The following is a 72,089-nucleotide window of genomic DNA, read 5'->3' as shown; positions in this document are numbered from 1 at the left end:
ATCAAAAGTTTCATTTTGTGGAACGTAACGATCATCAGCTCTTTCTCTATTTTCGCGATATTCTTCATTAGGATTTGATATTTCTTCTTGAATATTGTTTCCAGCATTGATTGTGGGTGAGTTTCGCCTCATTTCTCTTCTAGTCGATCTTGAATATGATTTTGTAATACTTCTCGATCTTCTATTCTGTAGTCTTATATTTTCCATCCCAATTCGTGATTTTGCCTTGTTAGATTTGCACGTTCTTCTGCCTCAGCTCTTCTTTCTTCATGTATTCTTCGTCTCAACGTTTCTAACGCTCCAATTTCCTCATCTCCATGAATTATTCCTTCATCTGCTTCTTGATTTCTCTCTACCTGTCTATGGTTTTTTTTGTTGCTCTTCTTCTACTTCTTCTGCCGAATTTGATTGCCAAGTGTGTATACTCACCCTATCATAATCTGTATTCCTCCCTTGTACTAGTGTTTTTGTTGAATTGGTGGTTGAATTTGATTTTCTATTACTTCTCATTCTAGTAGATTCTCCCATTTCACTTCTTTCTCTCCCAGCAATTCTCTTGCTTCTTCTAACAGTAGTCGGTTGTTCGGATGTATTTCTTCTTCTAGCCATTTCTTCAATGTTAACAAATTGCAAGAAATTATGTAAAATTCTTAATCAATCACTCTAAATCTTCACAAATCTCAATATTAATCTTCAATTTTTTCTAATCTTCAAGTCCCTGTTTCTAGCGCCATTATGTAGTTGCAGGAAATCCTACACTACACCCCTCATATGATTTCATTATTACTCAACTCATTTTTAGATTTACACTCTTAATTTTATTGATCAATATTTGAATATTCATACAAGAAAAGATAAAGGAATCAAGAATGACCTCTGCTCGGGACTTTCTCTCTCCTATTTACTTGTTTCTTACTCCAAAAAGATCTCCCTCCTTTCCTTTACAACTGAACGACTATTTATAGGGAAGTACATAGTGGATGACAGCTAATCTGTCCTTTATTTTCGGATATGCTTTGCGACATTCTCGCAACCTTACAAATGTTAATCTCGCAAACTCTCTAATTTTCGCAGGATTCTCACATCTTTCTCATAATTCTAGCTGACGTCGTTTACTATATCATTTCTGAAATTGTTCTGCGACGCTGTGGCGTTGTGTTGTTGATAATTTCGCTGAGACATCATTGCTGCGAGATTTTGATCCTACAAAAGTGATAGTCGAGATGATTGTTAAGGTAAGGATGAAATTATTCTGGTGTTTCATGAGGTGGAGGCGAGATTTAGGGTTATAACTGAGAGGAATCAGAGAAGTGAACCTGTGAGAGAGAACTGGGAAGAAAAGGCAGATTGATGGAGAGATAATTTATATCTAGAAGTGCGGACCATAAAAAGTATTGCCTCTAACAGTCTTAATATAACTCCACGTGGATTTTATTTTATTTCCTAAACTACCCTCGTGTATTAAGTCTGTTACCGGAACTTGATTTACTTTTCCATTAAAAAAGGCTACCTTGGGAAACCCAATTTATAAAGAAATCCACGGGAAGTATTATTCATAAAGCCCAATCAGACTTAAAATACCCATTTTCTACTAGTGATCCTTGTTTTGTCAACTTCAATGTCTCCTCTACTGGTGTTAGAATTGGATTACAATTATCCATTTTGAAACGCTTTAGTATTCCTTCTGCATATCTCTTCTGATTAATAAAAACTCATTTTTCAGTTTTTTGTAGTTTTATACCAAGAAAATATGACATTAACCCAAGATCTGTCATCTCAAACTCCTTCACCATATCCTCCTTGAATTCCTTGATCATCTCAAAACTATTTCTAGTAAATATAAGATCATCCACATACAAACATACTATCATATTATTTCCAAGAGTATCAGCTTTCAAATATAGAGTATGCTCGTGGACATCTTAAAAAACCTTTCTTAATGAAATAAGAATTTATTCTTGTATATCAAGCACGTGGTGCTTTTTTCAAACCACACAAAGCTTTATTTAACTTGTATACTTTATTCTCCTTCCCCTCCATAATGTATCCTTCCAGGGACGGCCCTGAGGTTTTTATGCCCCGAAGTCAAGCTCATGGTTGATGCCCTTGAGTTACTCTCATGTGGTAAGGAAAAAAACTCCAGTATGAAACAATAATACTTCACTCAATAAGAGTTAATCATAATTACCCGAGCAAGAGAACTGATGACGGGATGTCCAAAACATATCGTTGTCATCATGCGAAGGAATCTACCACTAAATGTAGATTAACTTATGTAGAGAATGAATGATGAATCAAAAACAATTACATAATTTAGACCAGGCTTGTGAAATTTGGCTACATTAACTGAAATTAATACCCACCTCATTAGAGGTCAGAGGGTGACAAAGTAATCCAAGTTTTTTTTCCCTCAAATCAATTCACATTTCCTAGTAAAAAACAAATGCCCACCAGTGAAGAATAGAAAAAAAAAGAGCTCGAGTAATTCTTGGTAAATTCATTAATATCATATCATTATTGATAGTTTTAGATCCACGAAATTAGGAAGCTATATTATTTTTTTACCATATTTACATAATCCAAAGATTTTTAGTTTTATCCTAACTTGGTTATAAATTCCGTTAAGTATGGTTGGAATTGTTTTACAGAGAGAGTTTTTAGTTAAATCACAAGCTTATCCGAGTCTTTTTGATGCCCCCCGTGAATTGCTGCCTGAAGTTGTACTTCGGCTACTTCGCCTCAAGGCCGGACCTACTTCTTGTATCTAGTGTATCAACTGGTGCAAACACTTCTGAAAATCTATTGTTTGCTTCTGTCTATATCCCTTAGCAACTAATCTTGCTTTCAGTCGTTCTACTTCACCATTTGACTTGTATTTTGTTTTGTGAACCCACTTAACACCAATAGGTTTCTTACTTGGTGGAATTGCTGTAAGTTCCCATGTGTCATTCTTCTCAATTGACTTCAATTGTTCATTCATGGCTTGAATCCAACCTTGTTCTTAAGAAGCTTCTTCATAAGCTACAGGATCACAATCTCCAAATAATGCCAAGTTCACCATTTCATCATCAGTATATATCTTCATTATCTCTTGATAAAACATAATCATTCAAACATGTAGGCATAACTTGATTTCTTCTTGGTCTTGTAGTTTCTTGTTGTGGTATTTCTTCAGTTCTTTCATCTTCATGATGTTCTTCAACATTGTCTTGAGTGTGTACTTATTCTTCTATTACTATTGGAAATGTTCTGACATTTGGATCAACATTCATTGTTCAACCAGAATCTGGATCAACATTGTTTGTTCATTGTGATTCTTCATAAAAGATTACATCTCTGCTTGTGATTACTCTTCCTATTTCTGGATTAAACATCGTATATCCTTTGGTTACTGATCTATAACCAACAAGAATACACTTCTCGCTCTTATCATCCAACTTCTTCCTAAGTTCTTTGGGTACATGTGCATATGCAATGCACCCAAAAATTCTCATATGTCTTACACTTGGTCTTTTCTCACTCCAAGCTTCTTCTGGTGTCTTGTTATTCAAACTGTTTGTAAGACATCTATTTAGTAAATAAACTGCACAATCAAATGCATAAACCCAAAAATTCTCAGTAGATTCTTTGCTCTTCTTATAGTTCTTACTATCTCCATTATGGTTCTATTTTTTTTTCAGCAACACCATTTTGTTGTGGTGTATATCTAGCAGTTAACTGATGTTGAATACCATGTTCTTCCATGAAACTATCAATAACAGTATACTCTTTTCCTCTATTAGTTCTCAGTATCTTGATTATCTTACCAATCTGTTTCTCAGCATAACCTTTAAAACTTATAAAAGCTTGAAAAGCATCACTCTTTTGTCTAAGTAAATATACCCATGCCTTTTTACTATAATCGTATATGAAAGTTATAAAATAATTATTACCTCCATGTGATGTTAATTCAATAGGTCTTATTGAAGTCACTATGAACAATCTCCAACTGTTGTTCAGCTCTTCTAGATTTGTTGAGCATGGGTTAACTGACACCATCTTCGTCTTTGCTAAAACTTGCAAACTATTAAAATTTACATGACCCATTTTTTGTGCCATAACCAAGAATCTGTATGCACATGAGTACTATAACAACTTTCCTTTTAATGTTGAATATTCAAAGGAAATAATCTGTTTGTGGTCATCAACACTTTTGTTATCCGCCTTCTTCTTCTATCTCTAATAAAGCAAACAACATTGTAGATGTTCATAGAATATCCTCTTTCTGACAGTTGAATCATGATCAACAAGTTTTGATGTAATCCCGGTACATAAAATACATCCATGATGTATGCCTTTCAACCATTCTTAAGAACAATTCATATTCTTCGTTTTTCCATAATTGGAATTGTAGAACTATTACCAAACTTCACAGTTGAACGTACAGACTCATCAAGATTGTCAAATAAGTCATTTCTTCCACACATATGATTAGTACAACCTGTTGCATATGGGGCAAAACGAGTTGCTGGTTTTTAAACAATTGAGGAGACGACCGTGCGGAGGAAACTCCTTGAACCGAGCGAACTGTGTAACCTCACACAAATACACTGCAAAAAGAGAGATCAATCTGTAGGACTCCGGCCTAAACCAAGACAATTTTCGTTCCAGAGTCAATTCGGTCACAAGAGAGGATGGGTAGATCTGTAGGAGGGAAGCTGAGAAATGTGTGAGATCAATGGTGATCGAAATTGTGAGGGTGGTGTGTATTCTGCATGAAGAAATAAGATAAGTTCTTATTGATTGAATTTTCTTTGTTGAGAGTAATTGTTTTCAGACGATGAGTTCGTGTGCTCTTGTTGTCTGTTTGACGAAAGAGTGTCTTGTTTTTCAATCATGTTTCAGAGACTTATTTATATTGCGAGGATTATAAACACCTTGATCCCATGAAGTGTGACAGTTGATGGAGTCGAACAGTGAGAAAGTGGAAATCGTGTTAAAACCAGTTGCTCATCGTGCGAAGACTTGGTTGATTTTATACCCAGTACTTTGCTAACTCCTCTATCTGCTTGCACGGCTTTCTCACATTCTCATCGTGTATGAACACGTAATGTACATTGCCAGACCAAAACCCTAGTTGATATCCCACATGTGACACGATTGATGTCTCGTGATTTTAGTTAGTCAGTTGCTGAATTGATGAGACGACGAGTCTTTGTATTGCTGAGTTGAATAAATGTTTTGAGACTCATTAGTTGAACGTGTCTGTTGGGACAGAGGTATAACTGTCGAATAAATATTTGATAGTTAAGGTGAACAAGTATTGTTCACTTGATGAATTGTTGAATATTGATAGTTGAACCAATATTCCTTAATCTGAGCAAATATTGCTCATTTGAGCGAATGTTGCTCGTTTGCTGAATTATTGGTAACAGGACCAAATAAAATATTAATTTAAAATACTGACAACTGAACCGAGTATGATAATTAAAATGTTGATCAAGTGATCAACGTAAAATTATTAGTGTTTGAATCTGCTCAGAATTATGTTTTGCAGAGCTTTGGGTTCAAAACCCTAACTTTTGATCAATTGATGATTTATTGAAAATCAACCACGGAGTGAAGGAGGGACCGACTACATGGGATGCCGATTCGACCATGTAACGCCCAGATGCTCGAGTGAGCAAAATACCAAAGTCTCTTGAAGACCAGTTGGTAAAAAGATGATTAAATGCTGGTTTACTCCTTCATTAAAATAATGTTCGTCTGAACCTTAGGTGATAAAACCTAATAAATTATGAAGAGATGAAGGACCGACCAAGGGGTCATGAATCCGTCCCTGGTTGGTTATGGGACCGACTGACGATAATTTTATGAAATTCCAAATTGTTTGGAAGAGTTTGAACCTAATGCGAACAAATTAGGTCAAATGATGATAAAGTGTGGTACCGACCTCTTCCAAGCCAAAGAGCCAACCTTGGTCGGTCAAGGTAATATGATCATGTCACCAAAGTTTCGTGTCTCAGTCCTGAGAATTTTGATATTTTCTGATGCGCGTTTGAACAACATTTTGAGGAAATATGAAGAAATCAAAGTTTTCCCTCAAACTGAGGAAACTTCATAAGATGAAGGAAATAATGATAAAATAAGGAATCATGAAGTGTGGGACCGGCTATGGCCAAGGCATGGACGATCGGCCAATGAGCCCGGTCCCATGGCACTTTTCCTAATTTTATATTATTTTCTCATGATTTTAGGGAAATACCATGAAATCAAGGAGTTTGTTGAAATAAAGGAGTTTTCCTTAAAGTGAAGGAGTTTCCATGGGATGAAGGAAACAATAATAATTAATGATAATAAAATAAAGGGGCATGTGGGACCGGCCACTACTAAGACATAGTGGGCCGGCTATGGCCCGGTCCCGCGAGTCTTCCCTAATTTTGTATCTTGTCCTTGATGTGAAGGAAATATCATGAAACCATGGAATTTCATGGGATGAAGGAAATAATAATAATAAAATAATAAGGAATGCAAGGTGTGGGACCGGCCACAACTAGAGCATGATCGGACAGCTAGTGAGCTCGGTCCCGCGACACCTTTCCTAATTTTTATTATTTCCTTGATACGGAGGAAACACCATTAAACTGAGGAGTTTCCTTAAAATGAAGGATATTTGTTCCAATGAAGGGATTTTCATGAGATGAAGGAAAAATAATAAAATATGATAAAATAGAATTAGGCGTGGGACTAGCCACGACATGACTGGACGGCTGGTGGGCTCAGTCCCTTAGCACCTTAGCTTAATATTTTATTATTACTATTTTTCTTCCTAGTTTTCATAGGTCCATCGTTCCTTCGTATTTTTTGAATGCTCGTTCGTGCATTCAGGTGCTCATTAGTGCATTATTGCTGAATACAGTTGCACTATTTTGTCGGGGCTTACTCGATAGCGGTTGAGATACACATACATTGAATATTTATCACTAACCCATGGAATTCTGCTGGGAATAACCACGAATTAAAGTAATGAAATATTATGAATAACGTAGAATATTTCCGAATATTCAGTTAATGAATTTAAGGATTAGAGATAATTAATTGATGGCTCTATACTAGAAGGCATGCTGTCTCGGAGCATTAATTATCTGAGAATCGAGTAATATGAGCTTGTTGAAGCGTCATATTTCTTTTATATAGTTAGGGAAAACATTGTTACATCCTGAAGACGTTATTGCTCTATACTAGCATGCAAGCTGTCTAGGAGCCGTCCAATCGTTCGATTCTATATAGAAGTAATTACTGAAATTGCTCAGTATTCATGAGATATGCCGTTGTCTCAGTTGAGAGACTACACATCTACATATACTCTGAGAGACAGTATTCTCAGTCAGAGGTTCTTGCGGCATGAACTTTCATGCTTCAATGAGAGACATGAGCCTTAATACTCATCTGATTGCTGGATCAGGAGTATGTACAATTATGGTTTTACGATTTTATCCTTCGTCGAAAATCCACCATCTACACTTGTACCACTTAAGATGAGGTTGTTCTTATGCTGTATGACATGCAAGTAGCATATTTTCAGTTTTCTTTTCTTCTTTTTCTTCTTGACTTTCAACTATATTAGCTTTGAAGTTTGCTTTGTAATTATTTTCATTTGTCTTTTTAGGTTTTGAACACTCAATAGCAAAATGTATCTCCACAGTTGTAACACTGAAGCTTTGCTCTATCAACTTGCCTTCTTACCTGATAACCTCCATTAGGTCTTCCTCTAGTATTATATCTTTCTTGATATCTTCCATTGTTAGGTCTTCCTCCAGTGTTAGGTCTTCCTATATTGTTAGAACCCCCATTTTTGCTATGTGTCGCCCATGGCTATGTGTAGCCCATTTGTCCACAACACCCATTTTTGTCCACAGAACCCATTTTCTATTCGCACCCCACAGAGGGATAAGGGTCACCCATCTTCATCTCTTGAATTCTGAAAAAAGGCGGGAAAGCATGGTTCTCACCTGAAGAATTTTCGTTTGAATTTGGAAAGCATTGTATAGAGACTCAATGGCTCATAATGATGGGGAGGACTCTATTAAGGTTAACAGGAAGGATATGGTTGATTTCGTCGTTTGAAATTGACTAGATAACCCGCAAGAAAAAGTCAGAGCAACACGTACGCTGGATGAGATATTCACGGGATTACAGCGTGGTTAAACGTGTGCTGATCGTGTTTGGATTGAGCTGGGTCTCTGCAGAAGCGTGGAGAAGTTAAATGAGGAAGATTCAGTAGATGTATACGCGTGGAAGAGCTAAAAGTGGAAGAAACTATTCCCGAGAATATTTTTCATCAATGCCGAGTAATGGAGAATTCGATAAGTTATTGCGTGATATTTTGAGGCTGTTGGGTTATAAATAGTTTCTGGGATATCATAGATGGATGACGGAGAGTTTGGGATATTACAGAGCATCACAGAGCCGAAAAATCAAGTTGCAGGAAAATTCTTTTCTGCTGCTGCATAACTGAAGAACACGAAGAACAGACTTACCAGGACAGTCGTTTTCCAACAGTGACAACGACTCACAGCCGAGGGTCGTACATCAGAGGCAGACTTATTTGCTACAGCGTTTGCGACACAGAGTCGTGGGTCTTAGAGCAACAGTAACAGTGACAGAAACCTTCTATCGTTCTTTGTAACAGCTCGGTTTGTAACATTTATAACTGTTACAAACCCTATTTTTATTATAATTCTCCCATTTCCATCATTTGTAAACCATCTTTGAGCATAAGTGAAATCAACTTTTGAGCGTGTTTCCAACATGATGAGTGGCTAATTCTCCCACAACCAAGGCAATGAGGAAGCTATTTACGCATGAATAATTAGTAACTATTTTATTTTCTCTAATATTTAATTATAATTCACTCAATCACTGCTTCTGCAGAGTTTTAAATTTTTCGCGTAATTTTCCTAATCAGTTGTGATTCAATTAGATAGGTTATGCTTTGTTTAGATAATCCTTGCTTAAGGGATACAATTGATGTTTGAGAATTTGCTTGATTATTAGTGAGTTAAGATATAAAGGACTTAAAAGATAATTAGAGTTTTGGATTATTTACCATCATTAATTCATGTGTAATAGTGGAATCAGTGTCTTGGTTATTTGCTATATTTTTATTTATAAAAATTAAGTCTAAAAAAAATCTTCCTTCACAAGTCTCAACGAACCTTTTTACTACAACTCAATTGAAAAACACATCAATTTTTGGCGCCGCCGATGCGGGCTTGTCTTTAAGCTAGAGTTTTTAGATTTTTTAGGTTTTTATTTGTTTTTATTTTATTTGTTCTTCTTTACGTTTTTGGGTTTTTGTCTTTTCCTTACAGATTTTGGAATTTGGAGCGAAAGAAAATTTTGCCAAAGCTTTGGTGAATACTTATAGACTTGGAGTAAAAGACAAAGTGAAAGGAGCGAAAAAAGAAATTTTTTTATTTTTTATTAAAAAAGAGAGAAAAAAAAAGAGAGACATTTTATTTATTTTTTATTTTTTATTTTTTTTTAGACTTTCCTTTTCTTTTGGACTTTGGAATTGGACATTTGGACATTCTTTTATTTTTAAACCCTACGGAAGGGTAGTATTAAATATTAAAATGTTTGCAGAGAAGGACGGTGGTTACGATATCACCTCGGCCCCTCGGGTTCGTACACGACATTGGAGTTGTGGCCCGAGTCGACTTCAGCGGTTCATCCCCGGTCTGGAACGGGAGGTAAGTTTGTCGAAACACTCGTGAATCCCCTGTCAGCGAGTTACTGTATTCCTTCGTTTGCATATATGCTGAGGACTTGAAAACGGCTGCTTTAATTTCTTAGTAAAAGGCAAGGACTGGCCATAGAAGATAAGGGTTCGGATTTCATCACCGTTCTCTTCTTGCCCGCCTTAGGAAAACACAACCAAACGCGAACCTAAACCTAAAATTTGGAATAGAACAAGACCTACAGGGTAACGAGCTTAGTAGGAAAGTCGTTCGAAAAATATTGGTTACTCTTTTAAGCATACTTCGAAGTTCATGATGGTTTCTGTGAGTTTAATACGTGACTGCGCCGCCTTGTAATGCGGTGAGGCCTTGGGTATCAAAGCTCCACGCAGCTTCCCTCGCCTATATTCAACTTACTTTGACTCGGATTGATTCCAAAGGGGTTTGCTTAAATTGTAAAGAATTCCCTTTCGAAGGATTAGAAGCTGGTCTAGAAACACTCTAAGTGGATCCATCATGCTTTTTGTTTGCTAGAAATCAGTAGGTTTGTTGTGGAGAAGTCATCCTTGTTTGTGTTTTCATAGAACTTCCCTTCCTTTTAGGAATTTACTTTTTCTTTTGTTTTTCTAGTGTATGCCCGAGGTTATCAGAGAGCGGGCTTGGAAAAGACACTCTAGCCTCGTTTATAAAAAACTCTGATAAGATCAACCTAATGGTTGCTCAAGGGATAGAAGAAAGTAAAAATATAGGTTATGCTAACTCCCAAGCTATTTATGAGTTAAAAAACCAGGTTAGTCAGATAAATGAATCTTTGAGGGAAAAAGGTAAGTTTCCTAGTCAAACTCAACCCAATCCTAAAGCAGAGAAATCAGACAATCATGTGAACTCTATTACAACCCTTAGGAGTGGAAAGAAAGTTGACAATAAGGTTGCCATGCCTGATAGTGAACATGCTGTAGTTCACCCTTTTGAGCCGGAAAATGAGGAGACTGATAGAGTCTCTAAAGAGACCAATGAGGGTCCTGCTGAGCCCGGCTTTGTTCCCAGAGTCTCGTTCCCCAGCTGCTAGTTCCAACTAAGAGGGAGTCCAACTTTAATGATATACTGGAGGTTTTTAAGGAGGTAACTATCAACCTACCATTGTTATATGCGATTAAGCAGATTCCTGCTTATGCCAAGTTTCTTAAGGACTTGTGTACACGAAAGCGTAAGCTTAGTGTCCAAAAGAAAGCCTTCCTAGCTAGTCACGTGAGTTCCATTATTCAGAATACCACTACTCCTAAGTATAAAGACCCAGGGTCCCCTACCATTTCTTGCACAATAGGAAAATACCGTGTTGAGAAAGCTTTGCTTGACTTAGGAGCCAGTGTGAATTTACTTCCATGCCATGTGTACCCCAAGCTAGGACTTGGTGATATGAAACCTACCTAGATGACACTTCAGTTAGCTGATAGGTCCGTTAAAATTCCTCGTGGTATGATCGAGGATGTTCTTATTGAGGTCGACAAGTTTATTTATCCAGTGGATTTTGTTATCCTAGATACCCAACCTGTCCCTGACCCATAGAACCAGATACCAGTGATTTTAAGTCGCCCATTTTTAGCAACATCCAATGCGATCATTAATTGTCGAACTGGTATTATGAATTTGTCTTTTGGTAATATGACTATTGATCTGAACGTCTTTCATATTAGTAATCTACCCTCTGAACTAGATGACTCGAGCATAGAAGAGGTAAACATGATAAGAACATTATTCGAGGAGTCATTACCAAACACTTTGTTAGAAGATCCGTTAGAGAAATGCCTAGATCACTTTGGGATTGATTTTGATGATGATAATGTGATTAATGAGGTGAATGCTTTGTTAGATTCAACCCCTTTGTTAGACACTAGTAACGGATGGAAACCTAAGTTCGAAACACTACCAGTTTCTAAGTCTACCCTAGTTCCTTCGTTAGAAGATACTCTTAAGTTTGACCTAAAACCATTGCCAGATACCCTGAAGTATGTGTCTTTAGGCCCTTCTGAGACTTTACCTGTGATTGTTGCTTCCGACTTGGATAGTGATCAGGAAAGTAGGCTAGTGACCGTCCTTCAAAAAAACAAGGAAGCTTTAGGGTGGACCATAGCTGACATTAAGGGTATAAGTCCTACTGTTTGTATGCATCAGATATATTTAGAGGAAGATACCAAACCATCTAGGGAGATGCAACAAAGACTAAACCCCAATATGAAAGAAGTAGTTCGAACCGAGGTTCTTAAGCTGTTAGATGCAGGCATTATCTACCCCATTTCAGACAGTAAGTGGGTCAGCCACGTTCAGGTTATTCCCAAGAAATCCGGTATTTCTGTAATCCAAAATGATAACAATGAGTTAATCTCGATGTAGGATCAGAATCTCGCAACGATAATGTCTCAACGAAATTATCAACAACACAACAGCGTCGCAGAATAATTTCAGAAATGATACGATAAACGACGTCAACTATAATCACGAGAAAGATGTGATAGTCCTGCGCAAATTAGAGAGCTTGCGATATTGACATTTGTAAGGCTGCGAGAATGTCGCAGACCATATCCTAAAATAAAGGGCAGATTAGCTGACATCCACTATGTATTTCCCTATAAATAGTCGTTCAAGTTATAAAGAAAAGGGACATATCTTTTTTGAGTAAGAAACAAGTAAATAGGAGAGAGAAAGTCTGGAGCAGAAGTCATTCTTGATTCTTTTATCTTTTCTTGTAAGAACATTCAAAGATTGATCAATAAAATTAAGAGTGTAAATCTAAAAATGAGTTGAGTAATAATGAAATCATATGAGGGGTGTAGTGTAGGATTTCCTGCAACTACATAATGGCGCTAGAAACAGGGACGTATTGAAGATTATTCTAGAAAAAATTGAAGATTAATGTTGAGATATGTGAAGATTTAGAGTGATCGATAAAAATTTTTACATAATTACTTGCAATTTGTTAACATTAAAGAAATGGCTAGAAGAAAAAATACATATGAACAACCGACTACAATTAGAAGAAGCAAGAGAATTGCTGGAAGAGAAAGAAGTGAAATGGGAGAATATACTAGAATGACAAGTAAAAGAGAAAATCAAATTCAACCACCAATTCAACAAACACTAGTACAAGGGAGGAATACAGATTATGATAGGGTGAGTACACACACTTGGCGATCAAATTCGGCAGAAGAAGTAGAAGAAGAGCAACAAATCAGAAACCATAGACAAGTAGAGAGAAATCAAGAAGAAGATGAAGAAATAATTCATGGATATGAGGAAATTGGAGCAATAGAAACGTTGAGACAGAGAATACATGAAGAAAGAAGAGCTGAGGCAGAAGAACGTGCGAATCTAACAAGGCAAAATCACGAATTGAGGATGAAAAATATAAGACTACAGAGTAGAAGATCGAGAAGTATTACAAAATCATATTCAAGATCGACTCAAAGAAAAATGAGGAGAAACTCACCCACAATTAATGCTGGAAACAATATTCAAGAAGAAATATCAAATCCTAATGAAGAATATCGTGAAAATAAAGAAAGAATTGATGATCGTTACGTTGCACAGAATGAAACCTTTGATAATGGGAAAAATGGTAGATATCAAGAGAACGGACAACGTCAGGGATGAAATGACCAATATGGCGAAGGAAATCAAGAGGAAGGAAGAAGAATTTTACATGAAAGAGAAACTCAAATAAATCAACAGACGATTGAAGAAGAAATGGAAAGACATTATGCTGAACAAGCACGTTTAATTTGCGAACGTGAAAGATTGAGAACGGAAATGGAAGAACAAGATCTTCAGGAGACAATTCGCCAGAACAATCACGACAATCGAGAAAGAAGGCGTACACAAAATCGGAATAACGGTATAATATCAATGAAGAGTTTGATAGAGTACAGAGAATGGCTGAAAGACAGTGAATGGAATTAATAAGAAATGAACAAAATCATGGAGGGGAAAATGAAAGGCATCATCATATGCGAATTTAAAATAGAGATGAGGAAGAGAATCGCTGAAGAAGACGAGATGAGGATAAGGAAAAAGAAAGGCAAAATTTCGTGAGAGAAGAAAGACATGAACGCAGAAGAATAGAGGCTAAATTAAAAAGACCAATGGATCAAAATTCAGGTGTAAATAAACAAATCTTGAAAGAATTAGAAGAAATGAGAGTAATGCTAAATAATAGAGGACAAGTAGGCAGAAGACAATTGGATGAAGCAATAGAAGAATCTGCGAAAACTCCATTTACAAGGGAAGTACAATTAGGAGGAATACCACCGAAATGCAATTTTCCCGCATTAACCAGCATATTTGATGGAACAACTTGTGCAATTCAACACATTAAAGCCTACGAGATGTGCATGTTGCAATGGGAAAATCATGATGCCGTATTGTGCAAATATTTCGCGTCCAGCTTAACAGGAGAGGCGTTAAAATGGTTTGAAGGTCTACCAAAGAATACAATAACATCCTTCAATCATTTGCAGACTACATTCTTAGGGGCATATATAAGTAATAATTCTTCGCGACCTGGTATAGAAGATGTGTTTGGATTAAAACAGAGGATTGGCGAAAGCTTGAAGTACCTGACTAAAAGATGGATAACTATGTGTAGTGAAATGGCTGGCCGTGTAGATGAGAGATATCTTATATTATCATTTATCAATGTTATGTTTGCAACAAACCTGTTGTATGTCCAAATTTTCAGAGTCAAGAATACGATCACAATGACTGAATTGCGAAAACTTCAAGAAGAATACATTGCTCTAGAGGAAAGGCAAAATGAAATGAAATCATATCCAGTTGCGAACACCATCTCACAAACAACGAATGCAATCTTATTACCCAAGCTAATAAACACAGTAGCGAATACTTCGCAAGTACAAAAAGAGAAGGTGACGAGTAACAATCAACATAAACTGGTGGCTATGGGAAGCCGAGATCAAGAGGAGTGTGAAATAGAAAGAAATTTCTACAATCGTGGTGGAAATAACAAAATTCAAAGACTCGGTCAACCACAAGAAACTTATGGAGGTCAAAGACAAAACTATAATAGAGGACAAGGAGGTCACAAGGTAGTATGGGAAGAAATCAAGATGCCACCTCTAAACGCAAGTGTGGAGAAAATATGGGAAGCTATAATTTTGATGGAGAATATACCAACACCATGGAATATGGGAACGGAACCACCTCCAAACCAATGAAGCCACGAGTTTTGTTCTTATAATCATTTTCATGGACATACAACAAATGATTGCAGAAATGTAAAAAAAATTATTTTGAGAATGATAGATCAAGGAAAATGAAACCACTTTTTGGTAGGGCACCCACAATCTCAACCATAGCCGCCACCACCAGAGCATCACAAAGCAAACACCATGAAAAATAAGGAAGCATTCTTCATAGAAGTTGGTGCAAAAGCAAAGAATCTATTCTGTCACTCTATCGTACATTCATATAAGACAATCGAAGATTTTCATGACAATGTTTTGAGTAGAGTGTTCGCAAGAGATAAAGATGGAAGAGAAATTATGAATATTGCGAAAATCTCGCCACTGGAGGAATGGCAGAAACAGATCATTTCTTTTACCGCAGAAGAAATTCCCGAAGGAGAAGAGGTGCATGAATCCATTGGTGGTAAAATTAGAAATTAATCCAAAACCGAAAGAATATGAGGATGATGAAGCTGAAGATTCATGGGAAATTAATAGAATTCTATTCGATACTGGAAGATCTGTGAACATCTTATTTTATCATACTTATAAAACTATGGGAGGAAGAGATGATGATCTTATACCATCAACATATAAGATATATGGTTTTAATGGTACTGATAACAAGCCTAAAGGGGAGGTTACTATGCGAATTCCATTGAAGGGAATATCTTCCGAAATCTTATTTTGTGTCGTTGATGTAGAATCACCCAACAATGCGTTAATTGGTCGACCTTAGCTACATGGGATTCTAGGTGTAGCTTCAACTTTCCACCAGTGCATCAAATTCCCTCACCCCAGCGGTGTAGGAATCATAAAGGGAGATTGGGTTGAAGGAAAGAGGTGTTACGAAACTGAGATAGAATCTTGCGAAGGAAGAGCAAACAAGAAGGAAAACTGGCGACACAAAATCAAAGATACACCGAGAAGTGAGAGTTTGATGGTGGATGCAATCGAAAGAATAAAAAAATAAGAGATGTTGCAAACCTAATGCTAGCTCAGAATAAAAATGATGAACATACCACTACCAAGGAAGTAAAAGAAGAAAATAATAAAGAAGCAGAGGATGGCAAAGGTAATAAAAACAAAAAATGTATGAATGATTAAGTTGTTGCGACACTCTCGCAATAAGTAAAATTCTCAAAAATACATTTGATTGAATGACAAAATTGAGATTGCAAAATCCAAATACAATATGATGATGTGCGAGACACTCGCAGAGATAACGAATTTTATAGAAAATGATCAGAGAAAAATGACAAAAGAGAAAGAGGCGAACCTTTATGGCGTACACCCTAGTTCGCGAATACAATTTCGCAAGAGGCAAATGTAAGACCTAAAGTACGTCATATAAGGGGGTACCTGTTGCATGGATCAGGGAAAGGCTACACTGCCACCGGAACCTGAGTCATGGAGATTTGGGGTCAATAAAGCCCATCCGGGAGAGGCACCTTGGATTCTCAGCTTAAGCATATGACTTAGGTTGGGAGACTAAGGTAATAAGGACTCTCCCAAGGAGTGCAGATCTAATCAAGGCGCCGAGGTACACGGTTGAGTCAAGAGTGCCAGGGAGGGTGGACCATAGCTGACATTAAGGGTATAAGTCCTACTGTTTGTATGCATCAGATATATTTAGAGGAAGATACCAAACCATCTAGGGAGATGCAACAAAGACTAAACCCCAATATGAAAGAAGTAGTTCGAACCGAGGTTCTTAAGCTGTTAGATGCAGGCATTATCTACCCCATTTCAGACAGTAAGTGGGTCAGCCACGTTCAGGTTATTCCCAAGAAATCCGGTATTTCTGTAATCCAAAATGATAACAATGAGTTAATCCCGATGTAGGATCAGAATCTCGCAACAATAATGTCTCAGCGAAATTATCAACAACACAACATCATCGCAGAATAATTTCAGAAATGATACGATAAACGACGTCAACTAGAATCACGAGAAAAATGTGATAGTCCTGCGAAAATTAGAGAGCTTGCGAGATTGACATTTGTAAGGCTTCGAGAATGTCGCAGACCATATCCTAAAATAAAGGGCAGATTAGCTGTCATCCACTATGTATTTCCATATAAATAGTAGTTCAAGTTGTAAAGAAAAGGGAGAGATCTTTTTTGAGTAAGAAACAAGTAAATAGGAGAGAGAAAGTCTAGAGCAGAAGTCGTTCTTGATTCTTTTATCTTTTCTTGTAAGAACATTCAAAGATTGATCAATAAAATAAAGAGTGTAAATCTAAAAATGAGTTGAGTAATAATGAAATCATATGAGTGGTGTAGTGTAGGATTTCTTGCAACTACACCCGACCCGAGTGACCACGGGTTTGCGTGTTTGTATTGACTATAGGAAATTGAACAAGGTCACTAGGAAGGACCACTTTCCCCTTCCCTATATCGACCAAATGATAGAGAGATTAGCTGGACATAGTCTTTACTGTTTTCTAGATGGCTACTCAGGCTACAATCAGATCGTTATTGCCCCAGAAGACCAAGAAAAAACTACTTTTACCTGTCCCTTTGGTACCTTTGCGTATAGACGCATGCCTTTCGGGCTATGTAACGCCCCTGCGACTTTTCAGCGTTACATGATGAGCATATTTTATAATATGGTAGAAAAGTTTTTAGAGGTCTTTATGGATGATTTTTCAGTGTTTGGTTCGTATTTCGATGAGTGCTTGCATCATTTGTCATTAGTGTTGACTAGGTGTAAGGAAAAGAATCTAGTGCTTAATTGGGAGAAATGTCACTTCACGGTTCGTTCAGGTTTTGTTCTAGGTCATATCGTATCTTCGAAGGGTATAGAGGCAGATAGAGCCAAAGTTGACCTTATTAAAACTTTACCGGTCCCAAAAACCGTAAGAGATATTAGGTCATTCTTAGGGCATGCTGGTTCTAATCGTCGATTCATTAAGGATTTTAGCTTGATTTCTAGACCTCTTTGCAATTTGCTTGCAAAAGATGTTAAGTTTGTCTTTGATGATGCTTGTTTAGAGGCTTTTGAGAGGCTTAAGACTTTACTCACTACCGCCCCCATAGTCCAGGCACCCAACTGGAACCTATCCTTTGACATCATGTGTGATGCTTCAGATTATGCTATTGGTATTGTGCTAGGTCAGCGAGAAAACAAATTACTTCATGTGATTTACTATGCTAGCAAAACTCTGAATAATGCCCAGTTGAACTATACCACTACCGAGAAGGAACTGTTAGCCATTGTGTTTTCCTTAGACAAGTTTAGACCCTATCTCTTAGGTTATAAGATCGTCATTTATACTGATCATGCTGCTTTGAAATATCTTTTGTCTAAGAAGGATACGAAACCTAGATTGATTAGGTGGATACTTTTGTTGGAAGAGTTTTCTCCAGACATTAGAGACAAAAGGGTGCCGAAAATGTAGTAGCAGACCACTTGTCTAGGCTAGTTGTTGATTCCCATGATGAATCCCTTGCTATAAGGGATAGATTTCCTGATGAACAATTGTTCTTTGTTACCCAAGCACCTTGGTATGCGAATATAGTGAATTATCTTGTTACTGGTCGAATGCCCCAACATTGAGGTAAACAAGATCGTTCTAGGTTTTTATCCGAGGTTAAGCACTTCTTTTGGGATGATCTTTATTTATTTAAGTATTGTCCAAACCAGATTATTAGGAGATGTATACCTGAGAGTGACCAGTCCATTATTATTTCCTTTTGTCATGATCATGCTTGTGGAGGTCACTTTAGTGCTAAGAAGACTGCTGCTAAGATATTGCAGTGTGGATTCTATTGGCCTTCGTTGTTTAAAGAGTCCCACAACTACTGTGTTACTTGTGAACGTTGCCAGAAATCAGGAACCATTTCTCGTAGGAACATGATGCCCTTGAACCCGATTCTAATTTTTGGGGTCTTTGATGTGTGGGGCATTGACTTTATGGGTCCTTTTCCTAATTATTTTGGTAACCTATACATCCTTGTCGCTGTAGACTATGTCTCTAAGTGGATTGAGACAGTTGCGTGTAAAACCAATGACCATAGGGTTGTGATTGAGTTCTTGAAAAATAATATACTTACACGTTTTGGTATACCGCGAGCTATAATTAGTGATGGAGGGTCGCACTTTTGTAATGGACCTTTTAAGATTTTGATGAAGAAATATGGTATTACACATAAGGTAGCTACCCCATGTCATCCACAGACTAATGGTCAGGTTGAGGTTTCCAATAGGGAGATAAAACGTATATTAGAGAAAACAGTTAATCCTAATCGGAAAGACTGGTCGTCTAGGCTTATTGATGCCTTATGGGCTTATTGTACTGCGTTTAAGACCCCCATTGGAATGTCGGCTTATCGGCTTGTGTATGGAAAGGCATGCCATTTACCTGTTGAGTTAGAACATAGAGATTATTGAGCTGTTAAGCAGCTAAATTTTTCACTTGACAAGGAAGGAGCCCATAGGAAACTCCAGCTCAATGAGTTGGACGAGATTCGTATAGATGCTTACGATAGTGTGAATGAGTATAATAAAAAAATGAAACTTGTGCATGATAGAAATATTTTACGGAAGTCATTTTCTCCAGGTCAAAAAGTTCTTATGTATGATACCCGCTTGCATTTTTTCCCTGGGAAGTTACGATCTCGGTGGACGGGTCCTTTTATTGTTCGCGATGTCTTTCCTCATGGAGCTGTTGAAATTGAGACACCGGATGGTAGTAGTTCTTCGAAGGTTAACGGTAAGAGATTGAAACCCTTTTTAGAACCCTTTCCTACAGGTGATGTTGAATAGGTCCCTCTGGAGGACCCTGTTTACCCTTGATTGACCATCGAGGCAGTTGTATGTTGTATATTAGTTTTTGATTTTCTTCACCCAGGTACTATCTTTCCAACTTCTCCTCGTGTTATTTTACTTTTGGTACTGCTCTTTCATTAAAAACATTGAGGAAAATGTTATATTTAAGTTTGGGGGTGGGGAAGAACTTTTTAGTTGCACTTTTGAAACTTCTAGCGTCACATGATATCCGGTTAGATAAGTTTACATACTGTTTCTCACCGAAAAGATAGAAATTGGAATTCTAGGGATAACAACCTATTGAGACATTAGAGAAAAAGACATTGATATCCTTGAAATTCAGGAGAGAACTTATTCCTTTTAGAGGGTAACCGTGATGGACCTAACCATCCATGATGGAAAGGCAAGTAGGACAGGAAATGCCAGAAAAATAAAGAAACCTCACAATGTAGTCTTAGTTATTGGATTGCGACTCTCTCTCAGTAGAAACTTATCATCATCAACAAGCGGATCGACATCAAAATCTATGAAGAAAGTTGAAGACGTTTTAGGTTTAGAAGCAACAATAGAAAAGAATAATTCAAAAATCAAAGTTGAAGACTTAGTTACAAGAAGCTATAAGAGAAAATGATATAAGTTGTTGGAATTCATGATACCAAGATATCACAAGTTGCGAAGATCCAAGTTTTTAAAGTCCTTTTCTCATGGCCATGTAAATTTTTTGTCTTGTAATTTTTTTTGTGTCAAAAAAAAATGAAAAAAAAAAGAAAAAAAAAGAGAAAAATCTTCATTACGTTCTTTTTGTTCTATAATCAATTTTTTTTGTTCAATAAGGCCATAAGGAAGTAGAAATTTTTAAGTCAAGCAAGAAATCGAAGAGAAGAGTTAATTGTCAAGGTTCTATGAGGTTCGAGAGTTTATCATCAACAGTTGAAGACCGAAGAAGACGTTGTTTCTACTAAGCACTATGAGAGAGTCGAAGAAAGATGCATTTTGGTTGCTTTGTTAGTCCGCTTTCAATTTGGCACAAGATCTTTCTAGCACTGGTTTAACTCATCATACGTAATTAGTCCAGCTGTGTAGCAGATGTCCCTCTCATCTTTATCTCTCTCCTAATCTTATCCAGTTGTAAATCAGCGGACGCATCTTACAATGTTTATCTAGCTGTGTAGCGGATATTTCTTTATCTAGCAGTGTTGCGGATGTGTCTCCCTTTTTCTTTAGTCAGCTTTAGAGCTGGCACCTTTAATTTCTCTGGCATTCTAGTTACTTGGAGATAGGTTGAGAATATGTATGTCCTCATATCTATTTGGATACTTGTGACCAATTAGAAGTCATGGTTTTGTGGGCACACCTCTGGTAAATCCTCCCGAGATTAACTCGGTTTTATTTTTTATTAGTTTTGCTCGAGGACTAGCAAATAATAAGTTTGGGGGTATTTGATAGACGCATTTATGTGTCTAAATTGTCCTCAATGTTTCATATTGTTAGTACTTGTTTTCGTCCTTATTATGGTGTTTTGTGTGTTTGTAGGTATTTTTTTGGAAATAAATATTGTTGGAAAATTCGGCTCGAAAAGTTGCTCGGAGCACCCCTGGAGGACATTTGCTATACGGACCCCCAGTTTTGCTATGTGTCACCCATGGCTATGTGTAGCCCATTTGTCCACAACACCTATTTTTTTCCATATCACCCATTTTCTATTCGCACCCCACAGAGGGATAAGGGGCACCCATCTTCATCTTTTGAATTCTGAAAAAGGCGGGAAAGCATGGTTCTCACTTGAAGAATTTTTGTTCGAATTCGGAAGGCATTGTACAGAGACTAAATGGCTCATATTGATGGGGGGGACTCTATTAAGGTTAACAAGCAGGATATGGTTGATTTCGTCGGTTGAAATTGACTAGATAACCTGCAAGAAAAAGTCAGAGAAACACGTACGCTGGATGAGATATTCACGGGATTACAACGTGGTTAAACATGTGCTGATCGTGTTTGGATTGAGCTGGGTCTCTGCAGAAGCGCGGAGAAGTTAAATGAGGAAGCTGTATACTCGTGGAAAAGCTAAAAGTGGAAGAAAATATTCCCGAGAATATTTTTCATCAATGCCGAGTAATGGAGAATTCGATGAAGTTATTGCGTGATATTTTGAGGCTGTTAGGTTATAAATAGTTTCTGGGATAGCAGAGATGGATGACGGAGAGTTTGGGATATTACAAAGCTTCACAGAGCCGAAATATCAAGTTGCAGGAAATTTCTTTTCTGCTGCTGCATAACTGAAGAACACGAAGAACAGACTTACCAGGACAGTCGTTTTACAACAGTGACAACGACTCACAGCCGTGGTCGTATATCAGAGGCAGACTTATTTTCTACAGCGTTTGCGACACAGAGTCGTGGGTGTTAGAGCAACAGTAACAGTGACAGAAACCTTCTATCGTTCTTTGTAACAACTCGGTTTGTAACATTTATAACTGTTACAAACCCGATTTTTATTATAATTCTCCCATTTTCATCATTTGTAAACCATCTTTGAGCATAAATGAAATCAACTTTAGAGCGTGTTTCCAACATGATGAGCGGCTAATTCTCCCACAACCAAGGCAATGAGGAAGCTATATACGCATGAATAATTGGTAACTATTTTATTTTTTCTAATATTTAATTATAATTCACTCAATCACTACTTTTGCAGAGTTTTAAATTATTTGCGTAATTTTCCTAATCAGTTGTGATTCAATTAGATAGGTTATGCTTTGTTTAGATAATCTATGCTTAAGGAATACAATTGATGTTTGGGAATTTGCTTGATTATTAGTGAGTTAAGATATATAGGACTTAAAAGATAATTAGAGTTTTGGATTATTTACCATCATTAATTCATGTGTAATAGTGGAATCAGTGTCTTGGTTATTTGCTATATTTTTATTTATAAAAATTAAGTCTAAAAAAAATCTTCCTTCACAAGTCTCAACGAACCTATTTACTACAACTCAATTGAAAAACACATCAATAAACCAAAACGGGTTTCTCCAATAAACCGTATTTCACCGTTATGCAATAGCTTGTATAGTACGCATGTGCACTATTTTAATGGGGTACAAACATCGCCCCCTTTTAATTCTCAACTTGTTGAGGAATTTAGAAAAACAGAAAACAAAATAACCGGCGTGGTATGTTCAAGTTCGTCCCAGGCTGTTACCGTGGCCTTGCCAGCTTGTTGTGTGGACTCTCCCCAATCTCGGCTTAATATTTCAAAAAACCAAAAATATGCTTAACAATATCATAATCCATTGCTTCTCAAGCACCAAATACATTCAAAGTACCAATAATATCCTTTAACTAACCTATGACCTACGTGTTCGTCTTGTAAATATTCGAACGTTACATTCGTGAAGCCACGTAAATTTAATTCTTGTCTTTTTCTGCAGATGTTCTCTTTATTAGAACTTTCATTTCCTAGCTCGCATTTCTTGTAGGATATTGCGAGAACTGTTTGATTTTCCGTGACAATTAATTTCCTTGGTTTTTCTCTTTGATAGAAAAACGCTTCAATCTATTAAACTAGTTTATCTATTTTATAGAAAAACCATCAAAACATTCATATAAAAACTCGGTGTCTGGATTGGATTAATAACTCAACTTCGACTTCGAGAACATACCTCACTCGAATGGAGGTTTCTCATGTATCTTGCTAGGAACATTGATTGCCCATATGCTCCCCTACTGGCCTAGAATTTCCCGACTCAATGCTTTTGTGTCTGCGAATAATGAATGTACAACAATCTCTAGTGTATAGGTTGAATGTCTCTAACGTTTTGTCATACAATTCATTTCTTTGGCCATATCTCCTTTACCAAACGCTTTTCGTTTTCTCCTTTTGTTTCATCTTTTATTTATTTAAATAATTATACTCTTATTCTTGAAGTACTTCTATAAAAATACTTCGCTTTTGTTTATGTATTTTCTAGATAAAACACTACAACTACTTCCTTGATTAGCAAAACACTTCGTTTTTGTTTTTCTCTTTATCAGAATAACATTGCAAGTATTTCCTCCCCAGGCGTTCTTTAATATTTTCCTTTCGCTCCTTTTTCTCCATTTTAGCTTCGGCTTAATTATATTGAAACACTTTATTTTTTCCTTTCTCTTTATTAGAAAGACATTGCAACAATTTCCTTAGCATTCAAAAAACTTCATTTTTGTCTTTCTTTTTATTAGAAAAACATTGGAAGTATCTCCACCCCATGCGTTTAATATTTTCCTTTCGCTTTTTTTTCGCTCTATTTTAGCTTCAGCTTAATTAATTATATTGAAACACTTTCTTATCTGCTTTCTCTTTATTAGAAAGACATCGCAACAATTTCCTTAACAATCGAAAAACTTCATTTTTGTATTTCTCTTTATTAGAAAAACATTGCAAGTATTTCTTAAATAAATACATGCAAAAGTGTTCTCATTTGTGATTATAAACTTGATTTATTATGTAACAATTGGTGAGGACTCACCTCCCCGGGTGTTCGTTCGTTCAACCCTAGTCGTCCCCATTACTTGAATTGATACTGAAAAAGATGTCTTCTATTATTCGACTTCTTTAAACAAGTTGCCTTTGATTGCATGCTTGGCGACACTTTAGTTGCCCCCGTTATCTGTATAGATTTTTAATAGCAAAGACGCCCCTAGATGAAGCAGGAAATAGATCTATTATATTTGTTTCTCACTTGCTAGATGGCTCTGGTCTTATAATCAGATATCTTTTCCGTTTCCATCTCTATTTCTGGGTCATCATGATTTTTCTTTTTGGAATTTCCCTAAAATGTTGTCTTGGTGTGGCGTGTCCCTCGGTTCCGGACCCTTTCGTCATACATGACAACTTTTCTTTCTTTGGTTATCTTCAAGTGATCATGTTGCTGACGAACATCAAGCAACAAATCAAACGAACTTTAAATTCGATCATGTTGTTGTCAACGAACCTTGAAGTCGATCATGTTGCTTCCCAAAGTGCATACAAAAGTTTCTCGAATATAGAAATTTTTTCTTCCATGTTGTAGGAAATTGAAAGACGATTCAAACGAGCTAAAAATCACTCAATTCGGACTTAAAACGCAAACGTTATTGACGAAACAAGATTTGCACGAAGCGCGCGCTGTCGCAGACGTGGCACTGATGACAGTGCGCTGTTGCTGACATGGAAACTGATGAGGCTGACAAGTGCATGCTAACTGGTCAAACTCCTGACTCTGTGCTGATGTGGCACCATATATGCTAATGTGGCATCCAATGTGTAACATCTGCTCGCTGACATAGCAGACGCGGACTCTTGCTGACATGGCGCCCAACGCGCTGACATGTCATCATGGTGATGTGGCTCGAACTTGCTGATGTGGTAGCGGGTGACGTGGCTCAGTTTTCCTGACGTGACACCGAGTTCATATGGATCCAAACTGCTGACGGCGGTGCTCGTCGCTTACATGGCTGTGCTGATGGAAATGACTGTTGACGTGGCACACGAACTGCGCCAATGTGGCGAAGCTGACTAGGCAGAACCTATTGACGTGGCAACTAGTTGTACCCGTAAATTCTGAACCGAGTTGAACCACCTTGAGACACGTGTCGACATCTGATCAGCTAGACCTCTCTGAACCGATTTGATAAACCGAGAGCTGTATCGGAGGCTGGACAGTTCCTATGGATGAGATCCTCTGAATCTTACAGTGAAGATTTGCTTGATCTAGAGTTGTACTTGAGGTTGGATGAATATTAGCTTTTCGCAACGCTTTCTTCAATCGTTTGTCATGGTTTCTCCAATTATTTCGCAACCGTTTCTTCAAGCTCGCAACGGTTTCTTCAACCCTTTCGCAACAGTTTCTTCAACCTTCGTAACGGTTTCATCAACCGTTGTAATGGTTTTTCTGAAACCCTATTTTTTTTTTGTTCCGAGACGTTTTTGCAACTTTCTGCAAACTTTATCACAACGTTTCTGGAAACTTTATCACAACGTTTCTGAGAACTTTCTGCAACTCTTGATCGCAACATTCTGGATCACAATGCTTCTGAATCTTTCTGCAACTCTGGAGCGAAACGTTCTGGATCACAACGGTCCTGAATCTTTCTGCAACTCTGGAATGCATCGTTCTGGATCACAACATTTCTGAATCTTTCTGCAACTCTGGGTCGTGACGTTCTCTGTTAATAGACTTCCAACAACCTTCCGGACTTTCTGAAACTTTTTTTGAGAATGTTGTAAACTTTAGGAACTTATGGATCACAACGTTTCTGAATATCTCTGCAACTTTTCGGAAAATGTTGTGAACTTCTTTTTTTTCTTCTTTCTCAAAAGTTTTTGAAACCTTAATTTTCAAAAACACTTGGAAAGAAAAACTGTTCTCAAAGGGGGAGCACAATCTTTTGCTCGGGTCCCATTAGTCGGCGCCAAAGTTCGTACCCAAAATTACTTTTAGGCACTAAACACGATGATTTGATGATGATGATGATGATGTGAAATTAGGGCTAAAAACACATAAAAGTTAAATAGACACAAAAAATTTAACTTGGTTCGACGTTTGATGCCTACCTCCACGAATGAATCCCCATAGGGGAAATATTGTATTGATATGAGGATTACAATAATTTGGTTAGCTAACCCAGAATTCCATGTCCTTTGAGTTAGATTTTAACCTCTATTTATAGGCAAAAACCAAATCTAGTTGTAGCTAACCTTAAATTTGTGGTTATCCAAAATAACCACCTGGACTTGTACTTATCCTTTAATATTTGTGTCTATCCTTGAAGATTCATGTCTATCTTGAAAGATTCTTGTATATCTTCACATGATTTGAGTTTATCTTGAAAGATCCTTGTCTATCTTCACAAGATTTGTATCTATCTTGGAAGATTCTTATCTATCTCCCAATATTTGTGTCTATCCCAAAATGACTTCCAAAATAAATCTTTTGGGCTTTTATATAATAAGCTAGACCGGGCTTCCATAATAAGCCATTGGTTTCTATAATAAACCGAACTGGGCTTCTATAAAAATCCATGTGGGTTTCCACAATAAACCCACGAGTTTCCACAATAAACTGAACTGATCTTCTATAATAAGCCATGTGGGTTTCTTCAATAAACCCACGGGTTCCCATAATAAACCAACTGAGCTTCTATAATAAGCCATGTGGGTTTCCTCAATAAACCCACGGGTTCCCATAATAAGTCCGGTTGGGCTTCCTCAATAAGTCAGAGTTGGTTTCCTTAATCAACCACCGGGTTTCCTTAATAAGTCCAGTTGGGCTTCATCAATAAGCCAGAGTTGGCTTCCTTAATAAACCACCGGGCTTCCTTAATAAGAATGATTTTTTGGGGACCATGGTTTTTTTGAGGGGACCATGGTTTTATTAGGCCACCTTCCCTATAGTTATAAGGGGTGTCCTAAAGCATTGAAATGACTAACCTATCCTTAACCTAATTTAATTTAATACCAACCCAATAACCACCTATATATATAACCACCACCTCCTCCCACCACCACCTCTCACCATCGCCGATTACCACCACCACTACCTCTGATTATCACCACCACCAACCACCGATTACCACCACCACCACCGCCCACCACCGCCGATTACCACCACCACCACCTCCGATTAACACCACCACCAACCACCGATTACCACCACCACCACCACTATATATATATATATATACCTTAATTTAAAACATTAACAAAGATATTCTCACAAACCCATTGCTTGTCATTCGTTTTTGGTTGAATAAATGAGAAGTAATCATTAAAATGAGTTGAAAATGGAAGCTGCAGAGAGGTTTAATGGAGGGTTTTTTTCAGAGAAAAGTTCGGTTATCACGAATTAAATTTTTCTTAACTGAACTCAGAGTTTGGTTGATTCGCAAAAAATACGTTTAATCGAACTCCTTGTATTAGAACAACACAAGTCCACAAGTTCGGTTCCTTCGCAAAATAAGGATATCACCGAACTTTAATTTACGAAAATAATGAGAAGTCCACAAGTTCGGTTCGTTCGCAAAAATGTTAAGCTTTCTTTGTAACCGAACTCTACCTTTGAAACTTTGTAACTGAACTCTACCTAATTAGCCAAGAAATAAATTTCGTAGTAACCGAACGTTTGCTTAATTGCATATATGCATATATAAGCCCAGTTCGGTTGATTCGCAAAATATGTTGAAGTTTGTGAACCAACCGAACTTCTAACACTAGGTTACTTTTAACCTGCAGTTCAGTTGAGAACTTGGTTGCGTTGAAGTTTGCGAACTAACCGAACACACAAGATGTGCCCAAATAAATTGTTAAGTTCAAATTTCGGTTACCTACCATTTTATCCTAGGTAACCGAACATTACATTGTACGACCAAAACCTCCATTAACGAGCGAGTTAGGTAACCTGCGTGTTTGGAAAACGTAACCGAACTACACTTTCAGGTGTGTTCGGTTACTTGTTCTTGACATATGGTAACCGAACTGGCCCAAATCTACATAAAAAATTTCATTTTTTTTTTAAAGTTTGAAGCATACCTGGGTACCCCAAGTACCCTTCCTCGGGTTGTGGTTGGTAAAATCCATCGTTTTTCATGTTTTCCTTCTTCATCTTCTCTAACTTTATTCTCTCAATAATTCTACTTCTTTAAAAAAAAAACCATCTGAGTTTTTAATCTCACTAATTATCTTTAACTTAATCATCTCACTAATCCATTACACTAACTATTATTAACACTAACTAATCATCACCCAAAATTAATCAGGAGGGTAATTTAGGTATTAATATAAATATCTAGATAAGGGGTGACCTATATTTACTTCTAATGTCTTTACCCAAAATAAAAACATGGTCCCCCAAAAAAACCATGGTCCCCAAAAAATCGTTCCTTAATAAGTCCGGTTGGGCTTCCTCAATAAGCCAACTGGGCTTCTATAATAAGCCATATGAGTTTCTTTAATAAAACGAAGGGTTTCCTTAATAAACCAAAACGGGCTTCTCCGATAAACCGTATTTCACCGTTATGCAACCAGGGATTTCCTCTTTAGTCCACTAAACCCGACCCGGTTTAGTGGCTAGTCCAGTGGGAAATATCATTTAGTGGTTGGTCCAAAAAAGTTTAAAAGAAGTTCAAATTACTAGGTTACCCTTTAAAAACAGTTTTCAATCCTACAGCAGACCTAATCCAATTCATCTCGGTTTCATCTCAGAATCTAGGTCATTTTCAAATCAAAATTGATCAGTTTCATCTCCTATTTCAGTTCCTGACCTAATTCAATTGAATAAGAAATGGGTACAAGTAGAAAAATTAAGAGGACGATTACAGAAGAAATTACTGAAGTGTCTCCTACACCAGCGACACCAGCGAAAAGAAGAAGGAAATCCGATGAAGATTCACCAACAGAATCCTCACTTGCTGCTAAATCTCCTTCACCAGCGAAAAGAAGAAGGAAATCTGTCGAAGATTCACCAACAGAATCCTCACCTGCTGCTAAATCTCCTTCACCAGCGAAAAGAAGAAGGAAATCTTCAGATGATTCACCAACAGAATCCTCACCTGCTGCTAAATCTCCTTCACCAGTTAATATAAGAAGGAAATCTTTTGATGATTCACCAACAGAACCCTCCCCTGATAAATCTCCCACAATAAGAAGTATGACTAAGGTTCCTCAGAAAGAAGGTAAATCAATTCAAAAGCCTAATTTTTATTTTATATTGACATGCAATATTTCCAAAACCTGAAATATGTACTGTTATATATTGAAATGTAGTGATGTTTAACTAATACATACTAAAATCTAGTATGTCAATTGATATGTGTACTACATATCAATATGTTGTCTTCAATTTGTACTTCATAGTGACAAGTTATATGTAGTACACATTACATATTGAAATGTAGTGTTGTTATTTAATATGTAATGATATCATCTCAAAAAATGATATAGTACATTTTGAAATGTAGTGCTGCTTAACTAATACATATTAAAGCATGTCAATTTATATCTGTACTACATATCAATATGTTGTCAGCAATTTGTACTTATTGATATGTAATGATAACATCTCAAATTGATATGTGTGCTACATATTATTATCTGCCTGTAATATGTAATGTGTACAAAACTTTTGGTTTACGAAAACAGCAAAAACCAAAGGAAAGAAAGCAGCTGCTGCTCCTGAGAGCTGCTACTCCTTCTCCAAAATGAAAGGGAAAAGCAAAAAGGGGGAAATCAAAAGCGCTCCTGAAAGAAGGTTTGTAATGTTAAAAGTGAAGATAATTCTTAATAACGAGGGGGCGCTGCCCCCTCGACCCCCGTAAATTGTGGTTCATATGTAGTTATCAGTATGTAGTTATAAAATTACCAGTATGTTGTGGTATCTGATATGTAGTTGTTTCATGTTCATGGTAGATACATTAAATACATATTTGATATGGTGTAGGGGAAGAGAAGGGGAAGAAAGCACTTTCCCTGAGAGCTGCTACTCCTTCACCAAAAGCAAAAGGGGGGAAAGCAAATGTAGAAGGTATGTAGTACAACTACATATAAGAACAAAGCGTATGAATAATATGTATCCTTAATAACATATGTTTATGAGTATGTAATGATGCATTGTTTTTCTTGTTTTTGGTATTAAGTGTTTTTACATTTTTACTGTATCAAAGCAGATACATATGCCATACGTACTATTACAAATCGATATGTAGTTAAAATAATACGTAGTGGTATCTACTATTACATATCAATATGTAGAGGTAAATACTTATACTCTCATAACATATTACATATCAATATGTAGAGGTAAATACTTATACTCTCATAACATATTACATATAAATATGTAGAGGTAGATACTTATATTCTCGTATGTACTGTTAATAATATGTAGTTTCAAGACTTGGTAGATATTACAACTACATATTGATGATGTAACTACATATTTGATATACCATATTGATATGTACTGTAATAGTTTTTGTTTCTTGTTATTGTGTAGGTGCTAATAAGCGTAATAAAGGAGATGGAAAACCACGAAATTTATACCATGGCGGTTTCAGGGGCTTGTGGGGGCTTGCGAAGACTATTAGGACCACTAAGAAGGCTATTGCGAAGTCCACTGAAAACCTTGAGTTGAGTGAGTTTCAGCTGAAGATGATTTCTCATGCAGTATTTTTGGCATGCTATACGTACGACATCAACACCACCATAGAATAATTGATCTGTATCATCAAAAATCTTATCCCAACCATCTGAAAAAAACACTCTTGGGGCTTCTTTACCTTCTTTCAAATAACTATTCTTTGCACTGACAACTAAGTCTGCATTACTGTCAACTTCCATACGCCTAGATGCGCCATTTGAAATTACATCCACGTGCAAATCAAAGAAAGCTGATTGCTTTGAAGAATATAATGCAGAGATGCCCTGGAGTGTTACATCGGCAAGAATAGGAACTATCGGTTGATTCTGGAAATAGTTAACCAGAATAGTCGATGGAGTCAACCAGCTCCACATATTACAGATCCAAAATTTCAAATCCTCTAAAGTTGAAAACGATGTAACCTCATATACAAAATGATATTTCTTATAGTATACATGAGAATAGATGGAGAAGTCTGGTTTGGGAGCAACGTCAGACATGTTAACCCTGTAAAAAATGACATGTACTGAGATGAAACAAAAAGAGTCTTTGTATTGACATGATATAAGCAGTACGTATTGACATGTACTGACTCATGTTGATATGTATTGGCATCTACTGCAGGATGAAAACAGAGCATGCTATATGTAGTACGTATTGACATGTACTGACTCATATTGATATGTATTGGCATCTACTGTAGGATGAAAAAGAGCATGCTATATGCAGTACGTATTGACATGTACTGACTCATATTGATATGTATTAGCATCTACTGTAGGATGAAAAGAGAGCATGCAATATGCAGTACATATTTGCATGTACTGACTCATATTCATATGTATTGGAATCTACTGCAGCATGAAAAGAGAGCATGCTATATGCAGTACGTATTGGTAATACATATTACACGATCTGTCTAATGAAACTAAACAGAACAGCAGCAGCAAAAAAATGTAGAAAATACAAAAATCAGATTACAAAAAACAGAACAGAAATCATAAAAAGAAATCATACCTTGTTCGAATCTGAGATAAACCTAATTCGAAGCTCAAATACGTAATTGAAACACACAAAAATCACGAAAATTACTTAAAAAACAAACGGAAATTACTTAGAAACTGAATTGACATTGTAAATCATCATAAAACAGAAATCATAAAAAGATAACAATGTACATCATATACAATTATCCTGATAGAAATCAGATCAGAATAAACCTAATTATTCATCAAGATTTCTAGAACAACAGCAGAAGAGGATGATTGAAAGGATAAATACCTTGGTTCGAAGCTCAGATGACCTAATTCGAAACTCAGAAGAACCTAATTCGAAGCTCAGATGAAGATGATTGAAAAACAGTACCAGAAATTGATTCTATCCAAAACGCAGAGTGAGAGAAACCGATCTGAGATGGAAAAAAAGAGGAAAGAAACTGACTTGGTTTTATATTCGTCACTTTGAGTTGCAGAAGGGTATGTTGGGAATATTTGAAAGCTGGTCTTGTGTCAACCGCACATGGATGGATTAGGGGATAAAGTTTCTGGTCCAAAAATATGTTTTTGGACCAGCGGATAAATCAATTCTGGGAGTGGACTACCCAGTAACCGATTCCCTTATTTCTGGACTAGCCAGTAATTCCTAGTTATGCAACAGCTTGTATGGTACGCACGTGCACCATTTTATATGGGGTATAAACAACCGGCACCTTGATTGAACTTAAACTTCTCTCTATCTTCAAACTCTCATACCCACAACCCTAGAATCTGATACCAGTGCTCTGATACCAGATGTAGAATATCTGATATCAAAGACTTAATGGAAGAACATAAGACAAAATACTGAACAATACTTCTCTTAATTGATGCGTTTCAACTCATGGCTTAACATCCTATTTATAACTTTAACGTACTTGACGACTACTCAATCAACTTTCCTAACAAAGATAAAACTCTAACAAAGACTCTTCTAGAAATTTCTTATGTAAACAAACTCTAAAACCAGTATAACTTGCAACCCAAGTTTACTTCATAACCAAACTAAATCACCGTATCACCGTGTCAGCAATACTTGTTGATTCATGCAAATCGCATCAACAACACTTGTTGATTCACTCAAACTGTGTCAACTCTCATAGTTGATCCATTTCAGACTGCGTCTGCGTCAACTATCATAGTTGATCCATACTGTTTTATTCTCATTACCTTCTCATTATCTTGGTTTAACCTTCAACACAAACGAAAATCGAAAAAATGTATAGAAATTTTTGCATGGAGGACATTATTCTCATCCAGGTGAACTTTTCAAATCAGCCCTCTCATTTGTTTCACTAAAACATTTTAACTGATGTCCGTGGGAACTGTGATTTAATTTGAGTGAACTGAAACACGTTCACTGTGAAGATTATTAGTGTAGGGACAACATATTCCTGTCTGTTGATCATGGAATTAAATTTAAATGTTAAAAAACTACTTTTGTTTTCCAGTTTCATGACTTATTGTTGGGTTTGAACGCAATACATGATCCAACTAAATAAAAATTGACAGCTACTGAATCTTTGTATCAGCCAACTCTACTTTGAATTTCCTACTTCCTAACCAAAAGGCCTTTCGAAGATCATCAAGACTTACTTTTGAGCTCGTAAAAACAATCCTATCCATGAGAACTCGACCACTCAAGAAAGAACATCCGACACTACCCCATTGACATACCCCTTCATTTAAGTAACAAAAGAATATATCTTTCGGTTCTGACGAATTGTATATGTAAATGCAATTCTCTGCCACCGAAATATCGATTAACAGTGGAGTCGTATTTACATTCTTAAGCATACAGAACATCTCCAACGGCATCTTCCCTATCTCTCCACAATCAAAACTATCGCAATTCACTTCCCAAATTCTTAAACTTTCAGCGTTCTCAGCATCACCCATGAGCCCAACTAGTATCAATCGATGACTTGCAAAACCAATAACCGAGAAATAGATAGATGGGTCGGGATGCAGAACGCATGAACCACTAGTCTCGCTCCATCTCTTTGTATTTGTGTCAAACGAGCAAAACGTACCGGAATTTTTCTCAAGCAAATACATTTTGTGGTCTGAAACAGCAACAGATAACCACGTAGTAGCAGCGGAGTCCTTTAGTATAATAGGGATGGGTGGACAAGTGAACCAACCAGGACACGCCGTGTCGTACATCTCAACAGTGAGAGGATCATCCTCAAAATCATAAGTACCACCAGCAACCACAATACACGACCCAACAATAGCAACTATTGGATCAGCCCTCCAAACTCGTGGTCCGACAATGTCAAGCCACTTTACATGAAGCGGGTCAGCTGAGAAACTGAATTTCGAAGGAGTTGACATGTAAAGAGTATCAGAATGACAAGAACGGAGTGGTGACATATATGTCATAGTTGATGGTCCTGTAATTTCGATCCACACGTTGGAGCTAGGATCATACGCCAGAGTGGTGGTTAATGAAAGATTTCTTCGGCTCTGCACATAGATTATAAGCCATGGCTTCGTGCGTGAAGGGTTACGTACACAAGAAAAGACTGCACGCTGCCATAATTTAGAAACGTAGAATGATGGAACAAGATGGATTGTCGGTAGGTGAGAAACTATTTTGTCTAAAACATCTCCATGAATTGGAGTTTCTTCTCCTGTTTCTTGATCTTTACTCTCTAGATATCTGCTTTCTGTAACCATTTTTTGTTTGTTTGTATAGTTTTGAAGATGAGAAGAGATTCTTGGTCACTCAATTTAAATGAGAATTTTGGGAACAGATAAGAGCGGATAGATCTTTTATTCTGTGAAGGTGATCTTTCTCGAGGGATAACCACAATTCTTTCCTGCACGACACAAAGATATTTATGCTGTAACCGTCGTGGGACCAACTCCTGGCAAGCCAAATACTATATCTACCTTCTTAATGTGCATAGGTCCTTGGTGTCAGATGGACGCTTTAAATGGCAGCAACAGATTGATAGAGAGCCTGTTGTACCAATTTTCATCGTCAGTGTTCATAAAATGCTGCTTATACCGATTTTCGCCGGCATTTGGCAAAGAAAAGACAACATATAGGGGCTTACTTAACATTTAACATGATCCTTGTGTTGATCACATTTCCAATGCTTACCCGACCATGTTTAATTACCTAAAGTGGTTGGAAGTTAAACTCCCCTATCTCATTTACACAGTACATGGAAAAATTACTTACCCTATCTCCATTGAGAAAGATAACGTGTGAATGGAAAAGGAGAGAGAAAAGAAATGAACCATTAATAGCAGACGACAAGACGTATAACTGTAATGTTGATAAGTGGTCCAAGTTTTTTCTGTGTTACCTACCACAGAAACAAAATGCAAAATCTTGAATAGATTTTGCAGCGGGTCATACTTTGTAATTGTAACAATAATAACATAATAAATGCAACAAATCTCATTGTCTATGAAAATTCATAGCTCTCACCTAGATGACTGTACGCCTATATTCTTGAAGAAACAATGTGCACGCACAAAATCTGCACCAAGGCTGCTATTTTCATTCAGAGTGCACGCAGCACCTTACTGGTCTTTTAAGTTTTAAGGAATAACATGCTAGTATCCTAGTACTTGTCTGGACAAGCTCTGAAACATAACCACATTAATTACCTAATTAAGGCTTGCCAACTTGCGGAATAGTAATAGTTAGACATATTCGAATCTATTGGTCCAGCCTATAGCCAGCCTCTACATATATAGGATGGTGTACTGGATATCACAAGAGATTATCAAACTCCATACATTTGAAGGGTGGTTTTGGTTTGATACTGATAACCCTGCAGAATTTGGGAACCCGTGTTGGAAGTTCTGGGAAATCCTGTCAATACAGAAACTGTTGTACTTCTTCTCAAAGCTTATTTTGGAAAACGTTTGAAGAAAATATCCACAACCTGTACAGCTAGCTGCGTTGTAAAAATTGGAATAAAATGCCACCTCTTGTCATGTTTGTCTAGTCTTTTCTACGAAGACAAAAAAATTCAATGAAATAGGTTGGCCAAAACCATAAGTATATGACAAATGTACTCAAGATCAGTAGCTAGGTGGCTAGGTGCCAGTATTACTGGTGTAGGACACAAATTTTATGGAAATACACGACACAAATTATTGGTCCCCTTGGTATTTATGCTGACTGCTAGCAAAACACATCAAATCATTTGGCGAGGTCCACGGCCAGATGATGTTTATCCACTCACAGAGTCAACGAAAATACTCCACATGTAGGGGCTAAATATTCTGGATGACGAAGCCAATGACGTCATAAGGTTACGAATAAAGTGTGAAATCTGTACGAAGTTAAAGGGTACGTGCGAGAAGACTCAATATATGGGTGCGAGGACATCGCACGCCAAATCTGAAATAGGGGCTTTATTAGCTGTCCTCCACTATGTAAAATTGCTATATATAGGACCACCCACCTTTGTGCAGAGAGGAAGTCTTTTTGGACAGTTGAGGTAGAACTTTAAGAGAGAGAGTTGTTTGCTTCCCAGCTAGGGTTTATCTTCTTCTTTCTTGGATTGATTTCTAAACTTAATGAAATTCTTATAAGTGTTCTTCATGATGATTTCCTAGTTTGTTATATAGATTATCTAAAGGGTGTAGTAGTGAGATTTTTCACTACTACATTTTGGCGCTAGAATAGAGCTCGGGGAAAAGATTACACCCTGTTTGTGAAGTTTTAAATTGATTTTTCGAAGATTTCTTATATTCTTGTCTTTGTGAATGATTTTTGGTTGTTTTCGCCGAGTTTCGGTTCACAAAACAAATAAGTTAATAAGTTTGTTTTTAAGTATTTGCTGATTTCAAACCTATAGAGTAATCCTAAGAATTATATTTTTCAAAGATTTCTTGTTGTTGTTTTTTCGTGAAAGGTTTCGATTGTTTTCTTGGAATTTCAACATTTGGATTCCCTCATTCAAAACAAAGTTTTCATTTAGGAAGGAAGTTTTGGTTTGCATAAATCTGCGAGAAAAGCACTATTTCAGGAACACAAAATGGTGAGACAAGCATCTGCAGGAGAAAGTCCAACACTGATTAGGAGGAGTAAAAGAATTGCAGGTAGAAGAAGAGGAGAAATCGCAAAGACATCAAGAATGGGAGAGAGGAACAACAAATCTCGACCGGTCAGATCTCAGATCCATCAGGAACCAAGGGAGAACGATCAATGAAACTATGATGAAGTAAGTGTTCACACTACGGATACAGATACTGCAGAAAAAAATGAGGGGAGAACGCAGGAGGAAGGAATGGTAGGAGAAAACGAGGAGAACATGACCACTGCATAGTTGAGACAAAGACTGAACGATGAAAGAAAGAGGGAGGAGGAAAGGCGTGCGAACTTGATACGCCAAAATGATGAGCTAAGAGAGGAGAATCACAGATTACATGAACAAAGGTCGGAAACTAGATCCAGAACAACACGCGCGAGCTTAAGATCAAGGACAAGTATAAGTACCTCAAGGAGAAGCAGATCCGATAACAGAGGGAATGAACAGGGACAATTTATAGATAACAATTTGGCTAATAATATTCAGGTAGGCGATAACATACAGGAGGAGCGCGAACGCAATCAAATAGAAGATCGATACATACAGGTAGGAGAGAATGAACCCAGGCGAGGACGTCGCAGAGAAGGTAGATTAGAGAGATATGAAGAGTATAACCGCATCCAAGATAACTCCGAACAGGAAAATGATCCATAACAAGTAAGGATGATTCTCCATGGAAGAGACATGTTGAGGCGACAAAACGAGAGAGATAGAGCCGCACAAGAGCACAAAAGAGATGAGCAAGAAAGGCGAAAAAAGAGGAGAGAAGAGGCTGAACAACAAGAACTAGGGGAGGCTATGCGTCAAAACAGGAACGAAAACAGACTGAGGAAAGCACACTTGAAAAGACCGATGCAACAACAGGAGAACCCATTCCATAAAAATGAAATTTTAAGAGAGATAGCAGAGCTAAGAGAGTTACTCGCAAAAGGGAAAGATGGAGGAAGAAGGAAGCTAGAAGAGGCGATCGCAGAAGCAGCAAAGACACCCTTCGCACAGCGGATACAATTAGTAACAATACCAAGAAAGTGCACACTACCCACATTTCCTAGCATCTTTAATGGATCTACATGTGCAATTCAGCACATAAGGGTGTATAGCTTAGCTTTGCTGCAATATGAGGATAACGACGCGGTCGTATGAAAGTATTTCTCGGGAGCCTCGCAGGAGAAGCTTTGAAGTGGATCGAGGGATTGCCAGTAGGTTCAGTAATATCATTCCAGCACCTGCAGAGTTTGTTCTTGAGACAATACATTAGCAACAATATGCTAAGGCAAGGAATCGAGAAAGTATTCAGCCTATGGAGGAGAACAAATGAAGCCTGCAAGCTGTGACTACTAGATGGAGGACAATGTGTAGCGCAATGGAAGGACGTGTGGATGAAAGAAATGTCATCTTAGCGTTCATCAATGCCCTATTTCCAACTGACTTATTGTACACACAGATATTCAGGATGAAGGACAGAATAACGATGGAGGAGCTACGCGAGTACCAGGAGGAGTACGTCGCTCTCGAAGAAATGCAAAGAGATATGGAGTCCTACCCAGTAGCAGTAACAAGCGAAAATGTAGGAAATGCGAGTCTATTACCAAGGATGGAAAACGCTGTTGGGAGCACTTCGCAGGGAAGTAAGGAGAAAGTAATCGCAGAAGATCAACAAAAGAAGGTAGCCATGAGTAGAAGAGATCAAGAAATGTATGAACAAGAATATAGAGAGAGGCAGTACAACAATCATGTAGGAAATAACAAAGTTGCTAGATTCGACAATCAGGAAGATGAATACAGAGGGAATAGGAGGTATTACAATCAAGGCGTGAACTACAGAGTCCATGAGGAGGTCAAGATGCCACCACTTAACATAATAATGGAAAAAGTCTGGGAAGTTGTTATATTAATGGAGGAGATAACACCACCACCTAATCTTGGGCAAGAAGCACCATCCGGAAGAAGAAGCAAAGAATTTTCTTCCTATCATCGCTTTCATGGACACACAACGAGTAATTGTAAGAACATACAATTAAGAATGATTGGACAAGGAAAGCTTAACCACTTCCTAGCTACACCACTACCTCCCCCACCACCACCGCAACCAACAACAGGTGGAAAGACGTCAGAAGCAGACAAAGGCAAAAACACCTTTCTAATAGAAGTGGGAGCGAATGCCAAGAATCTACATTGTAACTCAATAATACATTCATCAAGAAGTATAGAAGACTTTCATGACAATGTGCTGAGTCGAGTATATGCGACGGATGTTGAAGGAAAGGAAATACTGAATCTAGCAAAGATACCAAAGCTCAAGGAATGGCAGAAGCAGCCAACTACATTCAGTGCTGAAGAAGTACCTGGAGGAGGCGAACTTCATGAGAGTCCACTGATGGTAAAGTTGGAGATAATACCAAGAGAAAAAATAGACAAAACAGAAGATGAAGAAGGTCGCATGGGATATAAACATAATATTAATTGACTCTGGGAGCTCGGTCGACATTTTGTTTTATCATGCAACAGGACAATGGGAGGAAAAGATGAAGACTTGATTCCTTCAACCTATGAGATTTATGGCTTCAACGGTTCAATGAACAAACCAAAAGGGGAGGTTACAATGCGAATCCCTCTTAAGGACATCACCACAGACATAACCTTTTGTGTTGTCGATGTGGAATCTCCCTACAATGCACTGATAGGCAGGTCATGGCTGCATAGTATCCTACGTGTGGCTTCTACATAGCACCAGTGGGAATCATCAGGGGTAATACAACAGAAGCAAAAACATGCAATGATATTGATGTGGAGAAAAGTGAAGTGCGTGCGAATAAAAAAAGAAATTGGAAGCGTGACACAGAAGAAAGCAAGAGGTGTGAAAGATTGATGGTTACCTTCATAACGAAAGAAGGAGAAGTTGATAATTACCATAGAATTGAAGAATTATCAAAAGAGGAAGATGCTGGGATAAAAATGGAAAATGAAGAAGGGACAAACAATAATGAAATTCACATGAAAGTAGTCAAAGAGGCAGAAAAGCATGAGTACGCGAAGCAACAACATGGGAGAATTCCAACCAGGAGAATTAGTTCTGAGCGAAATACCACCATATCAAAAACAAGGGAGAAAGAAGAAAGGGAAAATAACATGGGCAGGACCTTATGTGGTGAAGAAATATGTTGGTGATGGGTTGTACAAGTTAATGGAAAAGGGATGGAAGAAATATGGAGAAAATGGAGAGTAGGCTTTATAACAAGAAGTATCTAAAGCAATATTACAGTTAGAGCGCACGACAACATCAATCCAAAAGTACTACCTATATGCGAAGTGGATGAAGAAGTAAAAGGGGCGAAGTAGCTAATAGATTATTATAAAGTATTAGTAAGATATTTCTATTTGTGCGAATAAAGAAGAAAAAGGAAAATCAAAATTGTACAAGCAGAGATTATTAATAGAAAATTTTTGTTCCTTCTACAACACATACTCCTAATATGCAAGCAGAAAAACGAGGAAAAAATAAGACCTCCAAAATAAGACCTCACTAGGGGGCAGCAAAATTTAAAAACCTCTAACTAGGGAGGCTAGGTATCCAATTGTGGCGTGCACCCTAGTTCGCACTTGTGCAAGAGGCAATATAAATAAGCCCTAATGCGCGTCATAATTGGAGAAAACCTAGTAATTCATGGCTCGGGCGAAAGCCATACGATCCCTAGAACTTGAGTCATGGATACTGGGGGCAAAATAAAAGCTTATCCGGTAGAGACTCCTTAGTCGAAAGGATAAGGTACTAATTTCTCTATCATGTAGTGTAGAAACTCGATCAGGGCACCACGGTACATGGTTGATCTAAGGGTTCCGGGGGCGTCTGGAGCGTACTTCGCCGCTCTTGGAAAGTCCTGGCTATGATACACTCGGTCCTCAAGATATCCCACTTAAGGTGCGGTCTCGAAAGAGGCTGCGAAAACAACTGGTTGTTGCATCACTTGATGGGAAGAGCCCACCCCAACCCGGTAGGGGTAAGCTTTCTTGAAAGGGAAATCAGGGGAAGATAAGGATGTCACCCTCCATTAGGGAGCTGAATTGTGTCAAAAGACGTCAATATCATGGGACTATAACTCGACCAAGAGTATAAACCTGTCGTATTGGCGCATGAAAACATCCTGCGGAGGCAATAATACGAAAGATGATAAGACGAGATCAATGGGTCACTGCGCGAAAGCGTAGATACCTCCTGCGATTTCGTCGCACGACCAAAATGAATACCCTGAGGAAAAGATAAGTCCTATTAGCAGGGGAGGCTGATTGAGACCTCTACTAAGACCTCACGAACAAACACAAAAGACCGCACTAACATTATTTTTGCAGGATGAAATAAAAGTAGACGCAAGGATATAATCAATACAAAAATGAATTATTTTTGAATTACAAAGGGATTATACATAATGGAGGATTCAGCAGAGGCAACTACACTCCCGCGAATAACAGAGGCAAGGATGGGATGATAAACACAACAAGATTATGTTATTCGCAACAGCGCGATAGCCTTATGGTAAACATAGTAGAGATATATAATTCGCATGGTAAAAAGTTACATTCGCATATTTTTGATACCTATGGACATTGTTACATTCGCATGTATAAACATAGTAGAGGTAGATAATTTGCATAATAAAAGGTTACATTCGCATATTTTTGATGCCAACAAATATTGTCACATTCGCATGTATATGATAGATACATGCAAATATTATTGTATTCGTGCCTATAAGTTATATCTGGACTAACATATATATATTATTAGAAAGGAAAGTGTTTTGCTTTTGGTAGATAGCCAGGAGAAGAGTAAAGGAGCAAGAATAGGAAAGGGAGACATCTATTAAGAAGCTGAAGAACAACCAGTATATGTACAATACAGAGAATATACAAGAAAGACAAAAAATAGATGGCTACTTCTCGCCAGCATCATCTTCATCAACCTCAAAATCACGATCTTCCTCATCGGAATTGTAGCGCCCCAAAATTAAGCTACTTATTAATCCAAGTGATTGACTACCTAATGAGGTATTAAAGATCTCAATCATATTAACTTCCATATAGTAAATCTTATACAAAACTTAACCCGGAACTAAATGAAAAATCTCTCAAGTTTTATAAATAATATAGTGTGTTTGTGATTACAAAAATAATGTACAAACCTAAAATAATTTGCAACAACTCTACAATCAATAATTTGACGGAAACGAGTATCTTCGCGTGCACCATATCTTCTGGTAACTGAAAAACTGAAGTGGGAACAAGTGAGCACATCATCCCAAAAGGGGGTTCAGTGGATACCTTTATAACAATCAGGTAATCACTAACATACTTCACAGTTCTACTAAAGAAAAATGATTTGCACATCTGATACACACAACACAAATTAGAAGATTGCTCTAACTCATCTCCCCAGATATTGTGTCCATGGAAAATATCTATAAAAGATCCACCACCGGACGGATCTACGGAAATGAACTACAGCAACCTAAACATATGTCATCCTAACCTCGTCTCACTTAATGAAGGAGACGATGCTAGAATAACTCCAGTCTCAAATGATAGCATGAATCCAGGTACTATATGATGTTTTCATGGAATGAGTACTCCTCATAAATTCTGACGCCACCATCTAAGTATAGAATATAAGAAGGTTTGATTACTATGACTCGACCTCGCACAACAGGTTCCCAATAGGTCCCATCCTACCAGGAACCTATAATTTCTTCCTGAGTCGAGATCATAGTAACCCAGTCATACTACTAAGACTGAAAAATCAAGCATGATATGCAAACGACCAATATCCCCACATATATTCGATAACTGGGGGCCTATTATTCTCCGCTACCCAGTTATACCCTGATGTGTCCTGCAGGTACCCCCAAGGCAGAGAGTCATTCCCCTATAGTAAAATAGGTATAAAATAGTAATATCAACCCACAGCTGCCACCGGACAACTTCTAGGGTCTATGTAATCTATAGGTTGCTTGACCTACAGTAATATTGGGTACCGATCTTCACCTACGTACTAGTGCGTGGCATTCCCCACCTATAAATGCTTAGAGAGAATCCGTGGAGAATACAGACAATCCTCGCGAGGAGACTAGACAATGCATATATGCAACATACACAATCAATTGCACTCAAACATGGATTGCATAAGAACATATAGTTACAATCAAACATGCTTAAAAATAATATGACACATCATGCTCGCCATTTAAAGTAACTTAATGATTACAAGAGAGTTACAAGAGTTCCCACCTGTTCTGAAGACAAGCCTCGCCTACCTCAAAATTCTCAATCCATTGGTTCATCCTTTGAATCGATCGTTGTTAATAACGACTAATTGTTAATCACACAAGCACTCTAAAGATTACCCAAAAGGCTCATATCAGGTTCATAACATAAACTTATACTATTCTCTAATTATAGGATAAGCGAACTATCTAATGGTTCTAAGCCCATTTATGGTTTTACATCTATTAATTATCTAAATTTAGCACAACTAAGGTTTACTTATTGAATTAAGTTGGTTCTATAGTTCATTAGATAAGTCTTATGAATATCTACAACTTTGTAGAAGGAATTAAATGCTAATTCAGACCTCAAGTGGTCCAACTCATCAAAATAGGAAAACTAGATTTAAGCCCAAGTCCACTAATTCGGCCCATTAACACAAGGCCTAGTCCAACTGGTCAACTAACAGTCTCTAACGGTCAATTAACAGTCAACATCTAATGTCAAGGTCAAAGTCTACTCAAATTAAGTCAAAGGTCAAAGGTCAGATCAACTGATTCAGCACAGTCAAGGTTCACTGAGTCGAGTTTGGTCAAGACTGGTTAACGAGTCAACTCGAGGTTAGACTGATTCATCTCAGTCAAATATCCTAAGTCAGCTAAGGACAGATTCAGACATAGAATCTGACTAGGATGACTAATAGTCTAAAAACAAGATACAAAAGCTCAAACAATCAAAACCATAAACATAAATTTCATAAGATTAAATCTAGAAGAAACAACTTCTTAGTTCTATCCTACACTAACTCTAACTGCAATCTCGGCTTTACAACTTTAACTAAACTGCTCCCATTTCTCAATCAATACTTCATCAAATACAACTAAGGCTGCACAGGAACCGAACCAGAACCGGCAAATCGGGACCAGAACTGTACCGAAATCGGAGAAGGTGGGACAGGTACCGGGAATAGAATATGAGAACCGGTCTAGACCGGTACAGGTATTGGTTATAAGGAATTACCGGCTTGTACCGGCCTGAAAGTTCCGGTGAATAAGAGACGTTGATTATAGTTATATAAATCAATCTCAACCATCTATTTTAGGTTTGGTATAAGAGATAAGGGAAAAATTCGATCTGCTTCTCATTATTTTTTCACTTTCAGGTTCTTCTTCACCGCGGCTTCAAACTTCATCTTTTTCGCTTCTCATTATTCTTTATTTCTTCTTCTCTTTTCACTTCTTCTTTTCTGTCCTTCTTCTTCATCTGAGTTAGGGTTTTAAGCAGCTATCTTTCAATTTCAATTAGAGTTATAACTAATTGAAGAAAAAAGTCAAGGTAAATCATTCATCTGATTTTGGGGTTTATTTGAGACCGATTTAGGGTTTCATTCAATATCAATTTATGTTCTATTAAAGGAAATCGATTAGAGTCTGGATATTGATTATTTGTTTCTTTTTCTTTGTTGACTTTAGGAACTAATTGCATGTTTAATTTAGGGTTTGATTCAGAAGGAAAGGAGGAAAGAAATTGATGTTGGTAAAGTGCATATGCAGTTCTTGAAGATGGTTGTTGGATTTGGTGGTTCAATTATGTTTATGTTTATATCTATGTTTAATCAAACAATCTCATAATGTATCCCTGTTAACATAATTATCAATTTATTGTGAATCACTTGATATTCTTTTGGACATTTTATGAATTAGCTTCTTAGAACCATTAATTGAATTTGTAGGGATTTGGTAACATGGGTTCTCTGATCTTTGGGTTTCCCTGAAAATGGTTGAATTTTGTGAATTTTAATGAATTGAATTTGTGGGTCTATTTTATCAGAGGATTGATTGTTGTTAATTGATAAGGGTAATAGGTAAAAACCCGGTACAGGACTGGAACCAGACTTGTCTTACCGGGACAGGTACTCACAATAGAGAACCGGTAAACATGAGGTACATGTACCGGATTCTTAGGAAACCCGGACTGTACCGGCCCATGTGCAGCCCTAAATACAACCATCTTCATTTTGTTCTTCATTCACAGCTCCCACTCAGTCCCACAACCTGCATCACTTGAACACTGCACAAGCTTTGCTCTTTCTGTAACCTCCACTTCAGCTGCAACACTTCATTCCCTGAGATGTACTTGTTCAACACCATTATCACTTTCAATTCCATTCTGCAGTTGCACTTCTACTAACACTACCAGATACTTCTCCAAAGGTTCTTCCATGTCTAACATACATCTTGTTCCAAAACAACTAAACTCTGAACTTCATTAGCATCATCAGTTCAATAGTAACTCCAAATGAAATCTTCTCCAAAACAACACTGCACTTAAACACAATTTAGACCTCTTCCTTGCATAACACAGCACCACCATTGCAACTCTATTTTCAACTCAATTCAATTTAGCAGTCACACAAGCAAACCATCTAGGTTTACATCAACTCTATTTTGGTTCTTGTAATTTCTACTTCTTACAGTCACAATCAGCACAACTGTAGGCTAATATACATACTTTATTTCAGTGACCAGACCACCAACCCCATGAACTGAAACTTCATCACCACTAGCAATTCAACTTAACTCGATCACTCAAACAAACTGCAGCTCCACCAGCAAAGCAATGCCCATCTACAATTATAACCTTAGTTCAACTAACAATTGCAGCCATCCAAAACATGTTTGTAATCTCCTAACATCACAGTTAAACTGACATCCTCATATACCAACAACCAATTATCCATTTCAACTCCACTAGACTTCAAAGCTACATCAGCACAACTTCATATTCTCTTTTTCTCAAACTCAGTCACACAATATCCCATTTCAACCATCAATTTTTATGATTTAATCTCAACCCCTACGCCATCATTCAATCTCAGTATCATCATCTTCTCCACCACACTTCAGAAACCAACACAATCAGCATCATCATTAGCAGTTCAACTTCACATCCTCTCTATTACAGAATTCTAATTCCTTGAACTCTGTAATTAAGCTTTACAGCTAATCATACCCAACTCACCAATTCTTCTTCTTTCCAGTACCATTCAATTGATCCCCAATTATAAACTCGAACCCTAATTTACAAAATCCCTAATTCTCAATTTGAATTGCTCAGAACTAAAATAAAACCCTATATGAACATCTTTACTTTAAATCAAAACTAACCCATATACTGATTCAATCAAATAACAACAACCAAGAAGAAAATCGAATTAATTTGAAACCCTAAATTGATCTTACCGTTCCTCTGAGATTGAATCAATTCCTCGAATCAACACCACGATAAATCGCCAAATCCTCAACAAATTCATGAAGTTCTCTTGATTCCTTTATCTCTGAAACATAACCCTAATTTCTAATTTCCAACAACATCAGATTCTTCTTCTCCAGTTCAACATGATACTAAGCTCTTGTGAATCTTTCATACGAACTCACCTCAAATCCTTGAAAAGAATTCGACAGAGAGGAGAAGAGGAAAGACAGAGAAGAAGAAGAAGAAGAAAGAAGAAGGAAAGAGAAAGAAGAAGAGAGAATGAGTTTCTTCTGACACGTTTTGGTGATGATAAGGCTAAGAATAATTCTTAAGGCGTCCCAGTCGGTTTAGATGCAAAAATGGTTATTTTCGCCACTCGTACAATTCTGATGTTATCTTCTTCGTCTCGTATCCGATTGACAAGTTTGAGTAATTTATTTTTCATAACTTTTCGAGATCTAACGGTACTAATTTCGTATCTAGATCGTTGTTAGATTAATTTCTATTAGTTAAGGTTAATCTCTAATTAATCGAGTCATTAGCGGCTTAGTCGACTCTTGATCATCGTTAGACCAGTCAAATACCGTTGACGAGCTTGAGGGTCCTTACAGGAATCTTCATATTTAACATCGCTATCGGAAATCTCAGAGGTTTCTTCATTATCGGAGGGATACACCAAAGAGCCCATGGCATAGAGAAAATATGGAGATATAGCCGAGGCAGATCCTCGCAGAGATTCGTGATTCAAAGTGGGAGCATCATATATGGTAGAAACCATTTCACATGTGTGAGTCGGATCTTCATCACCAGCGGCGGAAAGGAGTCTTTAAAGATAAGATATAATTGAGCCATGGGTGAAGTGGAGGCAGAATCACCAGGGAACGAAGGTTCGTCTCCCTGAGAGGAAGAAACTAAAGGAGAAGGAGAAGATGAAGTAGAAGTAATATTTCTATTATCCTTGGGATTACTCTTTTTGTTGAAATTCTTCGCAGAGGACTTAGAAGCAACAATTTTTCCCTTAAGCTTCGCGCTAGTAGAAGTCTCTTTCTCATCCTCAAAAGAATCTTCATCATCGGCACCACCAATATCCAATCCTTCCACCTTCACACACAGATAAAGATAAGAAATAGAGGCAACAATATAATTAAAAAATTTGAGGCAAGGTATTTCTTACTCCATCAGTGATCGAACGTAGCGCTTCTAGTGTGCCTCGTCTTCCCTGAGCCTTAAAATCTTTCTTCAACTTGGAAATCTGGAGGTTAGAAGATTAGTGAGACAAAAAAAAGAAAAATAAATTAAGTGAAGTTGGTGAGCAAAGCGAAAATTAGAAAAACATACCACAACAGCTCTCTCAGGCCAGTTGAGCACCCAAGGGGAACAGACGGAAAAACCCTAAGGGAGAGGATTTACAGACCTATCGGCACCAAAGCCAGTGATGTAAGGACCCTCAAGAAGGACAAGATAAACATCCTAGTGATTGTCATTTGAGTTCCATGCGGTGCAGTTAGTATTATCGTTAAAATCAACATCTCACATAATCCTTTGATTCTCTGCGAGACCATCTTTCCTTGCCAGACGAACAACCCAGCGGGACGATTCATTCTTCATAATCACAACTTTGTAGTTAGCAAAGAAGCTCTCAACAGTTTAATCATAAGAAATGATCTCTAGGTCAGCGTACGCTTCGTTCCTGTATTCTTTAGGGTAAAGGGACCCTAATCCAGCCGCACGACGAGCGAACTCCAACATAATCCTAATAGCATCCCCACTCAGCTGAAAAATCGCACACTTTAAATCATCATGGGACAGAATTTGATAAAACAAAGGAATTCGCGGATCAAAAAGAGGAATGGGGAGACCGGCGAGAAGTTGTCCCAGGGAGATGATGTTCTTTTGATCATTCCATTGATCAGTCTCAAACCATCTAGGGTTAAGTGTCAAGGTAGGTCCTGATGAAGGAGTTCAACCTCATGCCTCTCAAAGTCTTGGACCATTCTCCACCCTGCCTTTTGCCCCATTGATCGTTCTTATAGGATGGGATGATAAATATCAAGTTAGCTAAGATGATCAAGAATACGATATAACACAGTAAAAGGGAAATTTAAGCGATAGTTGGAACGAAGACGAAAAGAAAATGTGAAAGAAGAAAACTCAAGGAAGAGATAAAAACAGAAGAACAACAGTAGCAAGAAAAGGAAAATTTCAGAGGATGAAGGAAAAAGAAGAAAGTAAAAAGAAGAAGATGAAAACAGGAATGGGTATAAGGATTCTGTTTCCTTCTGCGAGATTCTCCTTTATGAACGCATCAATGGGTGAGAAGATATGAAGAGACGGTTGCAGGAACCAACCACAACGTGTCCAAAGATGAGACGACGAGAGCGACGCGTATAGTAGTTAAACCGGAGATCTCGGGATATTGTCAGTTAAAGAATATGAAAATCCGATAGGGTGCGAGAGACATTTTATAAAGGAGCGAGAGTGACTAAGGAAATATTTTCTCTCATCCCTCTTTCTTCGACAAAGATCGCTAAGAGAAGAGGAAAAATGTAGGGGCTAAATATCGCATACGTAGGTATCATGCGAAACGGTACTATTATAAGGGGCGAACCGACTCGCATGTAGCATATTCTGGATGACGAAGCCAATGACGTCATAAGGTCACAAACAAAGTGTGGAATCTGTACGAAGTTAAAGGGTAGTGCGAGAAGACTCAATATATGGGTGCGAGGACATCGCACGCCAAATCCGAAAATAGGGGCTTTATTAGCTGTCCTCCACTATGTAAAATTGCTATATATAGGACCAATCACCCTTTTGCAGAGAGGAAGTTGTTTGTACCCAGAAATATTTTCGGGCACTAAACACGATGATTTTGGTGATGATGAGGAAAACAGGGTTAAAAACATGAAAATAAACATATAGATGAGAGACACGAATTTTACGTGGTTCCGCAAGTTTTGCCTACATCCACGGACCAATCCCTGAAGGGAGAAATATTTTATTGATTATGGATTACAATCGTTTCTCCTTTTCTCTCCGTTCCCCCCCCCCCATTTATACAATTGCGAATCAGGGTATCCTCCTAATTGTCAGGTAGGAATAAATTGCATTAACTTTTCCCTGCATGCCTCATGGCCATGCCCTACATGCCTCCTGGGCATAAACTCCCCTATTTTAATTCTACATGAAACTGTATGAAACTGCCTTTTTGCATTAACTCTGCATGAAACTGCCCTCCTGCATTAACTCTGCATGAAACTGCCCTGCATTCCTCCTTGTATTGATTTTGCATGAAACTGCCCTGCATTCCTCCTTGTATTGATTTTGCATGAAACTGCCTTGCATGTCTCCCTGAATTAATCTGCTCTGCTGGCAGACTGGATTGACTGGTTGACATGCATAATGGGCTGGCACTATGGATGGGAACTGGCTGACAGCGCATCTGGCAACATGGCTGGAAACAGGTTGGTGAGACATCTGACAACATGGCTGGAAACAGGTTGGTGGCACAACTGGCAACATGGCTAGAAACCGGATGGCATCGCGGCGAAGTACTTAGTTGGAAATTGGTTGGCAGCACTGCTGGCAACATGACTGGAAATTAGCTAGAGGTGTGCAACCTGACTTTGACAGTTGACAGACGGTTGACTTTGACCGTTGACCGGGCATTGACTTTGACCATTGACCGGTCATTGAATTTATGTGATACTGGGCAGGCTGGTGGGCTACCTCGGTTTGCTGGTTAGCGGGCTTGGATGACAGCTGAACAAGGGCCCAGGAAACATTCTGGCCTAATATGTGCCAATTTTACTCATGGTACAAACATCGCCCCCTCTTAACATCCTACTTGTTGTGGGGTTAGGAAGTTAGTTTTCCATTTTGTATTAACAGACTATGATAAAATTTTCCTTCAAGTATGGATTATTGTTGCTTGAAGTAAATGACAACCTTCCTTGGTCGCTTGTGGAAATCAAGACACCCCCAATAGTAAATTATTGTTACTGAAGCATAAAGCAAGTTGCCTTCGTTGATTGTGGAAATCATAACCAGGTCGCTCCCAGGTGAGGCTATTGTAACTTGAATATCGGCGTGCAATAGTTGAGTATAAACCATCGTTGTATGCAAAAACTTGACTGAAGGATGTACTAGTCTGTAACGAAAGTGTGATACTGGAGCAGAATAGTGTTGAAAGTGAGTTGTATTTGTTGATGTAAAACTGAATTGAGGCAGTTGCGTAGAACTATACTGGTAATATTTGTTGGAAAAGATGGGCTTTATTTGAAGTCACTCAGCTGGAATCTGTGTCGGCTGTTATTGTAAGCGAAACTCGGGTTTGCAAACTGTTAGTAATTTCCGACTAAACTGGTTAGTAGCAGCTGTTGGTATCAAGCTGCTGTCAATTACGAACTAAGATGCGGTAGTTGCGAGCGAAAGGGTGTGATCCTTCAATAGTTGAGATGGTAATAGACTTTGTGTCTTGCTGGACCTCCAATGGTCTTGGTTGTGCTACTGGATATGACATCGATCTTTACATGTCACCAATAGTTATATGAATCAATACAGCAACAACGATGTAGATTAGATCGCAATAGTTTCTGCGGAACTGGATTGCAATGATTGCGGTAAACTGGACTGGGACGACCACTAAAAACTGTCCTCTGTAGTAGTGAGAAAAACTGGGTAGTAACAGCTTTGACCAAAGCTGGTCTACAGCAGCTGCGATCAGCTGGATTGCGGAAGCTGCAAACAGAGCTGGACTGCAGCAGCTTCGATTAGCTGGACTGCAGCAGCAACGAGCAAAGCTGCACTACAGTAGCTGCGATCAGCTGGACTGCATGATCTGCGAACATAGCTGGACTGCAGTAGCTTCGATCAGCTGAAATGCAGCAGCGACGAGCAAAGCTGCACTGCAGCAGCTGCGATCAGCTGTACTACAGAAGTTGCGAACATAGCTGGACTGCAGTAGCTTCGATCAGCTGGACTGTAGGAGATGCGAACATAACTGGACCGCAGTAGCTTCGATCAGCTGAACTACAGCAGCGGCGAACAAAGTTGTACTGCAGCAGCTGCGATCAGCTGGACTGCAGGATCTGTGAACATAACTGGACTGCAGTAGCTTCGATCAGCTGAAATGCAGCAGCGACGAGCAAAGCTGCACTGCAGCAGCTGTACTACAGAAGTTGCGAACATAGCTGGACTGCAGTAGCTTCGATCAGCTGGACTGTAGGAGATGCGAACATAACTGGACCGCAGTAGCTTCGATCAGCTGAACTACAGCAGCGGCGAACAAAGTTGTACTGCAGCAGCTGCGATCAGCTGGACTGCAGGATCTGTGAACATAACTGGACTGCAGTAGCTTCGATCAGCTGAACTGCAGCAGCGGCGAGCAAAATTGCACTGCAGCAGTTGCGATCAGCTGGACTACAGAAGTTGCGAACATAGCTGGACTGCAGCAACTTCGATCAGCTGAAATGCAGCAACGACGAGCAAGACTGCACTACAGCAGTTGCGGTCAGCTGGACTGCAGGAGTTGCGAACATAGCTGGACTGCGACAGCTTCGATCAGCTGAAATGCAGCGGAGACGAGTAAGACTGCATTGCAGCAGCTGCGGTCAGCTGGACTGCAAGAGTTGCAACGTAGCTGGACTGTAGCAGCTTCGATCAGCTGGAATGCAACAGCGACGAGCAAAACTGTACTGCAGCAGCTGCGGTCAGCTGGACTGCAGGAGCTGCGAACATAGCTGGACTGCAGCAGCGACGAGCAAGACTGCACTGCAGCAGTTGCGGTCAGCTGGACTAAAATAGTTCGATAAACCTGAATGTAACAGTTACATAAAACCATACTGCATCAGTTGTGTCCAACTGAGTACAAAAGTGATGAGAAAAACTGGACTGCATCAGTTGCGTCCAGCTGAGTACAACAGTTTCTTTTGAACTGGGCTACAACAGTTCGATCAACTTAACTATAGAAGTCATTAATGTTACTGTTTGAAATAATTACATCAAAATATTAGGGTGTATGCTGCTCGCCCCCTCTTAATCCTGTAACTCGTTTGAGGATTAAGAAGTTCGGGTTACTTTTTGTTTCGATTCCCGACAGCTGAATTTCACATTGTATTCAGGTGCTACGTAACTGGCCCCCAAGCGTGTGGGGTGTTACACAGCTCTCCCCAAAAAAGTTACTTTAGACCATGAGGTTTTACATATGTCGTCCCCAAGTGATGGTCACCCATGTTGAAGTGATATGCAACTCGCCCCCAGAAGATAGTAATTGTCATGCTGCTCAATGCTCGCACAAGGGTGCATTTTCTTGTTGCATCTTGCTCACGCATGAAATGTTGATGGTGTTTGTTATCTGGAATTCACGCGGGGGCCAATCCCACTATTCCATATGCGTGCAGAATTGAGATGTATGCATCTCCTCGTGAGAAAATGCTCGCCACATTGTAGGTGTCCTATTGAATAAAAGTATAAATGATTATACCAAAAGATTCGAAAATATGTAAATGTATACATACCATATTAAAAGTGTTATTGCGACTTCGTTTGTGAGGTGATTAGGATGTCCACTTGCTATGTTGATGATTTCCAGCGATGATGACTAGTGTAGTTGCCTTAGCGTCTCGGCTTGACTCAGTAACTAGATTTGTCTGCGGGACTGGAATACACCAGTTGAACCAAAACTGGATTGAAGACGGCTGCCATGGAACTGTATTTCAGCAGATGCGATCAGCTGAACTGTAACAGTTATACGTAAAACTGGACTGAAGCAGTTGCTGAGAAACTGAACTACAGAAGTTCGATCATATTGGGATGAAGCAGTTGTGAGAAAAACTGTACTGAAACAGTTTTGAGGAAAACCGGACTACATCAGTTTGATCAACAGGACTGTATTAATTATACGAAAAACGACTGCGGCAGTTCGATCAACTTGACTGCAGTATTTGCTGAGGAACTGCGCTACAACTGTTAGATCAACTGGACTGTAGCAGTTATGATTATCACCGAACATAAGTGTCTTGAGATTTGAAAATCTTTACAACAAGCACGAACTTTTCATGTTGTGGACTTAAATCGACACAACATGAATCTTTGAAGACTTCGTTATGGCTTCATATGGTGATTTAAAATGCGCCCCTCTTAGATGTCGCCGCTCTAATCAAAAAATATTTTTTCTTAAAACGTTGAAATTCCTCCTTCATGTTGTTGGAAATTGACATGCGATCGCAGCGAGCCGAAAATCGCTCAATTCGGACGTACGATGAAGAAGTTATCGAACAAACAAATTTGCATGTGGAGTATGTCGAGAAATAGATTATTGTTGGGGCAGGAGCAGCTGATGTGGCGCAACTACTACTAATATGATGGCAAGTTGCTAATGTGGCAACTTGTATGGCAAGAAGTTAGTTGACGTGGCACCCGGTTGACGACGCGGTATTAACATGTTGATGACGTGATCCATTTTTCAATGACTTGGCTCGGTGAGGGAACACATCTATTTTTGATATATCATTGCTCCGAAAATATTTTGTCCAAATGTAGAAATTTTTACCTTCATTATGTAGGAAATCGAATGACGGTTGCAACGAGCCAAAAATCTCTCATTCGGACGTGGGATGAAGAAGATATCAAAGAAACGAATTTGAAGACCAAGCCCAAGAAGTGGTGCAATTGGTTAAGCCCACGAAATGGGGTGAAAATATCCTCAGGTCAAAGCAAACGGGGATGAAAAATCCGTGATCCAGCGGCTCAACTCGGCTAGGTCAGTGAGCCGACTCAATCCAACTTGGTGGGCGTAAACATCCGCCAGTTTACATGAGCGGGGTGCAAATATGCAGGGGCTACGCAACTAAACTACTCCGAGATACACAGAGTAACTGTTGCTGCTGCCGGACCATAATCTGTCCAGCCACCGGACGCATCCGCCGTCCTCCGCCACCGTATGCCTAGGTCGGGCTTAGCCGCCGGCAACTGTTGCTGCTGATGAAGCCGGAAAAAATTACCGTGGCTGATGAAGATGACCGGACAACGGTAACGTGGGTGAAGGAAACTTAACAAGGGTGAAAATCACCACTAACATGGGTGTAAATTAGTTGTTGCTGACGTGGATGGATGAAACCCTGACGCGGGTGATGATAAGTTGACGCGGGAGAATGGCACCGTGACGTGGGTGATAGCAACTTAATGTGGGTGATGGTAACCCTGATATGGGTGATGGAAACTTAAGGTAGGTGAATGAAACCCTGAAGCGGTTGAACGGATCTGGCCGCCGGACTTGGCCTCCGTACTTGGCCTCCGGACCTGCCGTGCATGGCGGCCGGCTTTAACTGTTTTAGACTTTTAGCAACTGTCAGTTGTTAAAGACCTTTAACAACTGTACTTTTCTAGACTTTCAGCAACTTGTAGTGGTATTAGGCCTTCTGCAACTGGTTTTAGGACCTTCACAACCTATTTTAAGCAAGGCCGCCTGGCAAGGCCTCCAGGCGTGGCCGCCGGGCATGTTCGTCGGTCTTTCACTGTTGACTTTCAGCAACTCCCCTTTGTTTTAAACTTTGAGCCACTACTGCTTATTGTTTTAGACCTTCTGCAACTGGTTTACAGCAACTGATTCTCTCTTTAGACCTTCAACAACTATTTTCTTTAATCTTTTCGGCAACGATTTTTGAAATGACCTCCAGCCATGGCCGCCGAGGTTGGACGCCGGGCATGGCCGCCGACCATATGTTTGAAACTTTTCGCAACGGTTTGTTTGTGACAACTTTATACTTGAATTTTCAGCAACAGTTTTCTGTGGACTGTTGCCGTTTCTTTTGAACTTCTCTGCAACAGTTTTCTGTAACGGTTATTCGGGGTGCTTTGTTGACATTTTTAAGAGCCTTTCGTAATGCTTTTCTCTAGGGTTTGCAAGTGCCTAGAGACGTACGCAACTAGAAAAACCTGCGAACATGACAATAGTGATTTTGACATATTACAAACTCGAATATGTTGTTGCTATGTTATCGGGGAACTGATTTTTCCGAACTTTGGACTGTAACATGCTGCAGATCTAACATCCTGCCAACAGTTTTAGCGATCTTTGCAGCGAATGAACTTTGGTGGCTTTCGACTGTGAAGCTGGATTGCAGCAGTTGCGATCAACTGGACTGCAGTAACTGTGATTAACTGGACTGCAGCAACTGCGATCAACTGGACTGTAGTGTTTGAAATCAAAACCGGACCCATCCATGTTGCGGATCGAATATCCAGCAACAATTTTGATGATGTTTTTATGCCATCTTTTACCGTGGACCGAACGTCCTGATAATAGTTTCTGAAAGTAATAGTTTCAGCAAATCTCGAACCGTGATTCTGGATTGCAGCAATTGTGGTCAACTGGACTGCAGTAACTGTGATTAACAGAACAGCAACAGCTGCGATAAGCTGGACTGCAACAATTGCGATCAAACTACGCTGCAGCAGTTACGATCAACTGAACTGCAGCAATGATTTTTCTTGACGTTCAAACGGCTTTTCCACAGACACTATTTTGAAGCATTCCGTACTACTTTTCTCAACGGAAAAACACGATTCCTTTTCTCGTGATCCCCTTAGTCGGCGCCAATGTTTGTACCCAGAAATATTTCCGGGCACTAAACACGATGATTTTGGTGATGATGAGGAAAACAGGGTTAAAACACATGAAAATAAACATATAGATGAGAGACACGAATTTTACGTGGTTCGCCAAGTTTTGCCTACATCCACGGACCAATCCCCGAAGGGAGAATTATTTTATTGATATATGGATTACAATCGTTTCTCCTCTTCTCTCCGTTTTTCCCCCCATTTATACAATTGAGAATCAGGGACTCCCCCTAATTGTCAGGTAGGAATAAATTGCATTAACTTTTCCCTGCATGCCTCCTGGCCATAAACTCCCCTGTTTTAATTCTGCATGAAACTGTATGAAACTGCCTTCTTGCATTAACTCTGCATGAAACTGTCCTGCTGCATTAACTCTGCATGAAACTGCCCTGCATTTCTCCTTGTATTGATTTTGCATGAAACTGCCCTGCATTCCTCCTTGTATTGATTTTGCAAGAAACAGCCTTGCATGTCTCCCTGAATTAATCTGCTCTGCTGGCAGACTGGATTGACTGGTTGACAGGCAGAATGGGCTGGCAGTATGGATGGGAACTGGCTGACAGCGCATCTGGCAACATGGCTGGAAACAGGTTGGTGGCACATCTGGCAACATGGCTGGAAACAGGTTGGTGGCACAACTGGCAACCTGGCTAGAAACCGGATGGCATCGCGGCGGAGTACTTAGTTGGAAATTGGTTGGCAGCACTGCTGGCAACATGGATGGAAATTGGATAGAGGTGCGACTTGCAACCAGACTTTGACAGTTGACAAACGGTTGACTTTGACCGTTGACCAGGCGTTGACTTTGACCATTGACCGAGCATTGAATTTATGTAATACTGGGCAGACTGGTGAGCTACCTCGGTTGACTGGTTAGCGGGCTTGGATGACAGCTGAACAGTGGCCCAGACGACATTCTGGCCCAATATGTGGCAATTTTACTCATGATACAAACAAAAATCTTTTTGGAGAGTTGAGGTAGAACTTTAAGAGAGAGAGTTGTTTGCTTCCCAAGGTAGGGTTTTATCTTCTTCTTTCTTGTATTGATTTCTAAAATTAATGAAATTCTTATAAGCGTTCTTCATGATGATTTCCTAATTTGTTATATAAATTATCCAGGGGTGTAGTAGTGAGATTTCTCACTACTACACCACAAACTTACAGCCTTTGAATCAAATGACACACATATATATGTGCATTTTGTGCAATGTAAAGTTTATCACTTTAGCTGGTTCAACGTATGTACATGTAGGGAAAAAAAATAAAACATTTGTCAAACCTTATCTTATAGAATAGACAACTCACATTTGCAATGAGTATTAACCACCAGATCGGGGAACCCCACTTAAAACCTCTGATTTGTTTTGGTATACAAACTCGCCAAGAACATCGCGCAGTTTATTCTAGTCTAAGCCAATAAGTAGCTTTTTGAATACGTACTAAACAGAGAAAGAGAAATGTAATTATGCTATAAACATTAATTAACGTCCCTCAGTTTCTAATGCTGATATCCTTTTGCTGCTATCACCAATTGTTGTTATACTATCAGTGTAAGATAGTAGTTCAGCAAATTCCAACAAGAGCATGTGTTCTCCTCTGCTTGTATGCATTGTATCCTCCTCATCCAGGATGCCATGGTAACTAGAAGATATCATCATCAATCCGTGTAATATCATTGCTACTTCTTTCATTGTAGGTCGATTCTCTCCTTTCATTCTTAAGCATTTTTGTGCAAGTTCAGCCATTTGTTGGATTTGTTGGTGCCCATGCACACTACTGACTCGTTCATTATCATTTTTTACCAAACTACGGTCGAGAATCGCAAACAACCTGTTGGTTTTCATAGAGGAAAGAAAATAATTCGCCAGATTTCTGTCCTCTTCAGGTCTGTCTAAAGAAAATATTGCTTTACCTGTAAGCAATTCCACAAGAAGAACGCCGAAGCTGTAAACATCGCTTTTCTCTGTTAATTGGCTTGATAACATGTATTCTGGATCCAAGTACCCAAATGTACCTTGAACTATTGTGCTTAACTGAGCTTGATCAGTAGGATTCAGCCTCGAAGCACCGAAGTCAGAAACTTTTGCTCGGTAATCATCATCTAGAAGTACATTACTTGACTTGATGTCTCTGTGGATTATGGGTATGGAAGCTTCAGCATGCAAATAGGCTAATGAACCTGCCACTTCTGAGGCTATCCTTAAACGACTTTCCCATGAAAGAAAACCAGGCCTCCCTTGGTTCTCGAGATGCTCATGCAAGTGTTCGTAAAGAGTCCCATTACCAACATATTCATAAACTAGTAAAGGAACTTCACTCTCGAGACAACAACCGAAGAGCTGAACCACATTTTTGTGATTAATTTGTGATAGAACAGAAATCTCGTTTATGAATTGCTCATTTTGATCCATATTTACTATTTTTGTTTTCTTAATAGCAACTACGTTTCCATTCGATAAAGTTCCTTTATAAACCGTGCCAAACCCTCCTCGTCCAAGAATTTGACTGTCATGATAGTTGTTAGTTGCCTTGCTTAGCTCCTTCTCGGTGTATATTGTAGCGATTGATCGGTGCTTCTTGTCTCCTCCACCAATTCTACTGCCATTTCTACTGATCTCCTTATCTTCTTTCCGTTCACCAAGGAGTCGATTTAAAATAAGCCCACCATTTTGCTTAAAGAATTCCTCCCTGACTTTCATGTGCTTTCTTTTTCTATATACCCAATACAACCCGAAGCCAGTCACAAGTAGAAGAGATAAGCTTAGGCTTGTCCCTGCATGCAATAAAAAATTAGAAGAACTTTAAAAAATAAAGATTTTGAAATATTCAAAGGCTTAAAAAAAAATTGGATTTATGAGGCTGGCCCCTACATGATAAAAGAAGTTTAAAAAAATTATTTTTGAAAATTTCGAAGACTTAATTGTTGTGGATTATTTTCTTACAGCTTGATATCAATTATTGGCGGGGAGCTTATAAATCATATCAAATGGCTAGTTTTTTTTAATGATGCAGAAATGAACAAAGTATTCGTGCCTATGTCATGAGAAAGAATCAATCAGATCAACCTCACTAAAAAATTTCACAAAATTGGTTATAAAGATCAAAATCAACAATTCCTGGGTAAAATGGACAGTTAGATTTTGATTCTGTTTAAATGGACAAAAATGTAAAAATATGCAGGATTTAACCAGTTTCGTCGTGCCCATTTTCAAGTATTTTTTCTTATTTTTAATTTACACAAGATGTATTCAGTTTCATCCTTGCTATTTTTTTAAATTTAAGCTAAGATGAAACCAATTTCATCCTTATTATTTTTTTTTGGCCATTTCACCCAAAATATTTTTTACTCGTCCATTTGAACCGTGATTTAAAAATATTTGGACAAATGACCCATTTTTCGAAAAAAGTTTCCACTACACGGAAATGCCATGTAACTCCCGGTATATGGACATCGTAACTCCCCGTATATGGACATCGTACCAAAATCATGATGTGGCTCTTAAAATTTTGAAATTTTTCTCTGGTCAAATTAGTAGAACGCCTCCTAATAATTTTTTATTTGTTTGTTCAATAAATTAACGCTCTACTCACTTGATCACATCCAAATATAAATGTAATAGGCCGTTGAGACGTCATACATAATGATAATAAATTCTTCTAAATTACTTACCGAGAACAATCTCGTTAAATATTCTCCGACCCTGAATAGGAGAGCATTCCCAGATTTTATCTCTAAATTCACGTTTGTATCCCTCGAAGCAAAAACAAAAGAAGTCCCCTGGCGTATTTGTGCATCCTTGTCCCGTACTACAGTTATTTAGATCCTTAACACTGCATTCATCAATATCTACCCCGCAAAAGGAAATGGAAATGGTGAGCTCAGATAAAATTTCAGAATTAATTAAATCCCACTGGCAATAGTAATCAGAATTACCGAAAAGGAAAACATAGTAATCAGTAAATATTACCTTCGCAATGACCACCACCAGTACCGTTGAGGTATGGATTCCCTTCGTAGCCCGTTTTACAGCTACATCGATAACCCTGAACATCAACGCTGTTGCCTGGGATACAGTCAGTGTTAGGTCCACATGCATAGCTCGTTGGGTTTCTTTTAGCTTCCGCACATGTCTCGTTACTAATAGTCCAATCGACCACTACAGGAACCATTAAGGTCCCATGATTTTTGAAATTTTTGAGGTCTAATGAAGAAAAGTTGAATGAACTTTTTTCAGCTAAAAACGCGTAATTACATGGATTAAAACTCAAATTGCTACTGAGGTTAAACATGCTTCTAAGTCTCGTTTCATATTTGACAAGCCCAGCTGGAATGGAGGCCTCACAACACCCAATACCGTTGCAAGTTCCATTAGTGATATCTTCCATTTTACGGCAGTATGACATACATCCTGTAGCAACCGTTGAGTTATAACCATTAACCCCTACTATATATGCTTGGATGTTACAACCAATAGCTATGAACTTGTTTTTTGTACTAGAGAAGGTAAACTTTCCAAACCATGCTGATGCCGAATCATTATCGGTTTGTATACTCTTATCTGAACAATCAGTGACTATATCCAGTGTGGTTGTCATCTCGCCGTCAGGTATTGATATATTTGAGACATCTATGTTTGTACCATACACTGGTCTGGTGTAAGAAGGAATAATATCGTCGCATTTTATTTTGAAATAATAATCGTCTATGGAACAACCCTTGCCGATACCGAATGGGTACGGTATGCTCACGTTCCCACACTTATCTTGGCAGCCAGGCTTGGAGATGACTTTAGAAGCGGTGATCGGTGTTTCAATAGTAGACGCAAATTGCAGACAAAGTAACAAGATGAAACACTGGAAATTTAGAAGAATATGTAAACCCATGATTCACTTGTGTATTTTCTCTTTGTGAGTTATTTTTGAAGGAGGGGGAGTTCATGAATTCTGGTAGACACCAGAAATGATAATTACTTATAGTACCATCGTACTCATGCATACGTTCTGAGGGGGCCGCCACAGACTTCGCCTTCGCGACTACTTCCAGTTTCTGTGAAGTATCCTTTGCAAAGTCATAGAGAAAAGACAAAAGACTATCGTAAGGAATCACAGACTCTCAGAGGCTACAAACTAATATCCTATAGTTGATACGTAATTTAATAATTTTAACCAACTAAACGCAGGAAAAATAATAATAAGACTCGGTCTACGTGGGTTAACGTCATCTCTCTTTGTCGTACCAAGCAATTTTTTTTTTTTTTTGCGAAGACTATTTTAAAAATTGAAAATTACAACCAGTCTCCATGATTGATTGCAAGGGAAGTGCGGTCGTCCTTACCCCAAATGATGGATTGGCCGGCATGGGTCTTTCCTCACAATATGATCTTCGGACATCCTTTGGTTTATCCCCCAAAGGAAAGGTAGCTTGAAACTTCATTCCATCCGCTGCAATTTGGGTGTCCTGAAATGAACAAAACAAAAGAAATTCGAGGATAATTTTGTCTAACTAATTAATAATATATATTGAATAGGTCCGAGTTAGCGTGTAAAAACAAAAACAGTTGAATTATTATACTAAGTGTGGCATTGTTATGATTCTGTTTTATGCTATATACATGGTGTTGTGGATTCCTTATTACTGGAGATGAGCCTTTGTTCAACCTAATTTATTAAATTGTACGATTTGTTGCTCCAATTAAAGTTTTTTCCGCTATATGTTTAGGGTGCCTTACATGAGCTGGTGTTGGCTACGTTTATTTAGTCCTTAAATTTGTAAAGTCTAGCAGGTATGATTTCGGTTGTTCATTTGCCAGTGAAGGTTTATCTCTTGATTTTTGTTATAGAGAAAGTTGATTTGTTTAGGGGGAAATCTAAAAAGGTTTGACCGTGGTATATTGTTTTTGACTTGGATTCATTCAAGGGGAGGAGTGAAAAAATGTCTTTCCCCCTAACAAAACATAGATGTGTACCATTCTGTCCTCCACTTAACCTTTAACCTAATCGTATAATTAAGCCAGTGAAAGAAGGAAATTGTTTAAGGTATCATAAATAGAGAGCAGTAGAAAAGAAAATGATAAACGAACAAAAAAGAAACTTCATTGTCATATGATCAAGATGAATGTTAACCACTGCAAGTAGAAGAAGCATCTTGTGGACCAATCAAATTAATAGCTTTTAACCTAGAAATGGCAAATTGTATTGAGCTAATACCATGTTAGATAACAAAATCCAAAGGAATGCACGCAATACAAAATCAAAAAGAGTTGCTTACTAGGCCTCTCATAGAGACGACCTATGATCTATAATTTTGTCTAAATGACTCAAATAGATCATTTACTCTGTCTATGAAAGCATTTACAATTTCATTAAATCAACTTTACCCATCGTGCAACAATTCACCCATGACAATCTGTGAGCCATTTTACCGAACACCTACCGTGCACACATAAAAATTCACAAAACTGATATTTCCTTTAAACCCAAACTTCAAAATACATTTTGATTGATTAAATTAGAGTAAATTGAGAAACAGAATTGGTTTTGAGTACCTGGTGGATTAGATCAGAGTTATAGTTGCAACACTTGTTATAGAACAGATAGAAAGAACTAAAACATATGATGACTTCGTTGATAAAATACAATAAAATTTAAGCCATAAAAAAGCATGGGAAGAATTTAGGAAAGAAAATCCACGAGAATTCCTGTTGTTGTTTTTTTTTGTTGCTCTTTCGGTGAAACACTAATTTTGTCGACTGAACACTGAAGCTCATGGTCATCGACTCAGGTTTGATCAGTGGGTATCTGGTAATACAAGAAAAACAATTGTAAAGTCAATGTCTGTAAATTTTCCTTCTATACACATTCCAATAATACTAGCTTTTCTCTTAAAATGCTTTCCCCTTAAACAAATTAGCTTTCCCTATAACAAAAATCTATCTCTTTTGTGATCTGTTGATGTTAAACCAAAGACACAAAAACTTCCATCCTATATATGGATAACGAGTACAGCGTTGTTAAAATAAGGATGTTAAAATACCGATAATGATAGATTTTAGCACCATCGGGGCGAGGCGAAGCCGAACCACACCAAATCAAAAATCCTAAGCATGCATCGGGACGAGGCGAAGCCGAGCCACTCCAAATCAAAAATGCACGACGAGGCGAGGCGAAGCCACATCACACTAAACCAAAAATATGGTTAAAACAGAAAATATGGTTAAAACAAAAAAAATATGGTGGATGTTTTTTGGGTCCGCTGGTGCTTAGCACGGGCGCAAAATCTACTTTATATTATTAGTTTAGTCCATTAACTAATCATTTTCTAGAGGATATTCTTTCGTTGCTGGTAATTAAAACATATATATTCGAAAATCAGGATTAAATGATTTTCAATATTTTTGGTTTGAGATAACCTTGAGCATCAAGAAATATCTTTGAACAATTAATGATAAGAATTAGCACATGTTCAAATAATATCGACATCTAGAAGTTTCTTATCTTAGCAAACCCTAATTCCGAATTCACACATATGTGAATATTGAAAACTCGGTTTTGCTCTTGGGACCGGTTATACCATAACTCCCAATATAGGTTGTGACTGGTTATACCATGCTTCTCAATGTAAGTTGCGACTGATAAACGCGTATTTGTTTCTTCGTTAGTCACAATAATACATATTGTTGGTGCTTATTTTTGTACTAATTTTGAATTTATTGTTGTAGGGCTTAGAGCCGATAGATGTGCGGCCCAAAACAGATGCTTTTTGGTTTTCCCATCTCCATGTATATACATGTATTATATCCATGTAACCTTATCTCTCTAATAATGAAACCTATTTTGAGGCATACTCATTTTTTTTTGAGGCATACTCATCCATTATATTATCTAGGGTGGGTTTATAAGGGGTGTCTAAAGGTAGTGTAATTACCTATATATCCCTAAATAATTTCAATTTGTCATAATTCCCTTATCCTCAAAAACCTAAAATTAAAAATCAAAATAAACTTTAAACTTAAACATCTAGGACTCCAATTCAATAAAAAAATTAATCAAACAAAGGAAACACGAATCAAAGTGAGCGATGTTGGAATGCGAAATCCAAATCTCAATTGTTCTAAGATGTATTTTAGAATGTATGCGTAACAAACCCATCTTGTTTTTAATTGATTTTATTTTGTTTGATCGGTAGAATATGATTTCAAAGATGAAATTAGGGTTTTCAGAAGATCAGTTCGGCTGATCTTGCAGTATCAATTTTGAGCCGAACTTAGTGTATGATTTAGAGAAACACTATGTTCGGCTAATACAACTTTACAATATTTTCAGCCGAACCTCAATTTTCCAGCCGAACCTCAATTTATCAGCCGAAGCTAGGTATAATTTCAAAAAAACAAAGGTTCGGCTCAAAAGTTATCAGCCGAACTGTTCATCTGGTCAGCATATCTGGGTTTTAAAAATTCAATTTTTTGGCAAATTCAACTTATAAAAGGAAATTAAACCTCGATAAAAGTTTACCTTTGATTTGAATCACACATTTTGGTCACTTCTAATCACTAAAATCTCAAAAGTCAAAACCCAAGCTTTTTTTCTTCACTTCTTCTTCTTCCTCTCAAAAATCCCAACTCTCTCACATAAATTTAATTTTTCTACTAATTCACCACTAATAATTTAATGTTTAGTCAATCCTTAAAATTCATAATTAATCAATTCTAATCATAATCATTTACACTAATTATATAAGGGTAGTTATGCCATTATCAAAAATGGTGGATGAGGGGTGATGTTGTTTTTTATTTAGTGACCCTATTTTGGCATTATCTAGTATGCCTCAAAAAAATCTAGTATGCCTCAAAATAGGTTTCCTAATAATAGATCATTCTCCTTGTCTCTACATATTCTATCTTCACCTCTAATTCTCTCCTCAAACACGTTATCAGACACGAAACTCTACCGCAGATCCAGATTGAATTGATTGGACTATTTTGTGTTTTGCTATACAGATTGCTATGAAATCGCTGGAACAATCAGATAAGTTGGATCTATTGTCTTTCTTTTCTCTCTTTTCCCTAGAATCAAATCGCTAGGAATCCATTTGATTTTTAAATCTGTTTTATGATTGGTTGGAAATTGATCTGAACCTGTTTTACTCCCTCCGTTCCATTATGTTCCAAAATAGATGAGTGTTTAAGCTTTTTTCCCAAATTCTCACTAATTTTCCCTTGCTTTGGAATCATACCATACCATTAATTTTCATTGAAATTAGTAGATGGATTAATTAATCTAATTTTTAAATTTACTCCATAAAGAATATATACTCTATCCCAAGTAAATTACAATGGGATTCGTAATTTACACTAAATATAGAAACTAAAAACTAGGTGCTTTAAATTTTTTAGGAAGCTATTAATATGGGTAAATTTGGGAAAAATTTACTCTCAATGTTATTTTTTAATCTGCGTGAAAAACTCTACAACATCAAGTAAAATGGAACGGAGGGAATATTATAATATCTTATATTATTAGTCATGTCGGTGATTAGTGATTGTGTTTTGTTGGTAGCAGAGACTATGAGACATTTGGAAAGGAACGTCTGTACGCTTTCCGAGAAACAAAATCTCTGGAAAAAATGTTGTTCGTCCGTCGGCAAAAGATGAGGAGAGGAAAACTATTCCTAACCCGGACATGGCTGTCCTGTCCCGTCCCGATTCTTGAGGCTGTCCTATCCTGTCCCGTCCGTTTCTGGGTTGTTCTATCCTGTACTGTTCTGGACTGTCCTATCCTGTCCCATTCTGGTTCCTGCAGGTGTCCCATCCTGTGGTGTCCTATTCCAGTTCGTTCTGGGCCGTGCGAAGCCCGGTCTGGTTTTGTCTATACATAATGGGAACCAAAGCTCGAGGAAGGTATGTAACTAATCGAACATGAATATTTGATGGACTTATTCTTTTTTCATCATTTTCTTTTAGAACATGCCTAGTTCTACCTTAAGATAAGTCCATATCATATAAATTTATAAACGGTCAATTTAAATTATGATTGTTGACCATTAAGAATTTTGGTTTTATTGTTATTTTGTTCTCTTGAAATGATATTGGCTATGGTTGAATGATGTTTATCTTTTGTTCAATTGGTTGTACCAACTCGATTCAAATATATTAATTTGGGGTTTAAAAGTACTTGAGCACCATTATTATGTATTTGATATTTTCTGACCAAATTTGAATGTTCTGTGGGATGTAATCCGCTTGCTCGACTATTAAAGAGTCGGTAGTTTCAAAAGATACGTTCAAATAAAATCAGATGTATTCCAATTTTTGTGGAAGAACTCACAAAAGATTATATGAGTCCGAAAATTTCCATTTATTTACTTCATCCATGATATTAACGAACCAGTACATGTTGAAATATGACAACAAGAGAACTATCTTTAGTTATATATTCAACCTAAAGTAAGTGGTTGACATGTGTAGTGAGATTCTCATGGCTTATTGAGATAAGGAAATTTCTCAAATTAAGCTAAATGTAGCAAAATTAAAAATAGAAAGAACCTCGAAGTAATGAGGGTTAGACGTACCGACTCATATAAATCATGTGAAAAGGGACATACGTATCATGAGACAAAGATGTAATTATGTCTTCGGTAGTAATAACACAGTACACAAGTATCAACCGAGTATGGGGTCAACTAAAATGTTATTGTAGCTCCCATCATAAATAAAAAGAGTTGGAAATGCACTTGGTCATAGGTGTTGGTATATACAATGCAATGTGTGTATCATAGTAGCAACCAATTTTCACATCAACTTTAATGGAAACAAGAACAAGAACTTTGTCGGGACAATTGATAGACGCATTTATGTGTCTATTTTGTTCTCAATGTTCTGTATTGTTAGACTCGATTAAGTACGTATTGTGTTATTTTGTGTTCTTGTAGGAAATTTCAGAGAAATAAGCCCTTGCGGCGAAATGTGCTCAAAAAGCAATGTTCACACCCCGGAGAAATGTACCGTAGGCACCCCAGAAATGCACCGGAAGCGTCCCAGAAATGTCCCGGAGGAACCCAGAAAATTACTATTTCCACCCCAATTGATATTCGCACCCCAGCACTCTGGATAAGGGGCACCTTCTTCAACAAATTGAATTTGTGTTTTTGGCGGGAAATGAAGTTTTCAACTGGCAGAATTTTGATTGTCAAAATGAATGGGTTAGAGTGCGATTCAATCGCTGAAAATTGGCAGAAAGATGTGATTTGGCATAAGGAACAAATTTTGGGTGGTGGTTTCGATCAAATTTGGCTGGAATACGTGTTTTTATTCTCGAGTTCAAAACAGGGCAAGCATGCACTGGAGGATGATAATCACGCGTCATGGAGAGTTATGGACGTGTTCTGATGATGTGGAATGGCTCGAGCATCACTTTGGGTCATGAAGAATCGATTTGGAGCGTGGAGGGAGGCAGTTTACGCAAGAAATTCCAAGATTGGTAAGAAAATATTCGGAAAATATTGTTATTCATTGCCCACATAATGAAGAATTATATTGGAGTTATTGGCGAGATTTGGAGCTGTTGTTGGGTATAAATAGGCTCTTTGGGTCTACTAGAGAGGGGGTCGAGAGTCTGGGGGGCTGAGGAGAGCCAGAAAAGAAGAAATTCGAGTTTTCCCAAACTCGGTTTCTGCTGATGCTGCTGATGATGAACATGAAGAACACGAAGAACGGACCTGCAACAGCAGTCGTTTTTCTACAGTAGTAACGACTAACACCTGTGGGTCGTAATCAGGCAGTCTTATTTTCCACAACGTTTGCGACAGAGCTTCAGCAGTCTTATTTTATCACTGAGGGTCGTAGTTCTCTGGTTTTATTGTATTTCTCATATTCTCATCATTTGTAAACCATTTTTGAGCCATAATAAATTATTTTGAGAGCATTTTTACTATGATTTAGAGGAACGAGTTTATTCTGAGAATAATGTTTTAGAGTCTAGCGATTTAGAAACAATAGTCTTAGACCAAGAAGATGAACTCGTAGAGATGAGTAAGGATGAACCTGACTTAGAAGAATCAATTGACCATTTCCAGGAATTTGATGACCTAGAAATTAGGAAAATTGTAGCTAGTCTATCTAGAGATACCCAAAACTCTAAGTTTGGGGGTGATTATCACCTTCCTAGTGCCTTACCTTTAACTCTCAGAAAGTCCCTTCACTTGGGACTTGATATCTCTGCCTCGATAATTTTACAAGATTACCTTCATACTCGTTTTCCTGAACCTAATGATGTCCAGGAAGAAGTTCAATCGTTAGAAACCCATCCTCTGGTTGATGTGGTTTGCCCAGGATATGATCCCCAGATTGACTTTGTTTTCCCACCAAATAGTTTTCTTCCAACTGTGGGAACGTTTATATTCCAAATGTGTCGAATATTAAGTTGTGAGACTAAACCTAAATGCTTTAGGAAATTAGAATCGACACATTTGCTTAAGAATGACCACTACTCTCATTGTGGTCAATATATAAGTCAAATCTTATTTACTTAGAGGTTCCTGAGTTATTTAGGTTATTATTGTGCGCTTCTAAGATCATATTTGAGTTTTTCCAGACTCTAGGACCTAATGATTCGGATCCCACCTATGAAGAAACGCAGCCAATGAAAATTTTCTATTTAGACCCTTTCGTAGAACCTGAACCTGAACCACTATTAGATATAAATTTCTTAATTAGGAAACTAAGTAAGGGCATGCTAGTCTTGTTCACTTTCTTGGTTCATTGCAGTTTCCTTTGGTTAGCTCTATTTAGTTTTGAAGACCCACAGTTATTTCGACTGTTACTTTATGGTTCGAGTTGACTAATCCTTTCCTATGTCTGGCTGAAGACTTTAAACTTAGCACTTCTTGGGAGGTATCCCATGCTCATGAAACACAGTAATATCTTTCCTTAACTCTTTCGCTTCAAATGGTAACAGTTTCTCCTTGTTCATGCTTTTAGTTTCATCGTTAGAACATTGAGGAAAATGCTAGATTTAAGTTTGGGGGTATGGGAGAAAATTTTTAGTTGCAATAAATAAACTCCAGAGCTTAGAAATTTATGCCTATTTAGGATTGCACTAACTAATCTAAGTGGATGGAAGCATTTTGATCGTAGGAGTTGAGGAACCAATCTGAATAGATGGAAACATCTAAAGAGTCTATTCATAAGAGCACAGAGCTCAGGTGTTAGAAATAACATGATAGTTTCACCATATTTCGTTGAGTCCTTTTCACTTCTATTTTTATTTTTTATTTTTTCATTTTAAACTATGTTTCTCTAAGTGATTAGGTGGGGCACACGATTCAAGTTATTACCACTGCTAGGGTGAATTAGAGTGATTGAGTTACAATATAAAAAAAAAAAATCGAGAAAAAAGGTTATTATTCTATGTAGTCAACCACTGGTTCCCTTGTATATGCCAGTTTGTTGATCTAGATTTAGGTTATCGGCCGCTGGTTCCCTTGTATATGCCAGCAGTGTTGATATTAGTCAGACCGGTATCTCAGTCCATTAGGATAGGTTCATTTTAGCAGTGGTTTTCAGAAAGATATGTGAAATATCGATCATTTGGTCAACATCAACACCATCTATGTTTTTTCTATATCCATCTCTTAATCTTTCCATGTGATTAGTTTGACTCCGAATATGATGTCTATAGTGCAACTATCTGAGTAGAGCTCTGTCACTTATATATGAATTTTAGTATGGTTGAGTGCAAACTCGTGTACATCAATTGGAATTTCGCATCAGGGTACTTCCTCTTGTAGTCAATAAGTATGCCAACCGAGGAGGTTCTTTAGTGCCTTCCAAGGTTCTGCGTAGATAGCAAGGGTCTGGAGTAAAGGTTTTGTGGGTAAACCTCTGGTAAACCTTCCCGAGATTAACTCGGTCACTATTTTATTTTGTAGTTTTGATTTGCTCGGGACTAGCAAATAATAAGTTTGGGGGTATTTGATAGACGCATTTATGTGTCTATTTTGTTCTCAATGTTCTGTATTGTTAGACTCGATTAAGTACTTATTGTGTTATTTTGTGTTCTTGTAGGAAATTTTAGAGAAATAAGCCCTTGCGGCGAAATGGGCTCAAAAAGCAGTGTTTTACACCCCGGAGAAATGTACCGTAGGCACCCCAGAAATGCACCGGAAACGTCCCAGAAATGTCCCGGAGGAACCCAGAAAAATTACTATTTCCACCCCAATTGATATTCGCACCCCAGCACTCTGGATAAGGGGCACCTTCTTCAACAATTTGAATTTGTGTTTTTGGCGGGAAATGAAGTTTTCAACTGGCAGAATTTTGATTGTCAAAATGAATGGGTTAGAGAGAACAAAGTTTGGGTGGTGGTTTCGATCAAATTTGCCTGGAATACGTTTTTTGATTCTCGAGTTCAGAACAGGGCAAGCATGCACTGGAGGATGATAATCACGCGTCATGGAGAGTTATGGACGTGTTCTGATGATGTGGAATGGCTCTAGCATCACTTTGGGTCGTGAAGAATCGATTTGGAGCGTGGAGGGAGGATGTTTACGCAAGAAATTCCAAGATTGGTAAGAAAATATTCGGAAAATATTGTTATTCACTGCCCGCATAATGAAGAATTATATTGGAGTTATTGGCGAGATTTGGAGCTGTTGTTGGGTATAAATAGGCTCTTTGGGTCTACTAGAGAGGGTGTCGAGAGTTTGGGGTCGAGAGAAGGTCCAGAGAAGCAGAAATCAAGAGTTGATGAAACTTTGTTTCTGCTGCTGCTTATGATGAAGAACACCAAGAACACGAGGAACAGACTCGCAAGGACAGTGGTTTATCAACAGTGTCTAAGACGCACAGCCGTGGGTCGCAGTGCATTCTAAACAGCAGCAGCACTTGTTTTTTATCGTTCATTCTGTGACGCTTTTTGTGCGTCGCAGATTACAGTTTTACACGATTTTCTCTTCTTCTCTTCATTGTAAACACCATTTGAGCAATAAATAAATATTTTGAGCGTGTTTTTATCATGATGAGCTAAAACCCAACACTGGAACGACGGAGGAGGTCGAATTTCATCCATGTGGTAATTTCATTAATTATTTTATTTACTTTTTGCACTAATTTTAATTGAATTAAGATTTTAAATTTATTACTTGTGATTTCATTTGATGGAGTATGCTTAGTCCTAGGAATTTTTGATATGCCATGCTTAAGAAATACAAGTAATATTTTATAAAATCTATCTTGGCAATAAACTAGAGTTAATATTTGTTTTGTTTTTGAACTATAATTGCTAGAATTAATTTCTGAACCATTTGAAAATGAAAAAAAACGGTCGAATCTTTAGTCCCAGTACTCTTGCCCATATTGTTAATATTTTTTGTATATATTTATTTTCTATTAAGTCTAAAAAATTATCCTTCACAAGTCCGAGAGTTTGAACCTCATTACTACAACAATCAAAAATTATAATCAAAATGGCGCCGCCGACGCGGACTTGTTTATCGATTTGTTTTTAGGTTTTTTTTTTTTTACTATTATTTGTTCCTTTTTACGTTTCTTTTTGTGTCTTTGATTTACAGGTTCGAAGTGGAATACTAAGGACTTGGGAACAAAAAGCTTAAAGCTAAAAGCTAAAAGAGAAGAAAAAAAAAGACATAATTTTTTTTAGGATTTAATTTTTATTATTTTTTTTTGTATATAGCTTTTATTTATTTTTTTTAGAATTTGTAAATAGGCTTTATTTTTCATAATTTTTGTAATTTTTGGACTTTTTATTTGGACTTTATTCTGGACAATTGGAATTTATTCTTTTTTTAACCCTACGGAAGGGTTATATAAAAAAAAAAATTATATATAAACTGTGTGCAGGGAAAGACGACGATTACTATATCGTCTCGGCCCCTTGGGTTCGTACATGACATAGGAGTCGTGGCCCGAGTCGACTTCAACGGTTCATCCCCCGTCTGGTACGGGAGGTAAGTCCATCG

The 72,089-nt window shown here is 38.0% G+C and overlaps 2 protein-coding genes across 2 annotated transcripts; both read right to left on the bottom strand.

Annotated features, from left to right (window-relative positions):
• Window positions 1-33,310: 33,310 nt before the first annotated feature.
• Window positions 33,311-34,704, bottom strand: LOC113335179 (F-box/kelch-repeat protein At1g23390-like). Its single transcript, XM_026581307.1, has one exon. It carries the CDS (start codon window positions 34,599-34,601, stop codon window positions 33,432-33,434), a length of 1,170 nt encoding a protein of 389 aa, XP_026437092.1. The 5' UTR covers window positions 34,602-34,704; the 3' UTR covers window positions 33,311-33,431.
• A 22,604-nt stretch (window positions 34,705-57,308) lies between these two features.
• Window positions 57,309-61,050, bottom strand: LOC113335344 (wall-associated receptor kinase 5-like). Its single transcript, XM_026581423.1, has 3 exons — window positions 60,085-61,050; window positions 59,787-59,963; window positions 57,309-58,889 (listed from the first exon to the last, which is right to left on the bottom strand). The coding sequence occupies exons 1-3, from the start codon at window positions 60,998-61,000 to the stop codon at window positions 57,598-57,600; spliced, it is 2,385 nt and encodes a 794-aa protein (XP_026437208.1). The 5' UTR covers window positions 61,001-61,050; the 3' UTR covers window positions 57,309-57,597.
• Between the last annotated feature and the right edge of the window lie 11,039 nt (window positions 61,051-72,089).

This window comes from Papaver somniferum, unplaced genomic scaffold, assembly GCF_003573695.1.
Source record: "Papaver somniferum cultivar HN1 unplaced genomic scaffold, ASM357369v1 unplaced-scaffold_139, whole genome shotgun sequence".
NCBI lineage: Eukaryota > Viridiplantae > Streptophyta > Magnoliopsida > Ranunculales > Papaveraceae > Papaver > Papaver somniferum.
Note: the sequence above shows the minus strand (reverse complement) of the source record. Positions and strands in the feature narration are given on the sequence as shown.

Excerpts from the sequence above, each read along its gene's own strand:
- LOC113335179 (XM_026581307.1), bottom strand. The coding sequence starts at position 34,601 with ATGGTTACAGAAAGCAGATATCTAGAGAGTAAAGATCAAGAAACAGGA.
- LOC113335344 (XM_026581423.1), bottom strand. The coding sequence starts at position 61,000 with ATGGGTTTACATATTCTTCTAAATTTCCAGTGTTTCATCTTGTTACTT. Across the intron at positions 59,964-60,084 it reads TGGTGGTGGTCATTGCGAAG|ATATTGATGAATGCAGTGTT; the intron begins GTAATATTTACT and ends TTTGCGGGGTAG. Across the intron at positions 58,890-59,786 it reads ATTTAACGAGATTGTTCTCG|GGACAAGCCTAAGCTTATCT; the intron begins GTAAGTAATTTA and ends TATTGCATGCAG.